The sequence below is a fragment of the Anolis sagrei genome, chromosome 4, assembly GCF_037176765.1.
Source record: "Anolis sagrei isolate rAnoSag1 chromosome 4, rAnoSag1.mat, whole genome shotgun sequence".
Lineage (NCBI taxonomy): Eukaryota > Metazoa > Chordata > Lepidosauria > Squamata > Dactyloidae > Anolis > Anolis sagrei.
In genome coordinates, this window is record NC_090024.1 from 247088461 (window position 1) to 247154917 (window position 66457).

Consider the following 66457-nt stretch of genomic DNA (forward strand, 5'->3'; position numbering starts at 1 on the left):
AAACCTCAAGCGGGGACATGTTGTTGTCGAAATTTGGAGGATTTGTCATCCCTCTCTGCCTGGGGCAGGAACTGAAGTCGAACATGCCCCCCCCCCCATAAGAGATAGTAACTTATAGTTTTCCAAGGACAAGGGGCAAGATTTGACCTCAGCGCTGCAGGGCTTCATGTTTTGGCTCAGTGGAAATCATCAGACTCCTTTTTTATGATCTTTGGACTTCCTGCCACATTTTGGACTCCTCTTTCCTTCATGAACTTGTTTTCGCCCATGAATTTTCCAAAAACTGAACTATGAATTCATACTATGCCATGATAAAGGCTTTTATCAATTGCTCTGTTGGAGGGAGGGATGCCTAGATATGATTTCCTTGTGCATGATCGCAATATTTCTATATTTCCCCTTATGTTTCTGACCCTTTCCTGACCCTTTGCCCCATTCCCTTGCCTTAAGAAAATATGTGAGGAAGTCATCCAGCCCCGAGGGACAAAGCAATTAACGAATACCAAAACCCTCCACCGAAGTCCTCTCTTGCATGGACAATAGAACAAGAGTTATTTCCTGACCTTGGAGGCTGACCATCAGGAGATAATTCATTTGGCAGAATTTAATCACTTTTCAGTAAGATGAGGAGCAAATTTTCCCCTCCGGTCCTTTTTACACACAAGCCTTCCTATTGATAACATCTAGTAAAGTTTGCCCCCCATTGTTCCCCTGTCTTGCAGTTAAGGAAAAACCCGGGTTATGCTGCAACATGTTTATTGCCACCACTCACAAAACAATAGGCCATCTTGACTCGTTAAGCTCTTGGACATTTCCTGAGCCATAATCCATTCAAAAATGCATTGTTTTCCATCATCCTGCCTCCCTCTCTCCTGATTCGCTGAAGTGCCGAGGCGGCAGGAATCTTCCCATTGGTTCCGGCGCGCCACAACTGCTCTGTGATTGGCCAAGGCGCTTGGGAGGTGGGCGAGCCTCCTCCCAGCTGTTTGCGCTCCAACCAATCACCTTCAAGACCAGCAGGAGGTGGGAGCGGGAGATTTGAAACTCACAACTCTATAAAAATGGCATTTATTGTGTAACTTTTCATGCTCTGCTTGGCGAATGATTGCTGTCCTGCATCCTTTTCAGCTAAATCGCTAATAAACCTCGGTGGCACTTCCTTCAACTTGGTGAGACCTTTTATTGGGAAAAATCAGGGATTGGGTGCTTCTCTCTGTCTCGCCGGGGTAACGAACTCTTTGATGAGTCTGATTGGTCTCTGCCTCCTGGCAAAGACCCCTACATTCTGGCACGATGCCAGAACCACTGTGCCAGTGGATTTGGGGGCTTTCCAGTCCTCTGCCGATGAAGGTGTGGAGGCTGCATGTGGCCCCTCTTGCTCCGGAGGCAAGTCCACGGAGAGAGACCATTAGAAGAGCATGCTGCTCCGGCTGAAGTTCAGGTCTGGGCTGCCCAGTGACTCAGGACAGACTGCATTCCGTGAATGGCCTGGCCGTTCGTGGCTCGGAGGCATAGCCTGGTCACCTCCATTCCTTCCTAAGGTCCTTTCAGTAGCCTTTCAGCTACTGAGCTGAAGTACCAAAGATAACATTATCTATTTCTTGTACGCTGAACCTTTGCCCCTGGTATCAGGAAATCAGACCTCATTACATAAAAATGTAATGTTCGTTTGTGGGATTGACAAAACTCAAAAACCACTGGACGAATTGACACCAAATATGGACACAAGACACCTCTCAGGTCAACGAGTGACCATCACTCATAAAAACACTGAAAAACGCAACAGAAGGGACTTAAAAAGCAAAGAAAATTACATTACAACGCATATGCAAAACTACATATATACACATATACACAAACATATATACACACACATATATACACACACTCATAAAAACACTGAAAAACGCAACAGAAGAGACTTAAAAAGCAAAGAAAATTACATTACAACGCATATGCAAAACTACATATATACACATATACACAAACATATATACACACATATATATACACACACTCATAAAAACACTGAAAAACGCAACAGAAGAGACTTAAAAAGCAAAGAAAATTACATTACAACGCATATGCAAAACTACATATATACACATATACACAAACATATATACACACATATATATACACACACTCATAAAAACACTGAAAAACGCAACAGAGGGGACTTAAAAAGCAAAGAAAATTACATTACAACACATATGCAAAACTACATATATACACATATACACAAACATATATACACACACATATATACACACACTCATAAAAACACTGAAAAACGCAACAGAAGAGACTTAAAAAGCAAAGAAAATTACATTACAACGCATATGCAAAACTACATATATACACATATACACAAACATATATACACACACATATATACACACATATATATACACACATATATACACACATATATATACACACACTCATAAAAACACTGAAAAACACAACAGAAGAGACTTAAAAAGCAAAAAAAATTACATTACAACACATATGCAAAGCTACATATATACACATATACACACACATATATACACACACATATATACACACATATATACACACACATATATACACACATATATATACACACACTCATAAAAATACTGAAAAACGCAACAGAAGAGACTTATAAAGCAAAAAAATTACATTACAACGCATATGCAAAACTACATATATACACATATACACAAACATATATACACACATATATATACACGCACTCATAAAAACACTGAAAAACGCAACAGAAGGGACTTAAAAAGCAAAAAAAAATTACATTACAACACATATGCAAAACTACATATATACACATATACACACACATATATACACACACATATATACACACACTCATAAAAACACTGAAAAACGCAACAGAAGAGACTTAAAAAGCAAAGAAAATTACATTACAACGCATATGCAAAACTACATATATACACATATACACAAACATATATACACACATATATATACACACACTCATAAAAACACTGAAAAACGCAACAGAAGGGACTTAAAAAGCAAAGAAAATTACATTACAACGCATATGCAAAACTACATATATACACATATACACAAACATATATACACACATATATATACACACACTCATAAAAACACTGAAAAACGCAACAGAAGAGACTTAAAAAGCAAAGAAAATTACATTACAACGCATATGCAAAACTACATATATACACATATACACAAACATATATACACACACATATATACACACACTCATAAAAACACTGAAAAACGCAACAGAAGAGACTTAAAAAGCAAAAAAATTACATTACAACGCATATGCAAAACTACATATATACACATATACACAAACATATATACACACATATATATACACACACACAAAACCCATATACACATATACCCAGACTGGGCCACAGCAACACGTGGCAGGGGACGCCTTTTATATATTGGTATATCACTATATTATATTACTATATATATATAGGTATATCACTATACTAGGTAAAGGTAGTCCCCTGACATTAGGTCCAGTCATGTCTGACTCGGGTGTGGTGCTCATCTCCATTTCTAAGCCGAAGAGCCAGCGTTGTCCGTAGACACCTCCAAGGTCATGTGGCTGGCATGACTGCATGGAGCACCGTTACCTTCCCGCCGGAGCGGTACCTATTGATCTACTCACATTTGCATGTTTTCGAACTGCTAGGTGGGCAGAAGCTAGGGCTGACAGTGGAAGCTCACGCCGCTCCCCGGAATCGAACCTGCGACCTTTCGATCAACAAGCTCAGCAGCTCAGTGCTTTAACCCAGTGCACCACTGGGGGCCCCATCACTATACTATATTGCTATATATATATAGGTATATCACTATACTATATTATTATGTATATACATTTATGTATTTGTATGTATATACCACTATACTATATTGCTACAAATACATGTATACATCACTATGTATATTGCAATATATGTATGAGTGTATATATATATATATAGCTTTATTATATTGCAATATATACATATATGTATGTGTATATATACACACCTGCATAAACATATATAGTAAAATATACATCATATATAGAGAGAGCTATAGATATATAGATATATTACTATACTGTAGTACTATATCATAGAATCATAGAATCCTAGAGTTGGAAGAGACCTCATGGGCCATCCAGTCCAACCCCATTCTGCCAAGAAGCAGGAATATTGCATTCAAATCACCCCTGACAAATGGCCATCCAGCCTCTGTTTCAAAGCTTCCAAAGAAGGAGCCTCCGCCACACTCCCTCCGGGGCAGAGAGTTCCACTGCTGAACAGCTCTCACAGTTAAGAAGTTCTACATGTATCTACATGTATGTGTATACATGTGTGTATATGTATATTATTTTATAATATTACTTTATACATATGTATGCATGTGTATATATACACCTATGTATACATATATAATAATATATACATCACTATATATTACAATGTATGTATATGGGTATAGAGATACTATGTATATACATGTATGTGTGCATGTGTGTATACACACACACATCTATATATATAACTATTCTAGTTATTAAATATATAGAAGTGGGAAATAGAAGCCGTGGCTGGCAACAAGCACATCCCCATGCCTCACCTAAACCTTTGTCATGAATTCTCTCTGGAATCTTGTCTGCTCACTCACATCCAAAACCCCTGCCTTTCATTCCCATGTTCCCCTCACCATGAACTGGGAGATGAGGGAAATCATTCAATGAGTTCTTGTGGGTTTTTTCGGGCTATATGTCCATGTTCTGGAGGCATTCTCTCCTGACGTTTCGCCTGCATCTATGGCAAGCATCCTCAGAGGTAGTGAGGTCTGTTGGAATTAGGACAATGGGTTTATATATCTGTGGAATGACCAGGGTGGGACAAAGAGCTCTTTCCTGCTGGAGCTAGGTGTGAATGTTTCAACTGACCACCTTCATTAGCATTTGAAGGCCTGGCTGAGCCTGGGAAAATCTTTTGTTGAGAAGTCCACAACCAATTTCAACAGAAAGGAAGAGACCATGAAAATGAACAAAATCTGGCTACCAGTATTAAAAAACTCTAAAATTACAACAGCAAAACAGTAGAGAGGAAACAACCAGGCACATCTTAACACCTCTCAACAAAGGATTTCCCCAGGCTCAGCCAGGCCTTCAAATGCTAATGAAGGTGGTCAGTTGAAACATTCATACCTAGCTCCAGCAGAGAAGAGCTCTTTGCCCCACCCCAGCCATTCCACAGATATATAAACCCATTATCCTAATTCCAACAGACTACCTCTGAGGATGCTTGCCATAGATGCAGGAGAAACGTTAGGAGAAATGCCTCTAGAACATGGCCCTATAGCCCGGAAAAACCCACAAGAACCCACAAGAACCTAGTGATTCCAGCCATGAAAGCCTTTGACAATACATCATTCAATGAATCAGCTCCCCAGATCTGTTTCCTAGCAAAAGGGACCATGATCCCTGGGGCAGACTAGGCTTCACTGCTGCAGAAATTGCAGAAGACCATCCAAACCAAGAGACAATGAGGCAATGCCCCCAAAGGTGTCCTTTGCCTTCTGCAAGACAATGCACCATCTCACAACTCACCTGTTGGCCAAAGTGAAGAAGCATGCACCTGTGGCTTTGCAATTTGACCACATCCCTGATTCTCCCGGCCTTGCACAATCGGACTTCTGCCTCTTTCCAACAAGGAAGTTATTTGCGAAGGGCAAGCATTTCTCAGGTAATGAGACTCTGATTTCTGAAGTCACAACGTGGCTTTTGGGGCAACTTGTTGACTTCTACAAGTGACTTCCAACAATGTGATGTGGCGGCAAAAAAAGCCAATGGGATTTTGGCCTGCATCAATAGGAGCATAGTGTCTAGATCTAAGGAAGTAATGCTACCCCTCTATTCTGCTTTGGTTAGAACACATCTGGAATATTGTGTCCAATTCTGGGCACCACAATTCAAGAGAGATATTGACAAGCTGGAATGTGTCCAGAGGAGGGCGACTAAAATGATCAAGGGTCTGGAGAACAAGCCCTATGAGGAGCGGCTTAGGGAACTGGGCATGTTTAGCCTGAAGAAGAGAAGGCTGAGAGGAGATATGATGAGGGCCATGTATAAATATGTGAGAGGAAGCCACAGGGAGGAGGAGGGAGCAAGCTTCCTTTCTGCTTCCCTGGAGACTACGACGCAGAACAATGGCTTCAAACTACAAGAGAGGAGATTCCATCTGAACATGAGGAAGAACTTCCTGACTGTGAGAGCCGTTCAGCAGTGGAACTCTCTGCCCCGGAGTGTGGTGGAGGCTCCTTCTTTGGAAGCTTTTAAGCAGAGGCTGGATGGCCATTTGTCAGGGGTGATTTGAATGCAATATTCCTGCTTCTTGGCAGAAGGGGGTTGGACTGGATGGCCCAGGAGGTCTCTTCCAACTCTTTGATTCTATGATTCTATGATTCTATGAGGTGTTGACAGGTGCTTAACAAGATGGGAGAAGTGTGTGTCCTAGATAGTGGCACCCATGGGGAGAAGGACTCAGAACTGGGCCAAGTTTCATTGCTCTCAGTCCACAGGAAATGGGTCAGGGGAAATCTTTAATGAATGCCCCTCATACAGTATGACACTTTGGCACTAAAAATGAGTGCACAGATATGGAATGGGTGGCACTGGGGTTGAAAACAAAGGGTTCTAGGAGTAACAAAAGAATCATAGATTCAACACAAGCTGAGTGTGAGTCAGGAGTGTGATGCAGCAGCTCATAAAGCCAATGTGATTCTAGAGAAATGTCTAGTTGAGACCTGCATAACATATATCCCATAGGCCACATAGGTGGCTCAGGAATCAACTGCCAAGCAAAGTTGCCCTAGGCATCTCCAATGCGGAGGAGGTTTTTAAGTGGAGGCTGGGTGGCCATCTGTTGGGAGGGTTTGGATTGTGTCTCAGTACATGTGAAAAAGATCTTGGAGTCCTCGTGGACAAGTTAAACACGAGCCAGGAATGTGATGTGGCGGCAAAAAAAAAAGCCAATGGGATTTTGGCCTGCATCAAGAGGAGCATAGTGTCTACATCCAGGGAAGTCCTGCTCCCCATGCTCTATTCCGGTTTGGTTAGACCACACCTGGAATATTGTGTCCAATTCTGGGCACCACAATTCAAGAGAGATATTGACAAGCTGGAATGTGTCCAGAGGAGGGCGACACAAATGATCAAGGGTCTGGAGAACAAGCCCTATGAGGAGCGGCTTAAGGAGCTGGGCATGTTTAGCCTGAAGAAGAGAAGGCTGAGAGGAGATATGATAGCCATGTATAAATATGTGAGAGGAAGCCACAGGGAGGAGGAGGGAGCAAGCTTGTTTTCTGCTTCCTTGGAGACTAGGATGCAATTTATTTATTTGTCGTGTCAGGGCAACCAGTCAATTATATTACATTTCTAACAGAACAAAGCAAACAAACAGACAAAATACAAAATGTGTGAGTTTGGTAGTTGATTAAATGTCCTTTGAGCAGTATCTGGCCCCTTGGAGTGCCTCTGGTGTTGCCGCAAGAAGGTCCTCCCTTGTGCATGTGGCAGGGCTCAGGGTGCATTGCAGCAGGTGGTCAGTGGTTGGCTCCTCTCCACACTTGCAGGTCGTGGATTCCACTTTGTGGCCCCATTTCTTGAGGTTGGCTCTGCATCTCGTGGTGCCAGAGCACAGTCTGTGCAGCGCCTTCCAAGTCGCCCAGTCCTCTGTGTGCCCAGGAGGGAGTTTCTTATTTGGTATCAGCCATGGATTGAGGTTCTGGGTTTGAGCCTGCCACTTTTGGAATCCCACTTGCTGAGGTGTTCCAGTGAGTGTCTCTGTAGATCTTAGGAAACAATGGACGCAACAAAGGAAACAAAGGATGCAATGGAACCATGGCTTCAAACTACAAAAGAGGAGATTTCATCTGAACACGAGGAAGAACTTCCTGACTGTGAGAGCCATTCAGCAGTGGAACTCTCTGCCCCAGAGTGTGGGGGAGGCTCCTTCTTTGGAGGCTTTTAAACAGAGGCTGGATGGCCATATGTCAGGGGTGCTTTGAATGCAATTTTCCTGCTTCTTGTCAGAATGGGATTGGACTGGATGGTGGCCCACCAGGTCTCTTCCAACTCTAGGATTGCATTATTCTTGCCTGGCAGAAGGGGGTGGGTCTGGATGACCTTTGTGGGTCCCAACTCTATTGTTCTGTAAGGCATTAAACTATTGCAACAAGGAGAGGGGGGAAAGGAAAGGGCCTGAGGCTGTTAGGAATGGTGGGAGTTGGAGTCCAAAACACCTGGAGGCCCCAAGTTCAATCAATGGAGGTCCTCATGCCACTCTATTCTTGGACCAGACCTCACCTGGAATAACCCTGCGACAAAGTTCTGAGCAAAACAATTCAAGGGCGAGCACAATGGTCCAGCGTCTGGATGCCAAGTCCTCTGAGGAGTGGCTTAGGAATTGTTTAGCTTGGAAGAGAGGAGGTTGAGATAAGGGGTCATGACATCCATGTCGAAATGCCTGAAACCATCTCATCTCGATGAGGGAATGAGCCTGTTTTCTACCTCTCCAGAGACCAGGACGTCTTGGAGCCACAGATTCAAATTGCAGGAAGAGGGATTCCACCGAGGTATTAGGAAGGACTTCCTGAAGGCAAGAGCTGCTCGACCAGAGGTTACGTCACAATGGAATCTTGGATTCAAATTGCAGGAAGAGGGATTCCACCTAAACACGAGGAAGAACTTCCTGAAGAGAAGGACAGTTCAGCAGAGGAACATGGAGCTTCCTCAGAGTCTGGTGGGGTCTCCTTCTCTGGCATGTTTTTGAACAGGAGCCAGGAGGCCATCTGTCAGGAGGGCTTCAATTGTGCATTCCAGCCTGGCAGAAAGGGTTGGACTAGATGGCCTTTGTAGAAGGCTTTCATGGCCGGAATCACTGGGTTGTTGTAGGTTTTTTTGGGCTATGTGGCCATGTTCTAGAGGCATTCTCTCCTGACGTTTCGCCTGCATCTATGGCAAGCATCCTCAGAGGTTGTGAGGTCTGTTGGAACTAGGAAAAAAGGGTTTATATATCTGTGGAATGACTAGGGTGGGACAAAGGACTCTTGTCTGCTGGAGCTAGGTGTGAATGTTTCAACTGACCACCTTGATTAGCATTTGATGGCCTGGCAGTGCCTGGGGCAATCTTTTGTTCAGAGGTGATTAGCTGTTCCTGATTGTTTCCTCTGTGTTGTTTTGCTGTTGTAAATTTAGAGTTTTTTAAATACTGGTAGCCAGATTTTGTTCATTTTCATGGTTTCCTCCTTTCTGTTGAAATTGTCCACATGCTTCTTGTGGATTTCAGTGGCTTCTCTGTGTAGCCTGACATGGTGGTTGTGAGAGTGGTCCAGCATTTCTGTGTTCTCAGATAATATGCTGTGTCCAGGCTGGTTCCTCAGGTGCTCTGCTATGGCTGATTTCTCTGGTTGACGTAGTCTGCAGTGCCTTTCATGTTCCTTGATGCGTGTTTGGGCAATGCTGCTGCGTTTGGTGGTCCCTATGTAGACTTGTCCCCATCTGCATGGTGTTTGGTGGTCCCTCTGGAGACTTCTTGTCCACAGCTGCATGGTACACGGTAGACTCTTGCAGAGGTGAGAGGATCCCTCTTGTCCTTTGCTGAACGGAGCATTTGTTGGATTTTCTTGGTGGGTCTGGAGATTGTTTGTATGTTGTGTTTCCTCCTCAGCTTCCCTCTGCGGAAGCTGATGAGGAAACAAACAAGGACATCTAATCACATCTCAACACATCATGAAAGCCTTCAACAATACAGAGGAGAAACAATCAGGCACATCTAATCACATCTCAACAAAAGATTGCCCCAGGCACTGCCAGGCGATCAAATACTCATCAAGGTGGTCAGTTGAGACCACCTATCTCCAGTGGACAAGAGTCCTTTGTCCCACCCTGGTCATTCCACAGATATATAAACCCATTTTCCTAGTTCCAACAGACCTCACTACCTCTGAGGATGCTTGCCATAGATGCAGGCGAAACGTCAGGAGAGAATGCCTCTAGACCATGGCCACATAGCCCGAAAAAAACCTACAACAACCCAGTGATTCCGGCCACGAAAGCCTTTGGCAATACAGAGGAGAAACAATCAGGCACATCTAATCACCTCTCAACAAAAGATTGCCCCAGGCACTGTCAGGCTATCAAATGCTAATCAAGGTGGTCACTTGAGACATTCACACCTAGCTCCAGCAGACAAGCGTCCTTTGTCCCACCCTGATCATTCCACAGGTATATAAACCCTTTTTCCTAGTTCCAACAGACCTCACTACCTCTGAGGATGCTTGCCATAGATGCAGGCGAAACGTCAGGAGAGAATGCCTCTAGACCATGGCCATATAGCCCGAAAAAACCTACAACAACCCAGTGATTCCGGCCATGAAAGCCTTCGACAATACAGAGGAGAAACAATCAGGCACATGTAATCACCTCTCAACAAAAGTTTGCTCCAGGCACTGTCAGGCCATCAAATGCTAATCAAGGTGGTCAGTTGAAACATTCACACCTAGCTCCAGCAGACAAGAGTCCTTTGTCCCACCCTGGTCATTCCACAGATATATAAACCCTTTTTTCCTAGTTCCAAAACACCTCACAACCTCTGAGGATGCTTGCCATAGATGCAGGCGAAACGTCAGGAGAGAATGCCTCTAGAACATGGCCATAAAACCCGAAAAAACCTACAACAACCCAGTGATTCCAGCCATGAAAGCCTTCAACAATACAGAGGAGAAACAATCAGGCACATCTAGAGATTTGGATTGTGATTCAACAATGAGACGTCGCGAATGATTTAGTGTAATTGTATTATTGATAGTGATGTTGTTTAATGTTGTTGTGATATTGCTTATGTTGTAAATTGTACCTGTTTTACATGTCGTACACCGCCGTGAGTCGCCCTAGGGCTGAGAACGGCGGTCTACAAGTGCAGTAAATAAATAAAATAAATAAATAAAATCTAATCACCTCTCAACAAAAGATTCCCCCAGGCACTGCCAGGCCATCAAATGCTAATCAAGGTGGTCAGTTGAGACATTCCCACCTATCTCCAGCAGACAAGAGTCCTTTGTCCCACCCTGGTCATTCCACAGATATATAAACCCTTTTTTCCTAGTTCCAACAGACCTCACTACCTCTGAGGATGCTTGCCATAGATGCAGGCGAAACGTCAGGAGAGAATGCCTCTAGAACATGGCCATATAGCCCGAAAAAACCTACAACAACCCAGATGGCCTTTGTGTTGTCTTCTAACTCCATGATCCCTCAATAATATGACACCTTTCCAAATACTGAAACACAGCAATCATGTCCCCTTCTCCCAGCCTCTTCTTATGCAAGCAAAACATTCCTAAGCTGCTTCTCACCGGGCTTGGCTTCCAAAACCTTTGGCTGTTTTATCACCTTTCTCTGAACACCTTCTAGCTTGTCAATGACCTTGTTGAATAGTTTTGCGCAGAACTGGACAGATCTGACCAGAGCAGACAAGAGTTGGACTGTTACCAATGGCTATGTGTTTGAATGCTGTAATCCGCCACCTCTCCACCAAAGTCAACATCGACACCGAAATACAGCACCGCTTGAGCTCTGCGAGTGCAGCATTTTTCCGAATGAAGCGGAGAGTGTTTGAGGACTGGGACATCCGTAGGGTGACCAAGGGGCTTGTTGATAAACCCATTCCTTTCCCAATCCTGCTATATGCCTACAAGACGTGGACTGTCTACAGATATCACATGCAACTCCTGGAACGATTCCATCAGCGCTGCCTCCGAAAAATCCTGCACATCTCTTGGGAAGACAGGCGGGGAAATGTCATCGTGCTGGAAGGAGCAAAGACCACCAGCATTGAAGTGATGGTCCTCTGCCATCAACTCCACTGGACCGGCCACGTTGTCCGGATGCCTGACCACCGTCTCCCAAAACAGTTGCTCTACTCTGAACTCAAGAACGGAAAACGGAACGTTGGTGGACAGGAAAAGAGATTGAAAGATGGGCTCAAAGCCAACCTTCAAAACTCTGGCATAGACACTGAGAACTGGGAAGCCCTGGCCCTTGAGCGCTCCAGCTGGAGGTCAGCTGTGACCAGCAGTGCTGCAGAATTTGAAGAGGCACGAATGGAGAGCGAAAGAGAGAAACGTGCCAAGAGGAAGGCGCATCAAGCCAACCCTGACCGGGACCGCCTTCCACCTGGAAACCAATGCCCTCACTGCAGGAGAAGATGCAGGTCAAGAATAGGGCTCCACAGCCCCCTATGGACCCACCGCCAGGATACTACACTTGGAGGACCATCAACCTCGGACAACGAGGGATCAAATAAGTAAGTAAGTTATCTACAGTATAATGTTTGAGTACACTGTTACACATACACATACACACACATATACACACACAAAATACATATACACAGACTGGGCCACAGGAGACAGCTAGTAGAATCCTAGAATCCTAGAGTTGGAAGAGACCTCCTGGGCTATCATCCAGTCCAACGCCATTCTGCCAAGAAGCAGGAAAATTGCATTCAAATCACCCCCGACAGATGGCCATCCAGCCTCTGTTTAAAAGCCTCCAAAGAAGGAGCCTCCACCATGATTAGCATTGAATGGCCTTGCAGCTTCAAAGGGTGGCTGCTTCCTGCCTGCATGCTATGGACAAGTCTACATAGGAACCACGAAATGCAGCAGCATTGCCCAAACACGAATCAAGGAACATGAAAGGCACTGCAGACTACTTCAACCCGAGAAGTCAGCCATAGCAGAGCACCTGGTGAACCAGCCTGGACACAGAATATTATTATTTGAGAACACGGAAATGCTGGACCACTCTCACGACCACCATGTCAGGGTACACAGAGAATCCTAGAATCCTAGAGTTGGAAGAGACCTCCTGGGCCATCATCCAGTCCAACCCAATTCTGCCAAGAAGTAGGAAAATCGCATTCAAGCACCCCGACAGATGGCCATCCAGCCTCTGTTTAAAAGCTTCCAAAGAAGGAGCCTCTACCACACTCCGGGGCAGAGAGTTCCACTACTGAACAGCTGTAACAGTCAGGAAATTCTTCCTCATGTTCAGAAGCCATTGAAATCCACAAGAAGCATGTGGACAATTTCAACAGAAAGGAGGAAACCATGAACATGAACAAACTCTGACCCCCAGTATTTAAAAAAAAACTCTAGAATCAGGACAGTAAATAAAGAGCAACACTCAGAAAACAGGGGAAATCCAGACAGGACCAGATAACACCTCCCAACAAAGGATTCCCCCAGGCAGGAATCAGCCAGGCTTTGAAGCTGCAAGGCCATGAAAGGCTAATCAAGCGAATGGGTTCATAAAGGGAAATGTGGTTGCATAAATAGGCAGGACCCGAACCATATAGAGCTTGTGGACAATTTCAACAGAAAGGAGAAAACCATGAAAATGAACAAAATCTGGCTACCAATATTTAAAAAACTCTAAAATTACAACAGCAAAACAACAGAGAGTAAACAATCAGGCACATCTAATCACCTCTCAACAAAAGATTCCCCCAGGCACTTCCAGGCCATCAAATGCTAATCAAGGTGGTCAGTTGAAACATTCACACCTAGCTCCAGCAGACAAGAGTCCTTTGTCCCACCTCGGTCATTCTACAGATATATAAACCCTTTTCCCTAGTTCCAACAGACCTCACTACCTCTGAGGATGCTTGCCATAGATGCAGGCGAAACGTCAGGAGTAAATGCCTCTAGACCATGGGCATATAGCCTCAAAAAACCTACAACAATCCATTCACACCTAGCTCTAGCAGACAAGTGTCCTTTGTCCCACCCTGGCCATTCCATAGATATATAAACCCATTGTCCTAGTTCCAACAGACCTCACTACCTCTGAGGATGCTTGCCATAGATGCAGGCGAAACGTCAGGAGAAAATGCCTCTAGACCATGGCCATATAGCCTGAAAAAACCTACAACAATCCATTCACACCTAGCTCCAGCAGACAAGAGTCCTTTGTCCCACCCTGGTCATTCCACGGATATATAAACCCTTTTTCCTAGTTCCAACAGACCTCACTCCCTCTGAGGATGCTTGCCATAGATGCAGGCGAAACGTCAGGAGAGAATGCCTCTAGAACATGGCCATATAGCCCGAAAAAAAACTACAACAACCCATATAGAGCTGTATAGGTGATAACCTGCACTTTGAATTGAGCCCAGAATAATAATAATAAATAATAAAAATAATAAAACTTTATTTATACCCGCCACTCATGAGGACAAGCCCAACCATTACAACAAATCAAAATAAAATACATACTGCAAATAATAATAATAATATCAAATGAAATACAGAGAAAACAAAGTGTAATAGACAAACAATACAGGAAATGAAATGAAATAAAAATGGGCATCAATTAAATTTTAATTGATTTTATTGATCAATTAAATTTTATTGATCAATTAAATTTTAATTGTGCCAAATTAAAAGGGTGAGATTGAAATATAAAAACCCTGGGCGAGATGGATAACTAGGGTGGAGTGCCTGGTGAGGGGATTTCGGGTTGGGAAACAGCAATGGGGTGAATGTCATTGAAGGGTGAGAGAAAGCGCAACAATGGGCATAGGGTGCTGAGCTGGTCCTCGCATGGGGATTGCATTCATTCATAGAATCATAGAATCAAAGAGTTGGAAGAGACCTCCTGGGCCATCCAGTCCAACCCCATTCTGCCAGGAAGCAGGAATATTGCATTCAGAGCACCCCTGACAGATGGCCATCCAGCCTCTGTTTCAAAGCTTCCAAAGAAGGAGCCTCCACCACACTCCGGGGCAGAGAGTTCCACTGCTGAACGGCTCTCACAGTCAGGAAGTTCTTCCTAATGTTCAGATGGAATCTCCTCTCTTGTAGATTCCTCAAAAGGGCACCAAAACAGACAGGTTTTTAGGCTTTTCCTGGAGGACCATCATCCTTGGACAACGAGGGATTGCCTAAGCAAGTAAATAAAGTCCAGGAGGACCCCCAGGTTGCCGACCTGTGTCCTCAGGGGGAGTGGGACCCCATCACATGTAGACCCTGACCAGACGACTGACCAGGAGAGCCTCTGTCTTATTTATTTATTTATTTATTTATTTATTTATTTATTTATTTGGGGTTCTTTTACCCCTCCTTTCTTCTCACCCCGAAGGGGACTCAGGGCGGCTTACAAAGGCGAAGGCACAATTCGATGCCTGCATCATAAAAACAATCATACACAAAATTACATCAATTCACAGTTAACAACAATTCATGCATTATAACCATAAAATCAATAAAATCAATAAAAACCAATACAAACCCAATTTCCCTCTTACATGGTCAGCGTTCGCTAACTCATAGATCTAGTTTTATGTTCCACTTCATCAATCCTGTTGGTCTTACTCGCCTGATTGTCTGATTTAATTGCCAGAGTGCCCAAAGGCCTGGTCCCATAACCACGTCTTCACCCTCCTCCTGAAGGCGAGGAGGGATGATGATGCCTTAATTTCCCCTGGGAGTGAGTTCCACAGGTGAGGGGCCACCACCGAGAAGGCCCTGGTCCTCATCCCCACCAGCCTCACTTGTGAGAGTGGTGGAGTCGAGAGCAGGGCCTCCCCAGATGATCTCAGACTCCGAGGTGGGACGTAGAGGGAGATACGTTCGGACAGATATGCTGGACCGGAACCGTACAGGGTTTTGTAGGTCAAAACCAGCACCTTGAATTGTGCTCGGAACTGAATCGGCAGCCAGTGGAGCTGACACAACAGGGGGGTGGTAGGCTCCCTGTATGTCGCTCCGGTGAGCAATCTGGCTGCCGCTCGCTGGACTAGTTGAAGTTTCCGAACAGTCTTCAAGGGCAACCCCACGTAGAGAGCGTGGGGTTGTGTGGACATAGCCTCTGTTTCTTAGCCTTCATCCAGCCCGTCACAGCTGCCAGTCACTGGTTCAGGTTTCGGGGAGCTTCCTTGGACTTCGGTGGAAATGAGCAATAGAGTTGTGTGTCAGCTGCGTACAGATGACACCAAACTCCAAAAGTGCAGATGACCTCATCCAGTGGTTTCATGTCGATGTTGAAAAGCATGGGGGAGGGAATGGAAACCTGCGGGACCCCACAGGTCAAAGGATTCAATTGAAATTGAATCCAGACAAGACAGAGGTCCTCCTGGTCAGTCGCAAGGCCAAACAGGGCATAGGGTTACAGCCTGTGCTGGATGGGGTCGCACTCCCCTTGAAGACGCAGGTTCGCAGCTTGGGTGTGATCCTGGACTCGTCGCTGAGCCTGGAACCCCAGGTCTCAGCGGTGACCAGGGGAGCATTCGCACAGCTTAGGCTCATGCGCCAACTGCGCCCGTACCTCGGGAAGTCTGACTTGGCCACGGTAGTCCACGCTCTGGTTACATCCCGTTTAGACTACTGCAACGCTCTCTACGTGGGGTTGCCTTTGAAGACGGCCCGGAAGCTCTAACTGGTCCAACGTGCGGCAGCCATGATACTAACAGGAGCGGGATGCAGGGAGCATACAACGCCCTTGTTGTACCAGCTCCACTGGCTGCCGATTTGCTACCGGGCTCAATTCAAGGTGCTGGCGTTTGCCTATAAAGCCTTAAACGGTTCCGGCCCAAGATACCTATCCGACCGCATCTCGACCTACGAGCCCACCAGGACTTTGAGATCTTCTGGGGAGGCCCTGCTCTCGATCCCGCCTGCTTCACAAGCACGGCTGGCGGGGACGAGAGACAGGGCCTTCTCGGTGGTGGCTCCTCAGCTGTGGAACACCCTCCCGTGGACATCAGACTGGCTCCTTCCCTGATGATATTCCGCAGGAAAGACTTGGCTGTTCAAGAAGGCGTTCGAACAAGAAGTGCAATGATTGGTAATTGACTATAGGAATGGAACAACGGAAAATGGTACTGGATTGTGGTTTTGACGATGAGACGACGCGGAATGGCTTTCGTAGTAGTGATGATGCTTTTTGATGATGATGTTTTTTTTTTGTTAATGATGGATTGTGGATTTTTTTATATTGTGTCTTGTATTTTGTACCTTGTTCTTTCTATGTTGTACACCGCTGTGAGTCGCCCCTGGGCTGAGAACAGCGGTATAGAAGCAAAGTAAATAAATAATAAATAAATAATAATAATAAATAAAGGCTGGGGGTCCGAGCAGGTGTCCCCCAACACCACCATCTGGGTCCAGTCCTCCAGAAATGATCAGAGCCACTGCAACACAATGCCCCCAAGTCCCATTCCGGAGAGCACAATTTTAAGTTGCAAGTGCTCCCTCCCTGTCTATGTGTGTGTATTCTGTTGATGATACTGCAATTAGTTTCATAGAATCATAGAATCAAAGAGTTGGAAGAGACCTTATGGGCCATCCAGTCCAACCCCATTCTGCCAAGAAGCAGGAATGTTGCATTCAAATCACCCCTGACAAATGGCCATCCAGCCTCTGCTTAAAAGCTTCCAAAGAAGGAGCCTCCACCACACTCCGGGGCAGAGAGTTCCACTGCTGAATGGCTCTCACAGTCAGGAAGTTTGGTTGCATGCTGCAAGTCGCTTCTGGTTGGGAGAGAATCAGCTGTTGTTCAGGGGATGCCCGGATGTGTTACAATCCTGCGGGGAGGCTGACAGATGGCCATCCAGCCCCTGTTTAAAAGCTTCCAAAGAAGGAGCCTCCATCGCACTCTGGGGCAGAGAGTTCCACTGCTGAACGGCTCTCACAGTCAGGAAGTTTGGTTGCATGCTGCAAGTCGCTTCTGGTTGTGAGAGAATCAGCTGTTGTCCAGGGGATGCCCGGATGTGTTACGATCCTGCGGGGAGGCTTCTCTCATGTCTAATGCTAAGTTTTTTAACTTTGTGTTTTTGAATGCATTACAGCTTTAACCCTTGGTTTGCTTCTGACATGATAAATAAATACTGCCGTTACTGTGTAACTTGCAATCAATGGTGTCCTACATTTGGAGATTTAAAGATGGTCTCAAAGCCAACCTTAGAATCATAGAATCCTAGAATCAGTGAGTTGGTAGAGACCTCGTGGGCCATCCAGTCCAACCCCATCCTGCCATGAAACAGGAATATTGCATTCAAATCACCCCTGACAGATGGCCATCCAGCCTCGGTTTAAAAAGAAGGAGCCTCCACCACACTCTGGGGCAGAGAGTTCCACTGCTGAACGGCTCTCACAGTCAGGAAGTTCTTCCTCATGTTCAAATGGAATCTCCTCTCTTGTAGTTTGAAGCCATTGTTCCATTGCGTCCTAGTCTCCAGGGAAGCAGAAAGGAAGCTCCCTCCCTCCTCCCTGTGGCTTCCTCCCACATATTTATCCATGGCCCTCATCATATCTCCTCTCAGCCTTCTCTTCTTCAGGCTAAACATGCCCAGTTCCCTAAGCCGCTCCTCATAGGTCTTGTTCTCCAGACCCTTCATCATTTTAGTCTCCCTCCTCTGGACACATTCCAGCTTAGAGTCAATATCTCTCTTGAATGGTGGTGCCCAGAACTGGACACAATATTCCAGGTAAAGTGGTCTAACCAAAGCGGAATAGAGCATGGGGAGCATGACTTCCCTGGATCTAGACACTCTGCTCCTCTTGATGCAGGCTAAAATCCCATTGGCTTTTTTTGCCACCACTTCACATTGTTGGCTCATGTTTAACTTGTTGTCCACGAGGACTCCAAGATCTTTTTCACACCTTAAAAACAGTGGCATAGACACTGAGAACTGGGAAGCCCTGGCCCATGAGCGCTCCAGCTGGACGTCAGCTGTGACCAGCAGTGCTGCAGAATTTGAAGAGGCATGGATGGAGGGCGAAAGAGAGAAACATGCCAAGAGGAAGGTGCATCAAGCCAACCCTGACCGGGACCGCCTTCCACCTGGAAACCGATGCCCTTACTGCGGGAAAAGATGCATATCAAGAATATTTATTTACTATTTATTTACTGTATTTGTATACCGTCTTTCTCAGCCAATCGGCGACTGTGAATAGGGCTCCACTTTCACCTACGGACCCACCGCCAGGACACCGAACTTGGAGGACCATCATCCTTGGACAATGGGGGATCACCTAAGTAAGTAAAGTACAATTGGAGCATTGTGTTACATGACAATCTCTTAGCAGAGGTAGGCACGATGGCAATGGCTCCCTGGCACACAATCTATGAGGATGGAATGAAAAGTAATGCCTCCACCTTTGTAACTCCTCAACAGATGGCAGCACTGGTATGCGGCAGGTACTGGCTTGTTCAGTAGACTCCCCTCTACAGTTCCATTTTGGCGGGAAGCCTTAGCATTGAACGGTTGTGCTGTTAAAGTGCAAAGTATTGAACCCTGCGCAGACGGTCAGTCAATGCGATTTAAGCAATGTATGTGGCAGGTACTGGCTTGTTCAGTAGACTCTCCTCTACAGTTCCATTTTGGCGGGAAGCCTTAGCATTGAACGGTTGTGCTGTTAAAGTGCAAAGTATTGAACCCTGCGCAGACGGTCAGTCAATGCGATTTAAGCAATGTATGTGGCAGGTACTGGCTTGTTCAGTAGACTCTCCTCTACGGTTCCATTTTGGTGGGAAGCCTTAGCATTGAATGGTTGTGTGGTTAAAGTGTGAAGTATGGAACTCTGCGCAGACGGTCGGTCAGTGTGGCTTAAACAACATATGCGGCAGGTACTGGCTTGTTCAGTAGACTCTCTTCTACAGTTCCATTTTGGCAGGAAGGAAGCCTTAGCATTGAATGGTTGTGTTGTTAAAGTGCGAAGTATGGAACCTTGCACAGACGGTCAGTCAATGCGATTTAAGCAACGTATGCGGCAGGTACTGGCTTGTTCAGTAGACTCCCCTCTACAGTTCCATTTTGGCAGGAAGCCTTAGCATTGAATGGTTGTGTTGTTAAAGTGCGAAGTATGGAACCTTGCACAGACGGTCAGTCAATGCGATTTAAGCAACGTATGCGGCAGGTACTGGCTTGTTCAGTAGACTCTCCTCTACAGTTCCATTTTGGCGGTAAGCCTTAGCATTGAACGGTTGTGTTGTTAAAGTGCTAAGTATTGAACCCTGCGAAGACGGTCAGTCAATGTGATTTAAGCAATGTATTCGGCAGATACTGGCTTGTTCAGTACACTCTCCTCTACAGTTCCATTTTGGCAGGAAGCCTTAGCATTGAACGGTTGTGTTGTTAATGTGCAAAGTATGGAACCCTGCGAAGATGGTCAGTCAATGCGATTTAAGCAACGTATGCGGCAGGTACTGGCTTGTTCAGTAGACTCTCCTCTACAGTTCCATTTTGGCGGTAAGCCTTAGCATTGAACGGTTGTGTTGTTAAAGTGCTAAGTATTGAACCCTGCGAAGACGGTCAGTCAATGTGATTTAAGCAATGTATTCGGCAGATACTGGCTTGTTCAGTACACTCTCCTCTACAGTTCCATTTTGGCAGGAAGCCTTAGCATTGAATGGTTCTGTTGTTAAAGTGCGAAGTATGGAACCCTGCGCAGATGGTCGGTCAATGCAATTTAAGCAATGTATGCGGGAGGTACTGGCTTGTTCAGTAGACTCTCTTCTACAGTTCCATTTTGGCAGGAAGGAAGCCTTAGCATTGAATGGTTGTGTTGTTAAAGTGCGAAGTATGGAACCTTGCACAGACGGTCAGTCAATGCGATTTAAGCAACGTATGCGGCAGGTACTGGCTTGTTCAGTAGACTCCCCTCTACAGTTCCATTTTGGCAGGAAGCCTTAGCATTGAATGGTTGTGTTGTTAAAGTGCGAAGTATGGAACCCTGCGCAGACGGTCAGTCAATGCGATTTAAGCAACATATGCGGCAGGTACTGGCTTGTTCAGTAGACTCTCCTCTACAGTTCCATTTTGGCAGGAAGTATGGAACCTTGTGCAGACGGTCAGTCAATGCAACTTAACCAATGTGCAGTCATTGCATTCTTGACAGCAGAAGGTGTCACTCCAAAGGAGATTCATAAGAGAATGCAAGCAGTTTATGTTGATTGTGTTGATGTGAGTACTGTGTGTCGTTGGGCAAATAAGTTTAAAGATGTTGAGGTGGGAACATCTGACTTGTGTGACAAACAAAGTGTTGGACGTCCTGTGACAGCAAACACCGGGTTTCACAAGCAAAGGGTTGACAGATTGATTCAGGACAATCGTCGTATCACTCGGAGAGAAATTTCAAGCATAATCAGCATTTCACATGAACGTGTGGGTCACAATATTGCTTTGCTTGGCTATTCGAAGATCTGTGCACAATGGGTACCCAGGATGAGAGAACTGTGAAACGCTGGTTGCGGAAACAGAGTGTTGACTTCTTCCGTGACAGCCTCAGAAAACTTGTTCATCGTCAGCAGAAATATTATCCAATTGTCTGGTGATTATGTGGAAAAGTTAATAATGGTAGTTAACGAACACATTCTAAGAGCACATTCAGAGAAGCCATTGAAATCCACAAGCATGTGGACAATTTCAACAGAAAGGAAGAAACCATGAAAATGAATCTGGCTACCAGTATTTAAAAACTCTAAAATTGCAACAGCACAACAACAGAGAGGAAACAAACAAGGATATCTAATCACCTCTCAACCAAAGTTTGCTCCAGGCATTGTCAGGCCATTATATGCTAATTAAGGTGGTCAGTTGAGACATTCATACCTAGCTCCAGCAGACAAGAGTCCTTTGTCCCACCCTGGTCATTCCACAGATATATAACCCCTTTTTCCTAGTTCCAACAGACCTCACTACCTCTGAGGATGCTTGCCATAGATTTATTTATTTATTTATTTACAACATTTATATGCCACTCTTCTCACCCCGAAGGAGACTCAGAGCGGCTTACAAGGTATATATACATACAATATATTATTAACATAGTACAATATCAGTTTTAAATATTGCTATATTGCACTATATCAATTATACTGTAATATTATTAGTAATATTACATGTAATATAAATATATAATTATAATATCATATTATTATTATTAGTATTATATTGCATTACATCACAATATTATAAATAGATTATATTATATATATAATATATTATATTATATATTATATTATCTATAGATGCAGGCGAAATGTCAGGAGAGAATGCCGCTAGACCATGCCATACAGCCCGAAAAAACCTACAACAACCCACATAATAGGATTATTTCTGCGTTTGATTTATTAAAATATTCCCGTCCAAACCCAAGTAATGAAGGTGAAGGCATTACTTTTCATTCAACCCTCGTAAATCAATCCAAGAGCATTGAGCTTTGACCCCAGGGAAGCTGGCCGTTGGGAATGCGGGTTTATTGCCTTCACACATCAGGACTTGTTGACCACTGTAAAGATCACCACAACCGGTTATCTCCTCTGAAAATGTAGGGGAAGGGAGGCGATTTGCATCTCTCTGGGTCCGATTACATTCCACACGTCGAGTGAAGAAATCCACTTCACGCCCGAGGCCTTCATACCACTGAGATCTGCTTCTGGAGAAGAGGGTCGATGGCAGAGACAGATGATCATCCAGAAATAGAAACCAGTCACATTTGGTTTTCTTGCCCTTGTTTGGTTTTCAGCCTTGCTACCTTTTCCCCAGCCTCATAGGATCATAGAATCCTAGAGTTGGAAGAGATCTCATGGGCCATCTAGTCCAACCCCATTCTGCCAAGAGCAGGACAATCACGTTCAAACCACCCCCAACAGATGGCCATTCAGCCTCTGTTTAAAAGCCTCCAAAGATGGAGCCTCCACTACACTCCAGGGAAGAGAGTTCCACTGCTGAACGGCTCTCACAGTCAGGAAGTTCTTCCAAATGTTCATAGGATCTTAGAATCATAGAATCAAAGAGTTGGAAGAGACCTCCTGGGCCATCATCCAGTCCAACCCCATTCTGCCAAGAAGCAGGAATGTTGCATTCAAAGCACCCCTGACAGATGGCCATCCAACCTCTGTTTAAAAGCCTCCAAAGAAGGAGCCCTCCACCACACTCCAGGGCAGAGAGTTCCACTGCTGAACAGCTCTCACAGTCAGGAAGTTCTTCCTCATGTTCAGATGGAATCTCCTTGTAATTATACATTGTGAAATATTTATTTCTAATTACAAATAAATGAAATTTTGATTTCAAGCATGTCATAGCATGGGTAACAGTCAGGAAGTTCTTCCTCATGTTCAGATGGAATCGCCTCTCTAGTTTGAAGCTGTTGCTTCGCGTCCTAGTCTCCAGGGAAGCAGAAAACAAGCTTGCTCCCTCCTCCTCCCTGTGGCTTCCTCTCACATATTTATACATGGCCCTTATCATATCTCCTCTCAGCCTTCTCTTCTTCATGCTAAACATGCCCAGCTATTTAAGCCACTCCTCATAGGGCTTGTTCTCCAGACCCTCGATTATTTTAGTCGCCCTCTTCTGGACACATTCCAGCTTATTAGTACTTCTCTTCAATTGTGGTGCCCAGAATTCATAGAATCGTAGAATCAAAGAGTTGGAAGAGACCTCCTGGGCCATCCAGTCCAACCCCATTCTGCCGAGAAGCAGGAATATTGTATTCAAATCACCCCTGACAGATGGCCATCCAGCCTCTGTTTCAAAGCTTCCAAAGAAGGAGCCTCCACCACACTCCGGGGCAGAGAGTTCCACTGCTGAACGGCTCTCACAGTCAGGAAGTTCTTCCTCATGTTCAGGTGGAATCTCCTTTATTGTAGTTTGAAGCCATTGTTCCATTGCGTCCTAGTCTCCAGGGAAGCAGAAAGGAAGCTCCCTCCTCCTCCCTGTGGCTTCCTCTCACATATTTATCCATGGCTATCATGTCTCCTCTCAGCCTTCTCTTCTCCAGGCTAAACATGCCCAGCTCCTTAAGCCGCTCCTCATAGGACTTGTTCTCCAGACCTTTTATCATTTTAGTCGCTCTCCTCTGGACACATTCCAGCTGGTCAATATCTCCCTTCAATTGTGGTGCCCAGAATTGGACACAAGATTCCAGGTGTGGTCTAACCAAAGTGGAATAGAGCATGGGGAGCATTACTTCCTTAGATCTAGACATTATGCTCCTCTTGATGCAGGCCAAAATCCCATTGGCTTTTTTTGCTGCCACATCACATTGTTGACGTGGGGAATCCCCTGAGCCCTCCTTCTCCACAACCTGTGAATGTCCCGGTGGAGGAGGAAGAGGAAGAAGAAGCAGGACACTCCACACTCACTCACTCACTCACTCACTCACTCCTCCAGGATTGCTTCCCAATCCTGGAAGCAGCCCTGGAGGACATGAATCATCCATGGATCATGGGCTCCTCTCTTCAGTTGTGGTGCCCAGAATTGGACACAATATTCCAGATGTGGTCTAACCAAGGCAGAATAGCACATGGATCTAGACACTAGACTCCTCTTGATGCATGCCAAAATCCCACTGACTTTTTTTTTGCTGCTTATCGGCTGTTAGGAATTGTGGGAATTGAAGTCCAAAACACCTGGAAGGAGGGCCCAAGTTTGCCCAGGCCTACTATACAGCGCTCTCTCTCTTCTATGACTTCAACTTATTTGGCTTTCATTAATTGCGTATCATTTTTGCAATATGCAAGCTAATGTCAGGGAATGCAAAGTCACCCGTTCCGGAAGCACTTCCTCCTCTGGGGACCTTCTTCTCCTGCAAAGGGTTTCACCATTTTGAGTCATCTACCAGCCTTTGACCACAGGAAGATGGGCTTTGGAGTCCTACTTAGCGTCACATCCAAATGCCAGGAATGCAAAGTCACCCGTTTCGGAAGCACTTCCTCCTCTGGGGACCTATCAAGGCTTGTTCTCCTGCAAAGGGTTTCACCATCATGGCTCCTCTACCAGCCTTTTGACTACAGGAAGATGGGCATTGGAGTCTGCTTGGAGTCACGTCCAAGTGCCAGCAGCAGCCCAATGCCTTGTAGAGATTCCATAAGGTTTTAAATTGTGTGTGTTATTGCTTATATGTGAGTTATATTGATTGTACTGTTTTTATTTGCTTTCTGCTTTGTTGTTTACTAATGTGTAGTTGGGCTTGGCCTCATGTAAGCCGCCCCGAGTCCCCTTGGGGAGATGGTGGCGGGGTATAAATCAAGTATTATTATTATTATTATTACTATTATTATTATTGGGTTGTTGTAGGTTTTTTTGGCCTATATGGCCATGTACTAGAGGCATTCTCTCCTGACGTTTTGCCTGCATCTATGGCAAGCATCCTCAGAGGTAGTGGGGCATACCTCTGAGGATGCTTGCCATAGATGCAGGCGAAACATCAGGAGAGAATGCCTCTAGAACATGGCCATATAGCCCAAAAAAGCCTACAACAATCCAGTGATCCTAGCCATGAAAGCCTTTGACAATACATTATTATTATTATTATTATTATTATTATTATTATTATTTGCTTTACAATTTGAAGGGTTAGAAGGCATGATCATCAAGTTTGGCAGACAACAACAAATTAGGAGGGAGAGCCAATACTCTAGAAGACAGGAGAACTGGTGGGGTTGAGGGGAGGACTGATTTTGTCATTTGGGAGTTGTAGTTGCTGGGATTTATAATTCACCTACAATATCAAAGAGCATTCTGAACTCCACCAATGATGGAAATGAACCAAACTTTGGTCACAGAACTCCCATGACCAACAGAAAATACTAGAAGGGTTTGGTGGGCACTGACCTTGGGTTTTGGAGTTGTAGTTTACCTACATCCAGAGAGCACTGATGTATCTGGACCAAACTTGGATTGAATACTCAATATGCCTAAATGTGGACACTGGTGCGGTTTGGGGAGGATAGCTCTTGACATTTGGGAGTTGTAGTGGTTGGGATTTATAGTTCATCTATAATCAAAGAGCATTCTGAACTCCACCAATGATAGAATTGGGCCAAACTTCCCACACAAAACCCCCATGACCAACAGAAAATACAGTGTTTTCTAATTGTCTTTGACGACCCCTCTGACACCCCCTCGTGACCCCTTCAGGGGTCCCGACCCCCAGGTTGAGAAACACTGGTCTAGATCCAGGGAAGTCCTGCTCCCCATGCTCTATTCTGCCTTGGTTAGACCACACCTGGAATATTGTGTCCAATTCTTGGAACCACAATTCAAGAGAGATATTGACAAGCTGGAATGTGTCCAGAGGAGGGCGACTAAAATGATGAAAGGTCTGGAGAACAAGCCCTATGAGGAGCAGCTTAAAGAGCTGGGCATGTTTAGCCCGAAGAAGAGAAGGCTGAGAGGAGACACTATGAGGGCCATGTATAAATATGTGAGAGAAAGTCATAGGAAGGAGGGAGAAAGCTTGTTTTCTGCTGCCCTGGAGACTAGGACACAATGAACTTAAAGCTACAAGAAATGAGATTCCACCTGAACATGAGGAAGAACTTCCTGTTTGTGAGAGCTGTTCAGCAGTGGAACTCTCTGCCCCAGAATGTGGTGGGGGCTCCTTCTTTGGAGGCTGGATGGCCATCTGCAGCGGGTGCTTTGAACGTGATTTTCCTTCTTGGCAGAAAGGGGTTGGACTCAATGATAGCCCACGAGGTCTCTTCCAACTCTCAGATTCAATGATTCTAGGGAGGGCCAAGTTGGACCATGCTGGACCTAGAACCTTGATGCAGAGAACCCCAAAGACTTTTAAACAGAGGCTGGATGCCCATCTGTCGGGGGTGCTTTGAATGCCATTTTCCTGCTTCTTGGCAGAATGGGGATGAACTGGATGACCCACCATGTCTCTTCCAACTCTTTGATTCTATGATTCTATGGTTTCTGCTTCCCTGGAGACTAGGACGCAATGGAACAATGGCTTCAAACTACAGGAAAGGAGATTCCATCTGAACACGAGGAAGAACTTCCTGACTGTGAGAGCCGTTCAGCAGTGGAACTCTCTGCCCCAGAGTGTGGTGGAGGCTCCTTCTTTGGAGGCTTTGAAACAGAGGCTGGATGGCCATCTGTCAGGGGTGATTTGAATGCAATATTCCTGCTTCTTGGCAGAATGGGGTTGGACTGGATGGCCCAGGAAGTCTCTTCCAACTCTTTGATTCTATGATTCTATGAAATGAAGTTCAACAGGGACAGATTGAAGATACCCCACTTAGGCAGGGGGAAAAAAACGAAATGCAAAGAGACAGAATGGGGAACGATACCTGGATTGGGAGCAGGACGTGTGGAAAAGTCCTTGTGGACAACAAGTTAAACATGAGCCAGGAATGTGATGCGGTGGCAAAACAAGCCAATGGGGTTTTGGCCTGCATCAAGAGGAGCCTAGTGCCTAGATCCAGGGAAGTCATGCTCCCCATGCTCTATTCTACTCTGCCTTGGTTAGAACACACCTGGAATCACACTGTGTCCAGTTCTGGGCACCACAACTGAAGGGTTGACAAGCTGCTCCATAGTGTGGTGGAGGCTCCTTCTTTGGAGGTTTTCAAACAGAGGCTGGATGGCCATCTGTCAGGGGTGCTTTGAATGCAATTTTCCTGCTTCTTGGCAGAATGGGGATGAACTGGATGACCCATGATGTCTCTTCCAATTCTATGATTCTGTGATTCTAGGAATCAAGATCCTGAAGAGGACTGGGCCCAGGACCAGCTCATGTGCCACTCATCAACCCCGTGGCCACGTCTTAAAACACATGAGCGTTTTCTGAGATCCGCATTGCAATTGAATCGGAATTCGTTGGTGGTTGAAGATTTCCTCAGAGCTGCTCACACACAAACACACACGCAAACCGTGCTGCGGTCACAGTGCTGCGGCCACAAGCACGGTCCTGCCAGCTCCCTTCCAACCACCTTGTGCGGAATGCCTAGCCCTAGCCCTAACCTGTCCGGCCATTGGCCCCCGGGGGCTCAACAGAAGGGGCCGGTCAGCGAGCGAAAGAGCGAGCCGGCGGTCAGGTTGCCACACGGCCCCGGTTGCCTCAGCCCTTCCTGCTGAGCAATGCCTCCCTCCTTCCCTCGTTGGCAGCACCCGCATTGCTCCAGCATTTCCCAACCCTGTGCTCTTCCTCACGAGTCACGCGCCAGAGGTGGAGAAACAACAACACCCAGGCCCATCCTGGTGGACTCTGCAACCCCTAAACAAAGGGGAGGAAGGGGAGGAGGGGGCAGGAAAGGGTCAAGGTCTATGGCAGGGGTCCTCAAACTTTCTAAACAGGGGGCCAGTTCACTGTCCCTCAGGCCGTTGGAGGGCCGGACGATAGTATCATCAAATTCCTATGCACACTGCACATATCTTATTTGGCTACTGTTATGAATCGTCATGTAAATATCTGATTTGCAGGCTGTATTTCCATTGATACAAACTTAACAGAAAGCATAGCGATTAACCACAAAAACAACATGTAATTATACATTGTGAAATATTTATTTCTAATTACAAATAAATGAAATTTTGATTTCAAGCATGTCATAGCATGGGTAACAGTGTCAAACAGGGATGTGTTATTGCCCCAGGTGTGGTCTAACCAAGGCAGAATAGAGCATGGGGAGCAGGACTTCCCTAAATCTAGACACTAGGCTCCTATTGATGCAGGCCAAAATCCCACTGGCTTTTTTTGCTGCCACATCACATTGTTGGCATGAGGAATCCCTTGAGGCAGGAACATCGTTGATGGGAAGCTTCCCACCGGAGTGGAAATCATCTCTCGGACAGATGGCAAGCTGTTTAACCACAGCAGACTGAAAGCCAAAGGTTACAACAACATCTGTTATGGAACTCCAGTATGCTGATGACAATGTCGTCTGTGCGCATTCAGAAGAAGATCTACAAGCCAAAACCAAGGTTACAACAACATCTGTTATAGAACTCCAATATGCTGATGACAACGTCGTCTGTGCACATTCAGAAGCAGACCCACAACCCACTCTAAACACCTTCGCAGAAGCATACACGAAGCTCAGCCTGTCATTGAACTTCGAGAAAACCAAAGTGCTGTTCCAGCAGACACCAGCCAATCCCTCTCCAATGCCAGAGATACAGCTTAATGGTGTAAAATTAGAAAATGTTGACCATTTCCGCTCCCTTGGCAGCCACCTCTCCACCAAAGTCAACATTGATACTGAAATACAACACTGCCTGAGCTCTGCGAGTGCCGCATTCTTCCAAAGGAAGCAGAGAGAGTTTGAGGACCGGGACATCCATAGGGAGACCAAAGTGCTTGTTTATAAAGTTAGTGTCCTCCCAACCCTGCTATATGCCTGTGAGACGTGGACTGTCTACAGACGTCACATGCAACTCCTGGAACAATTCCATCAGCGCTGCCTCCGGAAAATCCTGCAAATCTCTTGGGAAACAGGTGGACAAACGTCAGCGTGCTGGAAGAAGCAAAGACCACCAGCATTGAAGCGATGGTCCTCTGTCATCAACTCCACTGGACCGACCACATTGTCCGGATGCCTGACCACCATCTCCCAAAGCAGTTGCTGCACTATGAACTCAAGAACAGAAAACGGAATGTTGGAGGAGAAGAAGAGATTGAAAGATGGGCTCAAAGCCAACCTTAACAACTCTGGCATAGACACCAAGAACTGGGAAACCCTGGCCCTTGAGCGCTCCAACTGGAGGTCAGCTGTGACCAGCAGTGCTGCAGAATTCAAAGAGGCACGAGAGAGAAATGTGCCAACCCCGACCAGGACCACCTTCCGTCTGGAAACCAATGCCCCCACTGTGGGAGAAGATGCAGTGCTCCACAGTCACCTACGGACCCACCGCCAGGACACCGATCTTAGAAGACAATCCTGCTCGGACCACAAGGGATCGCCTGAGTAAAGTAAGTTGATCCAATGCCACTATTGTTCTTTTATCATGTAGTTTTTGGCCACGGTAGTACACGCTCTGGTCACATCCCGTCTTGACTACTGCAACGCTCTCTACGTGGGGCTGCCCTTGAAGACGGCCTGGAAGCTTCAGCTAGTCCAACGCTCGGCAGCCTTGTTGTTAACAGGAGCGGGACGCAGGGAGCATACAACGCCCTTGTTGTACCAGTTCCACTGGCTGCCGATCTGCAACCGGGCCCAATTCAAGGTGCTGGTGTTGGCCTACAAAGCCCTAAACGGTTCCGGCCCAAAATACCTGTCTGACCGCATCTCGGCCTATGAGCCCACGAGGACTTTGAGATCGTCCGGGGAGGCCCTTCTCTCGATCCCGCCTGCCTCACAGGCACGCCTGGCGGGGACTAGGGACAGGGCCTTCTCGGTGGTGGCTCCCCGGCTGTGGAACACCCTCCTTGTGGACATCAGACTGGCGCCCTCCCTTATGACATTCCGCAAGAGACTAAAGACGTGGTTGTTTGAGAAGGCGTTTGAGTAAATGCTGCAACAATTGGCAATGACGATTGGAACGGAACATGGATAACGAGATTTGGATTGTGATTCAATGATGAGACGTCGCGAATGATTTAGTGTAATGGTATTATTGATAGTGATGTTGTTTATTGTTGTTGTGATATTGCTTATGTTGCAAATTGTACCTGATTTTATATGTTGTACACCGCCGTGAGTCGCCCTAGGGCTGAGAACGGCGGTCTACAAGTGCAGTAAATAAATAAATAATAAATAATAGTTTTTGTTTTAATTACCATTTGTTTGCCGCTTTGAGTCTCATCTGTGGGAGAAAAGTGGGAAAAATATTAATGAAATCAATAGAATCAATAAATAATAACCCTGCAAAGGGCAGAAGGGTCTAGAGACGGCGCAGATGTGTGTACATATGTGTGTGCATGAGAGAGAGACCGGTGAATGTCCGAGGGCACCAAGACCACCCCACCCACTGAAGTGGAACAAGGCTGCTCCTGGTGCTGGTGTCCAGGTTTTCATGGCCCTTTTCTACCTTGGGGGTCTGTGTGGGGACTGTGATGCCTTTGCACAGGACAATGTTGGGATCAGAACACACTCTGTGCCCTTCTGTCAACTTGAGCGGGTTCTGTTCTTCCTGAAGCCTGAAAGACAGCCAATGGCAATGCTTGGCCCTGTGAGGAGGGCGACTCAAATGATCAAGGGTCTGGAGAACAAGCCCTATGAGGAGTGGCTTAAGGAGCTGGGCATGTTTAGCCTGAAGAAGAGAAGGCTGAGAGGAGATATGATGAGAGCCATAAATATGTGAGAGGAAGCCACAGGGAGGAGGAGGGAGCAAGCTTCCTTTCTGCTTCCCTTGAGACTAGGACGCAAGGGAACAATGGCTTCAAACTACAAGAGAGGAGATTCCACCTGAACATGAGGAAGAACTTCCTGACTGTGAGAGCCGTTCAGCAGTGGAACTCTCTGCCCCGGAGTGTGGTGGAGGCTCCTTCTTTGGAAGCTTTTAAACAGAGGCTGAGTGGCCATCTGTCAGGGCTGATTTGAATGCAATATTCCTGCTTCTTGGCAGAATGGGGTTGGACTGGATGGTGGCCCAGGAGGTCTCTTCCAACTCTTTGATTCTATGATTCTATGAGGAGCGGCTTACAGAGCTGGGCATGTTTAGCCTGCAGAGGAGAAGACTGAAGGGAGACCTGATAGCCATGTATAAATATGTGAGGGGAAGTCATAGAGAGGAGGGAGCAGGCTTCCTTTCTGCTTCCCTGGAGACCAGGACACAATGGAGCCATGCCTTCAAGCTACAAGAAAGGAGATTCCACCTGAACACGAGGAAGAACTTCCTGACTGTGAGAGGCGTTCAGCAGTGGAACTCTCTGCCCCGGAGCGTGGTGGAGGCTCCTTCTTTGGAAGCTTTGGAACAGGGACTGGATGGCCATCTGTCGGGGGTGATTTGAATGCAAAATTCCTGCTTCTTGGCAGAATGGGGTTGGACTGGAGGATGGCTGAGGAGGTCTCTTCCAACTCCTTGATTCTATGAGGAGCGGCTTAAAGAGCTGGGCATGTTTAGCCTGCAGAAGAGAAGACTGAGGGGAGACCTGATAGCCATGTATAAATATGTGAGGGGAAGTCATAGAGAGGAGGGAGCAGGCTTCCTTTCTGCTTCCCTGCAGACCAGGACACAATGGAGCCATGCCTTCAAGCTACAAGAAAGGAGATTCCACCTGAACACGAGGAAGAACTTCCTGACTGTGAGAGCCGTTCAGCAGTGGAACTCTCTGCCCCGGAGTGTGGTGGAGGTTCCTTCTTTGGAGGCTTTGAAACAGAGGCCGGATGGTCATCTGTTGGGGGTGTTTTGAATGGGATTGTCCTGCTTCTTGGCAGAATGGGGTTGGACTGGATGGCCCATGAGGTCTCTTCCAACTCTAGAATTCCATGATTCTATGATTGGGAAGGCTGCAAAGGAGGGACAACTCTATAGTTTCCTTGCCTGGCTGCACCAATGGCCATGGCTACTTTGTGGTGCTGCCAAGGTGGAGCCTGGGACCTTTGCAGGAGGGCCAATGGGACCCACTTGGCCCATATGGGAGCCCTGAGACACAGAGGAGCCTGGCCTGCGGTGGCTCCTGGGCTGATGCCAGCCTGCCTTCCTGTCTGTTCCCGGGAAGTGACTCTGTCCTGCCCGACTTCCTCCTTGGCACCTCAGTCATCTCTCCATCTGCAGAAGGAGCCTCCCAGGGAGTGTTTCTGACCAGCCTCCTCCCTTTGGCTGAGGGCAGGGCCAGCCAGCTCAGGAGGGAAGGCAGGGCAAGGCACACCACCAGCACCAGCACCAGCACCTTCGTCTCTGTGGGCCGGGCTTTGGGCTGGGAGTGGGAAGGAGGGGCCGGGCCCTCCGCCCCTTTGGGGCCCCATAAATGCGGCTCCTCGCACCCCTGGGAGAAGCTTCGCCCATCGCAGCAGCAGGCTCGCTCTCTGCGGAGTTTGGGAGGACCTCGGGAGGAGCAGCATCATGACCGGTGAGTGCCCTGCCCGCCTTTGGGTCACCTGTTTGGACACTTTACCTACCTTGATGATGGTGATGCCTTTTGTGGCCAAAGCCCACCAAGCAGTAGAGTGCAACACCATGAAACAAAGTAAGGGAACCATTGAAAGTGCCCAAAAATGATACCAGGTGAAAAGCCAGGTTGGTCAAGCACCTCAAGCCAGGTGGGTCAAGCTCCTCAAGTCAGGTGGGTCAAGCAAAAGCCAGGTGGGTCAAGCTCCTCAAGTCAGGTGGGTCAAGCAAAAGACAGGTGGGTCAAGCACCTCAAGCCAGGTGGGTCAAGCACCTCAAGTCAGGTGGGTCAAGCACCTCAAGTCAGGTGGGTCAAGCAAAAGACAGGTGGGTCGAGCACCTCAAGTGAGGTGGGTCAAGCAAAAGACAGGTGGGTCAAGCACCTCAAGTGAGGTGGGTCAAGCAAAAGACAGGTGGGTCAAGCACCTCAAGCCAGGTGGGTCAAGCACCTCAAGTCAGGTGGGTCAAGCACCTCAAGTCAGGTGGGTCAAGCAAAAGACAGGTGAGTCAAGCACCTCAAGCCAGGTGGGTCAAGCAAAAGCCAGGTGGGTTGAGCAGCTCAAGTGAGGTGGGTCAAGCAAAAGCCAGGTAGGTCAAGCACCTCAAGTGAGGTGGGTCAAGCAAAAGCCAGGTGGGTCAAGCACCTCAAGTCAGGTGGGTCAAGCAAAAGCCAGGTGGGTCAAGCTCCTCAAGCCAGGTGAGTCAAGCAAAAGCAGGTGGGTCGAGCACCTCAAGCGAGGTGGGTCAAGCAAAAGCCAGGTGGGTCAAGCAAAAGCCAGGTGGGTCAAGCACCCCAAGGCAGGTGGGTCAAGCAAAAGCCAGGTGGGTCAAGCATCTCAAGCGAGGTGGGTCAAGCAAAAGCAGGTGGGTCGAGCACCTTAAGCCAGGTGGGTCAAGCAAAAGCCAGGTGGGTCAAGCACCTCAAGCAAGGTGGGTCAAGCAAAAGCCAGGTGGGTCAAGCAAAAGCTAGGTAGGTCAAGCACCCCAAGGCAGGTGGGTCAAGCAAAAGCCAGGTGGGTCAAGCAAAAGCCAGGTGGGTCAAGCACCCCAAGGCAGGTGGGTCAAGCAAAAGCCAGGTGGGTCAAGCAAAAGCCAGGTGGGTCAAGCACCTCAAGCAAGGTGGGTCAAGCAAAAGCCAGGTGGGTCAAGCAAAAGCCAGGTGGGTCAAGCACCTCAAGCAAGGTGGGTCAAGCAAAAGCCAGGTGGGTCAAGCAAAAGCTAGGTAGGTCAAGCACCCCAAGGCAGGTGGGTCAAGCAAAAGCCTGGTGGGTCAAGCACCTCAAGCCAGGTGGGTCAAGCAAAAGCCTGGTGGGTCAAGCACCTCAAGCCAGGTGGGTCAAGCACTTATTTCCTTACTCAGCAAAGAAACTCAAGGTGGCTGACAACAAAATATTTTAAAATAAGACTAATACATATAAATATGAAAAGTACACATTTTTAAAATATTGTGCAGCAGCTAAAATACAATTAAAATATAATAAAAATACATTTAAAATTGCATTTAAATACTAGACAACCCGCAGAGCCTCCATTTCCAGAGGGAAAATTTCCACAAAACAGGGTGTGTGGGTCAGTGAGAGGTGCCCCCTTGCCCAGCAATGCAATGGCCAGACTGGACATCATAGCACTTTCCTGGGCCAAGGAAGGACCGGCAAGTGGGCAAGGGTCCTAACGTTGCCGGACGGTGTCTTCCCGGCTTCATTTTCCTGCGTTCCACGCTTCCTGGCTGTCTTCAGGAGTTGACCTTTGTAGACACCTTTGCAATAGCCTTAAGGGCAAGATCCCGCATTGTGGAGGCCGGTCAGAGCCTCGCTTGCAAGAAGGCATCTTCAAAGCATTGGCGTGATTGTCCCCTGTGGCTGTGGGTGTCAGGCGAGTGGGTGGGGGATCCTCAGCAGGGTCCGGTGTCAGCGGAGGAGAGAGTGGCCACCAGACAGACTCCCACGAAGAGGTCAGCAATGGGAGAGGTGGGGCTGGGGGGCCCCTCGGCCCAATGGATTTGGATGCTGCCCCACTTGCTGATTGGCTGGCCCGGCAGCGTTGCCCTTCCTGACGCAGTGACCCCCACTACGCTCCCAGGCAAGACTAAGGAGACCAGTTTCAGCTCAGAGGGTCAGTGACCCTTCTTGAAGAAGGGAGGTCCAGTTTGTGTGTGTGTGTGCGCGTGGGACTGGTGGGGCGGGGCGGTGGCTCTGTTGTCATTATACAGACTACTTTGACAGCTCAGCAATGGGGGGAGTGGGGGCTGCCTTGGTTTCAAGATCCTTTAGCAGGGTGACGCAATGGGTTAAACGCTTGTGCTGGCTGAACTGCTGACCTGAAGGTCGGCAGCTCGAATCCACCAGAAGGGGTGAGCTCCCATCTGTCAGCTCCAGCTTCCCATGTGGAAAAATGAGAGAACCCTCCCACAGGTGTCCCCTGAGCAACATCCTTGCAGACAGCCAATTATCTCACATCAGAGGCGGAGACACAGTGATGCAATGGGTTAAACCTTTGTGCTGGCTAAACTGCTGACCTGAAGGTCGGCAGTTCGAATCCGCAAGAAGGGGTGAGCTCCCATCTGTCAGCTCCAGCTTCCCATGTGGGAAAATGGGAGAAGCCTCCCACAGGCGTCCCCCCGGGCAACGTCCTTGCAGACGGCCAATTCTCTCACACCAGAGGTGATTTGCAGTTTCTCAAGGTCGGCATTTCTAATCCACGAGAAGGGGTGAGCTCCCATCTGTCAGCTCCAGCTTCCCATGTGGGAAAATGAGAGAAGCCTCCCACAGGCGTCCCCCGGGCAATGTCCTTGCAGACGGCCAATTCTCTCACACCAGAGGCGATTTGCAGTTTCTCAAGGTCGGCAGTTCGAATCCACGAGAAGGGGTGAGCTCCCATCTGTCAGCTCCAGCTTCCCATGTGGGAAAATGAGAGAAGCCTCCCACAGGCGTCCCCCGGGGAACGTCCTTGCAGACGGCCAATTCTCCCACACCAGAGGTGATTTGTAGTTTCTCAAGGCCGGCAGTTCGAATCCACGAGAAGGGCTCCCATCTGTCAGCTCCAGCTCCCCATGTGGGGAAATGAGAGAAGTCTCCCACAGGCGTCCCCCGAGCAACGTCCTTGCAGACGGCCAATTCTCTCACACCAGAGGCGGAGACACAGTGACGCAATGGGTTAAACCCTTGTGCTGGCTGAACTGCTGACCTGAAGGTAGGCAATTCGAATCCACGAGAAGGGGTGAGCTCCCATCTGTCAGCTCCAGCTTCCCATGTGGGAAAATGAGAGAAACCTCCCACAGGTGTCCCCCCGGGCAACGTCCTTGCAGACGGCCAATTCTCTCACACCAGAGGTGATTTGCAGTTTCTCAAGGTTGGCAGTTCGAATCCACAAGAAGGGGTGAGCTCCCATCTGTCAGCTCCAGCTTCCCATTTGGGGAAATGAGAGGAGTCTCCCACAGGCGTCCCCCGAACAACGTCCTTGCAGACGGCCAATTCTCTCACACCAGAGGTGATTTGCAGTTTCTTAAGGTCGGCAGTTCGAATCCATGAGAAGGGGTGAGCTCCCATCTGTCAGCTCCAGCTTCCCATGTGGGGAAATGAGAGAAGCCTCCCACAGGCGTCCCCCGGGCAACGTCCTTGCAAACGGCCAATTCTCTCACACCAGAGGCGACTTGCAGTTTCTCAAGTCGTTTCAGAGACGATTTGTAAAAAGCAGGTGCAAAAGGCTTTCCCCTTCTCAGGGCTGGTTGGCTCCCTGGGCCATTCTCCACCTCCCTGCATACACACTTGGGGCCAAGCCCCCAGAGGAGGGGGCACAAGCAGGAGCCAGGGACCCACAATCTGCAATGGGGGGTGGGGGGGGAGAAGGGATGGGGACAGAGGCACAAGGCAAGCAAGAGCAACAGGTGGGAGGTAAAGGTAAATTAAAGGTGATATTAAAAGTCTATTCATATCCAACTCTGCGACTTTGGTGCTCATCTCCATTTCTAAGCTGAAGAGCCGGCGTTGTCCGTAGACACCTCTGAGGTCATGTGGCCAGCATGACTGCATGGAGCGGCGTTACCTTCCCGCAGGAGCAGTACCTATTGATCTACTCACATTTGCATGTAAGCTGGGGCTAACAACAGGAGCTCACCCCACTCCCCGGCTTCGAACCTGCAATGTTTTGATCCGCAAGTTCAGCAGCTCAGCGGTTTAACACACTGCACCACTGTCCTTCCCCCCAAATGCAGACCCTTCTTTCTTCCCCTCTCAGTGGTCTTTCAGGATGTTTTCCTCCTCTTTGTGGCCGTGGTGGGGGCTCCTTCCTTTCCTCCCTCCCTGCGTACCTCCCTTCAGGGCTTCCTGCCCTTAGAGGAAGTCAGCCAGGAAGCCACAGAGTGCCACCACCAGGTTCCTTTTCAGTGGCCGCCTCTTTCCTCGAAAGAAGGGGAGGAGGAAGAGCAGGAAGGGAAGGGAAGGGCCACTCCTCATCACATTCCCTAGAATGGCAGCAGTGTGTTTGTAGGGAGGGTGGTAGTCCACACGATAGGGGACACTGCTGTCCATCTGCATTGGAGACCCCTTTGCCCTCCTTCATGGAATGTAAGAAATGCTCAGTCGAGGAGGAGCCCCGGGGCAGAGAGGCCATAGCACCTACAATCCTAGAATCATAGAATTCTAGAGTTGGAAGAGACCTCATGGACCATCCAGTCCAACCCCATTTTGCCATGAAGCAGGAATATTGCATTCAAAGCACCCCCAACAGATAGAATCATGGAATCATAGAATCCAAGAGTTGGAAGAGACCTCATGGACCATCCAGTCCAACCCCATTCTGCCAAGAAGCAGGAATATTGCATTCAAATCACCCCTGACAGATGGCCATCCAGCCTCTGCTTCAAAGCTTCCAAAGAAGGAGCCTCCACCACACTCCAGGGCAGAGAGTTCCACTGCTGAACGGCTATCACAGTCAGGAAGTTTATCCTCCTGTTCAGATGGAATCTCCTTTCTTGCAGTCCATTGTGTCCTAGTCTCCAGGGAAGCAGAAAACAAGCTTGCTCCCTCCTCCTCCCTGTGGCTTCCTCTCACATATTTATACATGGCTATCATATCTCCTCTCAGCCTTCTCTTCATCAGGCTAAACATACCCAGCTCTTGAAGCCGCTCCTCATAGGGCTTGTTCTCCAGACTCTTGATCTGCTCCCTCCTCCCTGTGGCTTCCTCTCACATATTTATACATGGCCCTTATGAAGTCTCTTCTCAGTCTTCTCTTCTTCAGGCTAAACATGCCCAGCTCATTAAGCCGCTACTCATAGGGCTTGTTCTCCAGACCCTTGATCTACTCCCTCCTCCCTGTGGCTTCCTCTCACATATTTATACATGGCTGTCATATCTCCTCTCAGCTTTCTCTTCTTCAGGCTAAAAATGCCCAGCTCTTTAAGCCGCTCCTCATAGGGCTTGTTCTCCAGACCCTTGATCATTTTAGTCACTCTCCTCTGGACACATTCCAACTTGTCAATGTCTCTCGTGAATGGTGGTGCCCAGAATTGGACACAATATTCCAGGTGTGGTCTAACCAAAGCAGAATAGAGCATGGGGAGCATGGGGAGCATGACTTCCCTGGATCTAGACACTAGGCTCCTTGGCTTTTTTTGCTGCCACATCACATTATTGGCATGGGGAATCCCTTGAGGGAGGAACAGCCCTCCTTCTCCACACCCTGTGAGTGTCCCGGTGGAGGAGGAAGAGGAAGAGGAAGCAGGACACTCCACACTCACTCACTCACTCACTCACTCCTCCAGGATTGCTTCCCAATCCTGGAAGCAGCCCTGAAGGGCATGAATCACCCATGGATCATGGGCTCCTCACACTCCATGGTGTTGATAAGAGCTGTTCAATGACAGTTACGCCCTTGCCTGAGATTCTGGTGGAGCCTTCTTCTTTGAAGGTCTTCAAACAGAGGTTGGATGGGTTGTTGTAGGTTTTTTCGGGCTATATGGCCATGGTCTAGAGGCATTCTAAAGGATGGATGGCCATAGAATCCTAGAATCCTAGAGTTGGAAGAGACCTTTTGGGCCATCTAGTCCAACCCCATTCTGTCAAGAAGCAGAATCCAAAGCACCCCTGACAGATGGCCATCCAGCCTCTGCTTCAAAGTCTCAAAGAAGGAGCCTCCACCACACTCCAAGGCAGAGAGCTCCACTGCTGAACAGCTCTCCCACACAGGTAGGAAGTTCTTCCTCGTGTCCAGGTGGAATCTCCTTCATTTCCTGTAGTTTGAAGCCATTGCTCCATTGTGTCATTGCCTCCAGAGCAGCAGAAAACAAGCCTGTTCCCTCCTCCCTAGGACTTCCCCTCCCTTCTTGATCCATGGTCCTCGTCTTGTCTCCTCTCTGCCTTCTCTTCTTCAGGCTAAACATTTATTTACTATTTATTTCAAATATTTATACCCCCACCCTTCTCAACCCTGGGGGGCGGGGTTCATCCGGCAACAATTCGATGCCTCCATTTTTACATAATAAAACCAATAATTGCATACAGTTAAAAACATTGAATCAATTCAATTAAAATATACTTAAGTATAACAACCTTATGGCCTTATCTACCTGAATTCTGTGGTCGGAAACACCATCAAGTTTGTCCAAAGTCCATTACCATAGCAACTGCCATCATTGTCTTTATCCTTGTCAACATAATTACCCAAAGGCCTGGTCCCACATCCCCGTTTCTTTCTGAAGGGGAGGAGGGATGAAGATGACCTAATTTCCCCGGGGAGTGAATTCACAGGTGGGGGGCCACCACCGAGAAGGCCCTGTCCCTCATCCCTGCCAAGCGTGTTTGTGACAGAGGCGGGGCTGAGAGCAGACGATCATAGAATCCTAGAATCATAGAATCAAAGAGTTGGAAGAGACCTCATGGGCCATTTAGTCCAACCCCATTCTGCCAAGAAGCAGGAATATCGCATTCAAATCACCCCCGACAGATGGCCATCCAGCCTCTGTTTCAAAGCTTCCAAAGAAGGAGCCTCCACCACACTCCCTCCGGGGCAGAGAGTTCCACTGCTGAATGGCTCTCACAGATCTTAAACTTCTAGGTGGAACATAGAAGGAGATACGTTTGGACAGGTACACAGAGCTGAAACCATGCCCAGCTCTTGAAGCATCTCCTCATAGGGCTTGTTCTCCAGAACCTTGATCCTTTGAGTTGCCCTCTTCCAGCTTAGAGTCAACCTCACTCTTTAATTGTGGTACTGCTTTAATTGTCAGGACTGCTTTGATTGTGCTTTTTCCTGCTTGGCAGAATAAAGATCAGACTAGATGGCCCATGTGGTCCCTTCCAACTCTGAATCCCTCTTTTTCTCTTTCAGCCAAGATTGATTGGAAGCTGAAGGAGAATGGCATTGCCCACCGCACTGACCGGTACAGCGGGACCGAGCTGGCGGTGCGCCGGGGGCAACCCTTTGGCGTCTCCATGATCTTTGGGGGAACCCCCCCAGCAGCAAGTAGCCTGACCTTCACAGTGGAAACTGGTAAGCCTCCCCTCGCTCCCCAACATTGGGCCTCCTGGGCTTCCCTTCCATCCTTCCCACCATGTCCTCCTTATCTCCCCACCTGGGACCCTCTTCTCTGGTCTTCTCCTTCTCTGCAGAGCTTCCAGGATTGAGATGGGTGACTATCATGGTGTGGTAGGACCTCTTTGGGGCTCAGGGAAGGTATACAAGTCTACACTGCCATATAATCCAGTTCAACTGGTCTTCTCCTTCTCTGTAGAGCTTCCAGGGTGGAGATGGGTGACTATCATGGTGTGGTAGGACCTCTTTGGGGCTCAGGGAAGGTATACGAGTCTACACTGCCATATAATCCAGTTCAACTGGTCTTCTCCTTCTCTGTAGAGCTTCCAGGGTGGAGATGGGTGACTATCATGGTGTGGTAGGACCTCTTTGGGGCTCAGGGAAGGTATACGAGTCTACACTGCCATATAATCCAGTTCAACTGGTCTTCTCCTTCTCTGTAGAGCTTCCAGGGTGGAGATGGGTGACTATCATGGTGTGGTAGGACCTCTTTGGGGCTCAGGGAAGGTATACGAGTCTACACTGCCATATAATCCAGTTCAACTGGTCTTCTCCTTCTCTGTAGAGCTTCCAGGGTGGAGATGGGTGACTATCATGGTGTGGTAGGACCTCTTTGGGGCTCAGGGAAGGTATACGAGTCTACACTGCCATATAATCCAGTTCAAAGCAGATAATCTGGATATGGCAGTGTAGAAGGGGCTTTGATGTCTGTTGTGATTCAGTTACTGGATACCAATAAGGTAGGCATGGGCCAACTTGGGTCCTCCCTCCAGGTGATTTGGACTTCAACTCCCACAATTCCTAACAGTCGGTAGGCCAGTGGTTCTCAACCTTCCTAATGCCGTGACCCCTTAATAGAGTCCCTCATGTTGTGGTGACCCCCAACCATAACATTGTTTTGTTGCTACTTCATAACAGTCATTTTACTACTGTTATAAATCATAATGTAAATATCAGATATGCAAGATGTATTTTCATTCACTGGACCAAACTGGGCACAAACACCCAATGCACCTACATGTAAATTCTAGTGGGGTTGGGGGAGGATTGATTTTGTAATTTGGGAGTTGTAGTTGCTGGGATTTATAGTTCACCTATAATCAAAGAGCATTCTGAACTCCACCAGCGATGGATTTGAACCTAATTTGCCACACAGAACTCCCATGACCAACGGAAAACACTGGAAAGGTTTGGTGGTATTGACCTTGAGTTTGGGAGTTGTAGTTCACCTATATCCAGAGCGCACTGTGGACTCACACAATGGTGGATCTGGACCAAACTTGGCATGGATACTCAATATGCCCAAATGTGAACACTGGTGGAGCCTGGGGAAAATAGACCTTGACTTTTGGGAGTTGTAGTTGCTAGGATTTATAGTTCATTACAATCAAAGAACATTCTGAACTCCACCAACGATAGAATTGGCTCAAACTTCCCACATGGAATCCCCATGACCATAAAAAAATACTGTGTTTTCTGATGGTCTTTGGCAACCCCTCTGACACCCCTTCGCGACCCCCTCAGGGGTCCCGACCCCCAGGTTGAGAAACACTGCGGTAGGCTGTTAGGAATTGTGGGAGTTGAAGTCCAAAACACCTGGAGGGAGGGCCCAAGTTGGCCCATGCCTGCAATAATGGCTGTGTGTGACGGGAGCCTCCTCCACTCCCTGTCCTCACGCGGCCTTCTCTGACCTCCATCCCTCTCTCTGCCCACAGGGTCGACGGCTGCTCTCCAGGCCAAGACACGAGTGTCCTTCGGCGTCACTGCGTCTCCACCCAAAAATTCCTGGGGTGCGGTCCAGGGTGCCCCGGCCCCCGGCACTTTGAGCTTCTCCATCTCCAGCCCAGCGAATGCAGGCATTGGGCGCTACCGACTCGGCTATCAGACCGGGAGCAGCTCCTCTTCCTCCTTCCTGGGCACCTTCGTGCTCCTCTTCAACCCCTGGCTCCAAGGTATGGACTCCTAGAACAGAGACACACCTATCAGGAGGAGCTAGGAGATGCAACACCTAGGAGCAGAAGTAGTGGCTAAATGTCACATTGCCAGGGCTCTGCCAATATTTAGGCAGAGATGAAGCAAACTCCCAGTTTGTGTTAAGCAATTTAATTAAAACAGCACCTACTTTCTGGCTGTTTTAATACTCCAAAACATAAAACATAAATATTGCACTCAGTCACAGAATATAAAACAAACTGACAGCAAACACTGTTGCAGGTTCAAGAGAACACCATAGTCAAAAGGTCCAGTCCAGTGGTCAAACTCTGAGAGTTCAATGAGCAAAGTCCAAAGATCAAGAGTCTATACCGTAGTCAGAAGCCAGTCCAGAGATGCATGGTTTCAGGATTCCAAAGGTTCAGGAGACAGGTCAGGATCCCGAAAATCCACAAACCTGAGGGAAATCCAGCAGCATCTACCACCAAGATAAGACAAATACTTTTCTCCCAAAGATTAGTCCCAAGGCTAGCTCCTTATATCCAGAAACACACAGCTGCAACCCATCTCTTGCATACCTCCACCCTTAATTGCTTTCACCCATGAACTCTTATTTTACAGATTACTCGACCCTTTAGAACTAAGACTTACATTAACCCTTCCATCACCAACTGCTAGGCCTGCCACCAACAAACACCATCAACTGCAGAACATGACACATAACATGACTACTAGAACAGAGACACACCTATCAGGAGGAGCTAGGAGATGCAACACCTAGGAGCAGAAGTAGTGGGGAAGCGTCACAGAAGCGACGCTGAAGTGTGCTAGCTCCATTGGAGTCTGGATGTCCAGAATTGCCCTTCAAAAACAGCCTTTAGACAATGTTGAAAGTAAAAGAAAAATGCTTTACTTCAGTGAACACAAAGGATAAGCAAATGCAATTAAAAAATGCAAAGGAGAGCAAGGAAGTCTTAATGCAGACACAAATTAAAGTCTCTTATGAAGTCCCAAAAGAAACAACAGTCTTCCATCAGACGATGGGCAATGAACTAAGTTCTTAACAGCAGACACAAAGCAGATTCCATTGGAGTGAAAACATCAGTATCCGGGTTTTTGCCACTGATTTATAGCCCTGAATTCCCCATGCAGGAGGTGCTAGGGCGTCTCCCAATTAGCTCGGCGTTTTTAGCAGCTATCCTAGCAGAACACCGTCTATGCTCTCTTTTCATCTCTCTATAAATGAGGGCACTTTCAAAGCCTCATTGTCTGAGTCTTCTTCTCCCTCCAATTCCTGAGCACTTCCCTGCTCCCCTTCCTCCTCCGAAGATGAGGAATCCCTAACATGGGACAACACAGGAGGCTTCCCGTGTTAGGACATGTTAGGAAGCAAGTGTCCTATGATGCTTCCACTCCAGTTGAGAGTAGGGCTTCAACAGGAAGTCCAGCAACATCATGTGGTGAGCATTGTGCCCACCTGTCGCTGGACTGTCCCTTTAGCATCCTAGGATGCTAAAAAAGGTAAGTGTGATGAGGTCCAATGTTGCAAAAAGCTTTATTCAGGAGAGCTACCTCATTGATAGGGAAAAGACTAAGGACCACATCACATGAATGAGGTCCAGCATTGCGATTCACCAGCCCTGTGGTGGTGGGGGCTGATACTTCACCATTACATGCGGGGAAGCATTGCAGTGTGGCTTAATCCCACGGTAGCCCCGTTGTTCCTAATGTTTCCCTACCACATCCTACCACAACTTCTGCCCCAATTCACCCTTGGAGCTCTGCCAAAAGTCAGCCTACATCATCTGATGGGCTGCATGGGGTTCTATGAGTGAACTGAGGCAGAAGCGTCCTAGGACACTTATTTTTTCACATGTGATGAGGTTGTCGGATCCTTTCCTATAGCTGAACCTAGCCCATTCTATGAGAAGAAAGGGAATGGAGAATACCTGAAAGGAGACTTACATTTGAGAAGAGGGGGGACCCTGATATGAGATATCAGTCTAAACATCACAAACAGAGGCAGCTGTCCTGAATTGCCTAAAAAGAACCTTTAGACAATGTTGAAAGTAAAAGAAAATTGCTTTACTTCAGCAAACACACAAAGGATAAGCAAATGCAATTGAAAAATGCAAAAGAAAACAATGAAATCTTAATCCAGACACAAATTAAAGTCTCCTACGAAGTCCCAAAAGAAACACCAGTCTTCCATCAGACAACGGATGATGGACTAAGTTCTTAACAGCAGACATAAAGCAGATTCCATAGGAGTGAAAACATCGGTGTCAGGGTCGTTGTTACCAGCGAAAACTGACTCTACTGATTTATAGCCCTGAATTCCCCACAGAGGAGGTATTAGGGTGTCTCCCAATTAGCTCAGCGTTTTTAGCAGCTATCCTAGCAGAACACCATTTGTGCTCTGTCTCTTTTCGTCTCTCTCGAAATGTGGGCACTTTCAAACCCTCATTGTCTGATTCTTCTTCTCCCTCCAATTCCTGAGCACTTCCCTGCTCCCCTTCCTCCTCCGAAGATGAGGAATCCCTAACAGCAAGACAGGTATCTTAAGACGGTATCAGGGGCAGGATTTTCCCTAGCAAATTTTCTAAGCCCTATCGATCTACTGATCTGTCCATTTCCCATCATGAGGGCTATGTTCCTGTGGAGAGCACGGGTGATATTTCAATAATCCCCTTCTCCACAAGGTACTTCTTCTTCTCCTTCCATTTTTCATGGCGATCTCTGGGCAATGGCTTCCTAATAATATCACAATCCTTTCTTCTGTTGGACAATATTCCAGTCTAGCGAGTCCCTGTTTGCATGCATCCTTTATGAGGTGGTACTTCGTGCCAAGATAAGTTGAGAGCTGAGTGTCTCTCTGAGGGATTATACATCCTTGGTTGTATCATCCCTCAGAGAGAGAAGATCAGCCCTCAACTTAATACATCTGTGTCAATTCTTCTTTTCTGAAATCCAGTAGTAACGTGTGTAGCCATTTCAGCTCTTCACATCCTTCAGAGGCTGAGATGTATTCAACTCCTGTAGAAAAGGTTGCTTTTGAGTTATCCAATTGTTGTTGTTCATTTGTTCAGTCTTTTCCGACTCTTAGTGACTTCATGGACCAGTCCACGCCAGAGCTCCCTGTCGGCCATCACCACCCCCAGCTCCTTCAAGGTCAAGCCAGTCACTTCAAGGATACCATCCATCCATCTTGACCTTTATCGGCCCCTCTTCCTTTTTCCTTCCATTTTCCCCAGCATCCTTGTCTTCTCTAAGCTTTCCTTTCTTCTCATGATGTGGCCAAAGGACTTCATCTTGCCCTCTACTATTCTTCCCTCCAATGAGCAGTCAGGCTTTATTTCTTGAAGTATGGACTGGTTGGATCTTCTCGCTGTCCAAGGCACTCTCAGAACTTACCCAATTAATTACCCAATTAATTATTCCATTTCCACAGCAGAACAAGGATCCGCTTGTAAATTTCCAGTCGTTGACATCACTGGCCTAGTCAGCATCCTCATATTCCTTCAATTAAGGATTGTTCCTGGCTTGTATCCTAAGTTTCAATATCTCGTCACTCTCTTCACTGCATTCCAATCTTATTTAGTTGGCAAGCTGGCTTGTTTACCCAAAATTTCAACAGCTGCCGAAAGGTCTGGTCTGGTCACTTAGCTAATGTGCAAAGGTTTCTAATGGCCTCTCGGTGCTGGTTATTATTTGGCAATGGCTCGCTCTCTGCAGGGTGTTTCCAAAACTGGTCTCCATTGGAGTCCCAACTGGATGCTCTTCGGTCAGTCATCCGGGTGTCCCCTGAGCAACGTCCTTGCAGACGGCCAATTCTCTCACAACAGGATGCTCCTGACACGACAAAAAAAAAGTCCAAGATGCTTGAGTAAATTTACTATTATCTGTTTTTTAGTTGAGAATAAAGCCCCCATCTTCTTCTCTCTCTCAGTTTGTACACCTAGGAATGTTTTCTTCCATAGAATCATAGAATCACAGTTGGAAGAGACCTCCTGGGCCATCCAGTCCACCCCCATTCTGCCAAGAAGCAGGAATATTGCATTCAAATCACCCCTGACAAATGGCCATCCAGCCTCTGTTTAAAAGCCTCCAAAGAAGGAGCCTCCACCACACTCCGGGGCAGAGAGTTCCACTGCTGAACGGCTCTCACAGTCAGGAAGTTCTTCCTAATGTTCAGATGGAATCTCCTCTCTTGTAGTTTGAAGCCATTGTTCCATTGCGTCCTAGTCTCCAGGGAAGCAGAAAACAAGTCCTCCCTGTGACTTTCTCTCACATATTTATACATGGCTATCATATCTCCTCTCAGCCTTCTCTTCTTCAGGCTAAACATGCCCAGCCCCTTAAGCCGCTCCTCATAGGGCTTGTTCTCCAGACCCTTGATCATTTTAGTCGCCCTTTTTCTCTGGGCACATTCCGGCTTGTCAACATCTCCCTTCAGTTGTGGTGCCCAGAATTGGACACAGTTTTTCAGGTAATGTGGTCTGGCCAAGGCAGAATGGAGCATGGGGCGCATGACTTCCCTGGATCTAGGCACTAGGCTCCTATTGATGCAGGCCAAAATCCCATTGGCTTTTTTTTTTTGAACAAATGATTTGTTCATCATTTATTCATTCTGCATGCATACATGACCATCTCTTCTCCCTTCTCCTGGAGAAGAGACCCAAACGTAGGCCTAATTGCATTCCCTGCAAATCTGCCATTCTTCCAAAAACACCAATTTTCTCCATCCATTGGAGAAAGAGGTGGATGATGACACCTTTCCTGTCTGCCACACTTTTGGATAGTAAAAAAGGTGTCTTATATGGCACATTTCTTGCTGTTGTTGTTCCCAAATTGTTGTCGTCATCATCATCATCTTTTTATTTCTTAACTGCCTCTCCTCATGGTATGATGTAAATGATTGGCTGAGAGGAGATATGATAGCCATGTATAAATATGTGAGAGGAAGCCACAGGGAGGAGGGAGCAAGCTTCCTTTCTGCTTCCTTGGAGACTAGGACGCAAGGGAGCAATGGCTTCAAAGTACAAGAGAGGAGATTCCATCTGAACATGAGGAAGAACTTCCTGACTGTGAGAGCCATTCAGCAGTGGAACTCTCTGCCCCGGAGTGTGGTGGAGGCTCCATCTTTGGAAGTTTTTAAACAGAGGCTGGATGGCCATCTGTCAGGGGTGATTTGAATGCAATGTTCCTGCTTCTTGGCAGAATGGAGTTGGACTGGATGGCCTAGGAGGTCTCTTCCAACTCTTTGATTCTATGATTCTATGATTTGTTTTTCCCAGCTAAAATTTACTGATTTCATTAGTTCCCGGACAGATGTTGGCTTTCCTTCCTTAACAGAGGCAGGTTTTCCTTCTTAATGTAAGGAACCATTGTGTTGACTGAAAGAGTCATTGCCTTTGACTGTGTAAACATGTTGTTTTCAACCCAAGAGTTAATCATTATCTCTTGTCATCAATATCAGCAGTTCAACTGCTGTCGTAGTTTTCCCTTCATCAGCCTTTTGCTGTTTTCCAGGCCTCAATCTTGGAATGGTATCATCGGGCTATATAGGCCCCAGTCATACACCTTCCATACAATTTTGTTGAATCCAGACATCATATTTGTTTGTTTGTTTACGACATTTATATGCTGCCCTTCATACCCCGAAGGGGACTCAGAGTGGCTTACAAGTAAAAAGTAAATACAATATATTATATTATTATCATATCACAATAACAGCAGCAGCCTTTGCCTGACCTTTGCCCCCTCCCCTTTACAGCTGATGAGGTCTTCATGCCAAACAACGCAGAGCGTGAGGAGTACGTCCTTTCGGAGTCTGGGGTGGTCTTTGTGGGCAGCTCCTACAGCATCAGCCCACGTGGATGGGACTTTGGCCAGGTAGGTCTGGGAGGCCCAACCCTTGAGGGTGTTTTCTCTATGACGTTGCCTCCTGCTGACCTCCCTGACGCCTTCCTCCCCAACAGTTCCAGCCAAACATTCTGGACATCTGCCTGTCCATCCTGGACCGGAGCTTAAACTATCGCAAAGACCCAGCCACCGACCTCCGCCGCCGCAATGACCCCAAATACGTTGGGCGTGTGCTCAGCGCCATGGTAAGGCTCACCCCCACCTCAGCCACCCTTTCCCCCTTCTCTTCTCATAGCCCCATTCCTCCATCCATCCATCCATCCATCCATCCATCCATCCATCCATGGGCCGTAGCCAGAAAAAAATTTCGGGAGGGGTTGAAATTTACGGGGGGGGGGGGGGGGGTTTGAAAATTTAGCAAGGAGGGGGGTTGAAACCTGCCTCCTAGCTCATGCTGAAGCAAAGAGCACATCTGCAGGGGGCAGAGCACCCTTCAATAGCCTGCAGCTCCGCCCTTGTCAACCACCTCCACCAAGTCTGGCCTCCTTAATGAGAGCATTCACCCCCCCCCCCCCACTTGGTTGCTTCACTACTGTTTTGTCACGCGCTGGGCCTGTAAATAATTGTCTTTAGAACAGGATGTGCAACCTTTGCCCAGCGGGAAGCCAGGGGGCCTAAGGAGAAGTTCTCAGAGGTTTCCACCACAAACAGTCTTTAGATGGCTTGAGAAGTACAACAAAGTCTTTTATTAATGAACAATAAAACTGAAACTTCTCTTGTCTTCAGTAAAGCTTAGTCATTCCAAGCTTTAGGCGACTGGTGACTTCCTAATCTTGCCCACGAAGGACAGGCAACTGTCTTCAATAACTTCTTCTTTAAAGGAAAATCCCCTTTTCAACTTCTCCCAGGCTGACTGTAATCTAACCCTTACCGGGTCGAACTGCATCTCGAACACCGAGTGGACCTACCAGCAAGGCTGTAGATGTTCTCCAGCTGGAGTTCTTTGGTCTTTAGGGCTGTTTTCCTGGAAATTCTTTGCAACTCTTAAGACCTTTCTCCCCCAGAAGGTCTTAAGGGTTGAAGCTTTTGTACAGGGGAAGCTTGCACACATCCTATACATAAGCTTACCTTGCTGAGACTAACTAAAAATGGCTCCCTTCCCTTCCCAATTGCCCTGAGCAAGGGGCGGGACCAAAACTTAACAATGATGGACAGGTGACTTGCCCTATGACTGCAACCAAAGAAGCCACCTATCTGCAGAGTCCCTGAAACCCAGGACTGCAAGCAAACATTTAATACAAAGCAAATAAAGTTGGAGCTCCTGGTACAGCTGTACCAGAACAACTACATCGGCTATTGCTGCAAGTAATGACAGTGTGAATAAATTGCTAATATTTGCTTGAGATCGTGCTTGCAGTTCTGGAGGGACTCTTGATTTTTTGCATCTCATAGACTTAGCATAGGGGATTTGGTTAACCAGTTAAAATTCATGAGTAAACCAGGTTTTTTTAAAAAATCTGAAACATTTCGGGGGGGTTGAACCCCTAACCCCCCCCCCCCTCGCTACGGGCCTACATCCATCTATCCATCCATCCTTCGCTTGCTTGATTCCCAGGTCAACAGCAATGATGACAACGGCGTGGTGCTGGGCAACTGGAGTGGCAATTACTCCGGTGGGGAGAATCCTGGCAGTTGGTCAGGAAGTGTGAAGATCCTGCAACAATATAAGTCCTCTGGATTTCGACCGGTCCGCTTTGGCCAGTGCTGGGTCTTTGCAGGAGTGCTGACCACAGGTACGGTTCCAAGAGGAGCTCATGGGGTTGAAGGGTCAGCCAGGGTCAGCCAGGGTCAGCATGGCAGGGGCCAGTGGTTCCTGTCCTCTCCATCCACTTTGGTCCCTTCTTTCCTTCCTTCCAGTCCTCCGGTGCCTCGGTTTCCCTGCCCGCATGATCTCCAACTTCAACTCAGCCCATGACACGGACCAGAGCTTGACTATAGACGTCTACTATGACCCGGCTGGGAACCCCCTCAACATAGACTCTGACAGCGTCTGGTAAATTGAAGAAGCCCCTCGTGTGTGCATCCCTCTTCTCCTTCTGTGGGTCTGTGTGGCCTCCCCCCAACCCCCAACCCCCCCGCCCCCTCTCTTGTACCTTTCCAGCCTCCACTGCCTGCCCTCTCCCCTGCAATGCTCTCAGTCCCACGCCTGCAATGGCTTCCTGACCTTCCTTCTTGGACTTATTCAGAGCTCCCACTTCTTCAGGGGATGGGGAAAACTTCCATCTGAACATGAGGAAGAACTTCCTGACTGTGAGAGCCGTTCAACAGTGGAACTCTCTGCCTCAGAGTGTGGTGGAGGCTCGTTCTTTGGAGGCTTTTAAACAGAGGCTGGATGGCCATCTGTCAGGGGTGCTTTGAATGCAATATTCCTGCTTCTTGGCAGAAGGGGGTTGGACTGGATGGCCCATGAGGTCTCTTCCAACTCTAGGATTCTATGATTCATGCCAGTTGCCTTTTCTTTTGCCCTCAGGAACTTCCACGTGTGGAATGAGGCCTGGTTCACCCGCTCCGACTTGGGCTCCACGTACAACGGCTGGCAAATTTTGGATGCCACTCCACAAGAACGAAGCTCTGGTACGAGAGCTCACACAATCAGGGGAGGTGGGAGGTGGTGGGTTTTATCTCCATCACAGAATGCTAGAGCTGGGCAGGGAGGGCCTTGGAGATCATCCAGTCCGGCCTGAACTCTAGGGTCCAGCACCTTCTGGGTGATGTTGCACCCTTGATGGACATTGTTTGTGCCTCTGCAGCTGGGAAAACCCCCATCAGAAAGGAGAGCCAAGGGCCCTCAAGACATCTCTTCCACGTCCAGGCAGTTGCCCCACATAAAGAATGCTCAGGGATGGGCTACTCACACCTGCCAGATGTTGTTGGGCTCCAGTCCCCAGTGAACAGGGATGCTGGAGTTCATAGAGTCATAGAATTATAGAATCATAGAGTTGGAAGAGACCTCATGGGCCATCTAATCCAACCCCTTGCCAAGAAGCAGGACAATCATGTTCAAAGTGGTTGTAGCCCAACCTGCTTGGTCCTTCAACAAAGTCCCCCATTTCTGGGTCAAGTGAGAAGCAATGGACAGCAAGTGGCAGTGAGTCACCCTTAAAATGTGTTGTCAAAGGCTTTCATGGCTGGCATCACTGGGTTGCTGTGCATTTTTCAGCCTGCATGGCCATGTTCCAGCAGCATTCTCTCCTGACGTTTCACCCACATCTAGGGCAGGCATCCTCAGAGGTTCCATTGGAGGTGAGGCAAGTGGAGTGTCTGTCTATCTATCTATCTATCTATCTATCTATCTATCTATCTATCTATCCGTGGGAGAAAGAAGCCTTGTCTTTAAAGCATGCGTAGATGTTGCAATTAGCAAGCTTGGGTAGCATTGAGTAACCATGAAGCTGCAAAGTCAATCAGTGAGGGTATCTCCATAGAGGTGGCGTGGCCTGTGTTGCTTCAGGCATCTTCTGTTTGGGAGTACCTTTCTGCAGGTACTTTCACTGACTGACTTTGCAAACTTCATGGCTGCTCAGTGCTATTCAAGCTTGCTAACTGCAACATTCACACTTGCTTTAAACCAGGAGTCCTCAAACGGTGGCCCTCCAGCTGTTTGAGCCCCCAACTCCCAGAATTCCTGGCCAATGAACAAGCTGGCAAGGGCTTCTGGGAGTTGGAGTCCAAAACAGCTGGAGGGCCGCAGTTTGTGGATGTCTGCTTTAAACAGATATGGGTTCTTTCTCCCACCCTGGACATTCTACATACATACATACACACATACACACACACACACACACACACACACACACACACACACATGGATGTCTGCTTTAAACAGATATGGGTTCTTTCTCCCACCCTGGACATTCTACATACATACATACACACATACACACACACACACACACACACACACACACACACACACATGGATGTCTGCTTTAAACAGATATGGGTTCTTTCTCCCACCCTGGACATTCTACATACATACATACACACATACACACACACACACACACACACACACACATGGATGTCTGCTTTAAACAGATATGGGTTCTTTCTCCCACCCTGGACATTCTACATACATACATACACACATACACACACACACACACACACACACACACACACACACACACACATGGATGTCTGCTTTAAACAGATATGGGTTCTTTCTCCCACCCTGGACATTCTACATACATACATACATACACACATACACACACACACACACACACACGGATGTCTGCTTTAAACAGATATGGGTTCTTTCTCCCACCCTGGACATTCTACATACATACACACACACACACATACATGTACACACATGCACATGCATATATATACACACACACGCGCACACACACTCTGCTTGCCTCACCTCCAACAGATCTCTGCAGATGTCAGCCACAGATACAGGTGAAATGTCAGGATAAAATGCTGCTAGAACATGGCCATACAGCCCAAAACATAGCCACCCTTGAAATGTTGCTGGTTGGGGTTCCTCAAAGGTCTTTTTTGCATGTGCTACTGTAGTGTTTAATGTACCCACAAATGCTCCCGTGTTGAGGATGGATAGCAAGGTAGAATATTTTGGAAGGCAGTGGGTGAAGAGATTGCAAAGAGCTCTCAAGGCAGTGAAGAACATGGCAGACGTTGGTACCAGAGTAAGTGCATTCGGTTTGTTGGAGCACTGCTCATTCTGCTGCCTTTTATAAGATGCAGAGAGGCTGGGGCTGGGCTGGCCAACCTTGTGGCCCTTCTTGGCTGCCATTCTCTATCTGGGGCCCGGAGTGGCTCCCCAGAAGCCAAGCCAGAAGCAGAGTGTAAACAATAAGGATTGGCAGCTGAGAAAATAAGATAAAGCCCTTGTGGTGTGGAGGAAGAGGACAGAGGCACCTTCCTCCACTTCTCCTTGGCACTTGGGTCTAACCTTGTGGACCCCTTTGCCTCCCCCTCCCCACCTTTTGGGTCCCCCTCTCCTCACAGGCATCTTCCAGTGCGGCCCGGCTTCCTTGGTGGCCATCAAGGAGGGAGACGTGGACCTGGACTATGACTGCCCCTTCGTCTATGCCGAGACCAATGCAGACCGCGTCACCTGGACCCTGGACACAGCCACCGGGACCAAGAAGAAGATCTACTCGGAGACCAAGTCCGTGGGCCAATTCACCAGCACCAAGGCCGTGGGCAGCTTCGCCCGCAAAGATGTCACCAACGACTACAAGTACCCAGAAGGTGAGAGGAGCAGTGGACAGAGAGGTGTGTGGGAGAAGGAAGGGGGTTTATGGAGGGGAGAAGGAGCCCGCTTTGGGCAGGTGGAAACATTGTGCTTGGACCACCCCAAGAAAGACCTCCTGGTTTTGGAGAATGAGGCATGCAGAGTGTGGGAGACCATAGCCATGGGCAGAGAGGTTTCTCTTCATGCATTGTGGGAGAAGGAAGGGCCGGGTTGTAGCAGAGCTGGTTAATCACCAGCCGCAATAAATCCCTGCTGATTGGAAGGTGGCAAGTTCGAAGCCTGAGTTGGATTGAGCTCCCGGCTGTTAAGCCTAGCTTACTGTCCACCTAACCACATTGGGGGACAATGCCTGCCTCGAGAGCTGTACGTGTGAAAAAGATCTTGGAGTCCTCGTGGACAACAAGTTAAACATGAGCCAGCAATGTGATGTGGCGGCAAAAAAAGCCAATGGGATTTTGGCCTGCATCAAGAGGAGCATAGTGCCTAGATCTAGGGAAGTAATGCATCCCCTCCTGGGCCATCCAGTCCAACCCCATTCTGCCAAGAAGCAGGAACATTGCATTCAAATCACCCCTGACAGATGGCCATCCAGCCTCTGCTTAAAAGCTTCCAAAGAAGGAGCCTCCACCACACTCCGGGGCAGAGAGTTCCACTGCTGAACGGCTCTCACAGTCAGGAAGTTCTTCCTCATGTTCAGGTGGAATCTCCTCTCTTGTAGTTTGAAGCCATTGTTCCATTGCGTCCTAGTCTCCAAGGAAGCAGAAAACAAGCTTGCTCCCTCCTCCCTGTGGCTTCCTCTCACATATTTATACATGGCTCTTATCATGTCTCCTCTCAGCCTTCTCTTCTTCAGGCTAAACATGCCCAGCTCCTTAAGCCGCTCCTTATAGGGCTTGTTCTCCAGACCCTTGATCATTTTAGTCACCCTCCTCTGGACACATTTCAGCTTGTCAATATCTCTCTTGAATCGTGGTGCCCAGAATTGGACACAATATTCCAGGTAAAGTGGTCTAACCAAAGTGGAATAGAGCATGGGGAGCATTACTTCCTTAGATCTAGACACTATGCTCCTATTGATGCAGGTCAAAATCCCATTGGCTTTTTTTGCCGCCACATCACATTGTTGGCTCATGTTTAACTTGTTGTCCATCAGGACTCCAAGATCTTTTTCACACGTACTGCTCTCGAGCCAGGCATCGTCCCCCATTCTGTATCTTTGCATTTCGTTTTTCCTGCCAAAGTGGAGTATCTTTGTCCCTGTTGAACTTCATTTTGTGAGTTTTGGCCCATCATCTCTCTAATCTGTCAAGATCGTTTTGAATTCTGCTCCTGTCCTCTGGAGTGTTGGCTATTCCTCCCAATTTGGTGTCGTCTGCAAACTTGGAGCCTGGGAGGCACATCAGAGCCACTGACCAGTCTTTGTTTGATTGAGTTGTGCCTTTGACCGCTGGCCGTCTCCTTCCAGGTTCCACCAAGGAGCGGGAGGTCTTCAACAAGGCTCGGGGCAAGCTGAACCTGAACACGCTGGAAGCCACCGCTGCCCGAGTGCCGGACGCTCCCAAGCCAGACGTGACCGGGAAGTTCAAAGTACAGAGCCCCCCTGAGGTTGGCCAGGACGTGCAGCTGGTCCTGCAGCTGACCAACCAGGCCTCTAAGGCCAGGACCCTGACTGCCAACATGACCGCCTGGAGCATCGTCTACACCGGGAAGGCCATCCACGAGGTCTGGAAGGACTCCCTCGCCCTGACGCTGGGCCCCAAAGAAGGTAACCCTCAGTTCGTGGAGGGTCAATGGAGTCAGGTTGTGGGATGTGGTGGACCCCTAATGAGAAGCCTCAATGCAAGTGCAGACATGCAGCAATACACACCATGCGCCATGTACAGGAAGGGTCCACTTCTGCAGCAATGTGCATGGAATTATAGAATGTGTGTGTGTGGGGGGGGGGGGGTCCCAGCCATTGGCGACAGGTGGCTCTTGGCCCCCAGTTCCCCCCTCCCCCAGCCAGACTGGATTTTGGCAGCGCATGATGGGAGCAGTTGCCCATCATGCGCCAGCAGCAGGAGGCGCTTTGGTCACCTGGCGTGATTGGGTCTGTCCTTGCAGAGAAAGCCTATCCCATCAAGATCTCGTATGCGGAGTACCAGCAGCACCTGACGACGGACAACATGATCCGGGCAACGGCCGTGTGCCACATCAAAGACGGGAACGATGCTGTGATAGAGCGGGACATCTCCCTGGACAACCCCACCATCACCTTGAAGGCAAGCCATCAAGGGGGGGGGGGATCCCTTGTAGACTTCACCATCCAGAAACCAGTTCTCCAATCGCCCTCCTGCATGGGCGTGCGGAGGGAGAGTTGACCATTTGGCCAACCCAGGGGGGTCTGTAAGGACCCTGGCCCCATTGTGCCTCTTTGGGGACCACAGTGTGGGGTGGGAGGGACAGCCAAAGGGTGGCCCTGCTTAACCTGAGCCATGGCTCCGGCGGATCTGGCCGGTGTGGTCCATGCCTTGGTCACCTCCAGATTGGACTACTGCAATGCGCTCTACGTGGGGCTGCCCTTGAAGACGGCTCAGAAGTTCCAACTGGTCCAACGAGCAGCAGCCAGGATGTTAACTGGGGCTCATTACAGAGAGAGGTCAACCCTCCTGTTCAAGGAGCTCCACTGGCTGCCGTTTATCTTCCGAGCCCAATGTAAGGTGCAGGTGCTTACCTACAAAGCCCTGAACGGTCTGGGACCAGCCTACCTGCGTGACCGCATTTCCATCTACGAACCCACACGTTCTCTTCGGTCATCTGGAGAGGCCCTGCTCATGATCCCACCTGCGTCGCAAGCGCACTTGGTGGGGACGTGGGACAGGAACTTTTCCATGGTGGCCCCCCGACTCTGGAACACCCTCCCCAAAGATCTGAGACAGGCCCCTACATTGGCAGTCTTCAGAAAGAACCTAAAGACCTGGCTTTTCCGATGCGCCTTCCCAGATTAGGAAATCTCCACTACCAAGTCCCAGAAGCACTTTACCAGAACCAATGATTGCTGCACATTGCACACCGCACTTGCCCTAGAAGCCTCATATACACCTCCTGTCACATCAGCACTTTTAATCTTGTACCCGTTACTCTGGCCTGGCCCAGTTCTATTGTGCTTTAATGTACAGGGTTAGTCAAAATGCATAGGCCAATAAGCCATTCAATTGAATGGCTTATTGGCCTATGCATTTTGACTAACCCTGTATTGTTTATTGCCTGTTGTTCATTTTGTTTTATTTTGTTTTAATTGTCTGATTTGCTTAGAGTGTATTGTTGTATTGTGTGTTGAGGCCTCGGCCTGTGTAAGCCGCATCGAGTCCTTTGGGAGATGCTAGTGGAGTACAAATAAAGTTTAATAATAATAATAATAATAATAATAATAATAATAATAATTTGTTGCTGCTGCGCAGGTGCCGGGCCAGGTGAAGGTGGGCCAAGTGGTGAAGGTGGAAGTGGTCTTCACCAACCCGCTGGCACAAGCAGTTTCCTCTTGCGTGCTCCTGGCCGAGGGTAGCGACCTGCTGGAGGGAGAGATCCGGAAAGAGTAAGTGGCCAAGGAGGGGAGGGGGCATTGTGTGGGTGGGGGTGCACAATCTTCTTGACCCAGTGGGCAAGGCTTTTGGAAAGAGAGGTGGTCAAGCATAGAATCCTAGAATCCTAGAGTTGAAAGAGACCTGGTGGGACATCCAGTCCAGCCCCATTCTGCCAAGAAACTGAACAATCGCATTCAAAGCACCCCCGACAGATGGCCATCCAGCCTCTGTTTAAAAGCCTCCAAAGAAGAAGCCATCACCACACTCCGGGGCAGAGAGTTCCACTGCTGAACAGCTCTCACAGTCAGGAAGTTCTTCCTAATGTTCAGATGGAAACTCCTTTCCTATAGTTGAAGCCATGGCTCCATTGTGTCCTAGTCTCCAGGGCAGCAGAAAGGAAGCCTGCACCCTCCTCCCTAGGACTTCCTCTCACATATTTATACATGGCTATCATGCCTTCTCTTAGCTTTCTCCTCTGAAGGCTAAATATGCTCAGCTCTTTAAGCTGCTCCTCATAGGGCTTGTTCTCCAGACCCTTGATCATTTGTCGCCCTCCTCTGGACACATTCTACCTTGTCAACATCTCCCTTCAGTTTTGGTGCCCAGAATTGGGCACAGTGTGATTCCAGGTGTGGTCTAACCAAGGCAGAATAGAGCATGGGGAGCATGACTTCCCTGGATCTATTTATTGATTTATTGATTGTTTATTTATTTAGAGCTTTTATAACCTGGTCTTCTCAACCTTCGGAGAGGGACTCAGGCCGGCTAACAACAGGAGATTCATACACAAATAGGATAAAAATAATAACATCTGGGCACCATAACCTGTTGAGATTAATTTCACAATTCAGCAGCAGATCAGTTGCACAACTTCAGTGCTTTCCAGTTGCTTCTTCCTGCACACAAACTGCAGTCACTCTCGAACTCTTTTACAGACACTTGAGCACATGCCCGGCCATTGTCAGTTTTACTATTGTTTCCCCCTCCAATCTAGATGACATTACAAACTTACCACAGCACACGGTTATATCTTGTCTTAGCAGACAGGTTCTTTTAATCAATTACATAGAGCCTTCGACGAACAGCATCACAGCACAAGGAGAGAAATATACACTGTACATGACTTCCTTATATACAATTCATTTACACATAGCAATCGCCGATTGGTTCCCAACTCATTGACTTCATATTTGGGCATATGGAATATTTGTGCCAAGTTTGGTCAATGTTTGAGTCCAGTGCTCTCTGGATGTCGATGAACTACAATTCCCAAACTCAAGGTCAATGTCCACCAAACCCTTCCAGTATTTTCTGTTGGTCATGGGAGGTCTGTGTGCCAAGTTTGGTTCAATTCCATCCTTGGCGGAGTTCAGAATGCTCTTTGATTGTAGGTGAACTATAAATCCCAGCCACTACAACTCCCAAATGACAACATCTACCCTATCAATATTCAGATTTGGGCATATCAGGTATTTGTGCCAAATTTGGTCCAATGAATGAAAATAAATCCAGCATATCAAATATTTGCATTACAATTCATAACAGTAGCAAAATTACAGTTCTGAAGTAGCAATGAAAATAATTTTATGGTTGGGGGTCACCACAACATGAGGAACTGGACTAAGGGGTCTTGGTATGTGGAAGGTTGAGAATCACAGGTGTAGTCTGCCTCACCCTAAGTATCCCCCAATGCACTGAATCTTTTGGAAGGGAGGGACCTTCCTCTGCTAACTCCACCCCCCAACCCAACTTTGCCTCCCCCTTCAGGGTGCCGACCGTGAAGGGCAAGCAGAGTGCCACCATCACCTTCGAGGCCACCCCCAAGAAGAAGGGCACCAAGCAGCTGCTGGCCAATTTCTCCTGCGACAAATTCACGGACATCAAGGCCTTCCAGGTCATCAAGGTGGTCGACTGAGCTGGACCCTAAAGGGAGGCACCCCACAAGAGATGGAGAGGCCGCACTACGAGGGAATGGGCAGCTTTGGGGGTGCAGAAGAGCCCTGTCATCTGCATGTTCTTCTTTCAGTACAGCTTTTCTTTCTTACCGCCAATTGTGTCGACTCCTCTTTTCTTGCCTCTCTTGAGCTCCTTCACAAGATCCTCCCCCTCAGTTTTCTAGGGGTCGTCAAAAGCGTACTAACGAAAATGAGGCCGAACTCGGAACTCCCTGGCTTCAAGTTGATCTGACCCACAGCAGGGAGTTCCTCCGTTCTCCATTGCCTCGCTTGGGCCAACCGCATGAACGTGGGCACAGCAGCAGCTGCAACTCAGACGCCTTCCCATTTCTTTGCTTTTTCCCCCTTCCCAACATTGTAACTAATCCCCACAATAAAAAGTATCAATTAATTGTAACCTTTCCCTCTCCATAGTGTTACTTTGTGTCCTTTACTGCCTCAAAACTTCTCTTTTAATAAACCTTTCTTCTCCTGGGCTGCAGATGGCTGCCGGCCCTCCTGGGATGCGATTTTCACATCCCGGGGAGGCCGAAACTGCATTTCCTTAAACCGCGGATACGGAAACCCCTTCAGGCCCCCGTATCTGCGGGTCAACGGATCGTTTCGAAAACATTGTCAATCTTCTCCTGGGAGAATTCTAAGGCTAATGGCTATCTCAGTTTCACTCCGCTATCCTTTCCGCCCCAGGAATAACCTTTTTTGCCCCCAAAACCATATCCTGGAGTCCAGCTATTTTTCTGAAGATGCTGCCTCGCTGCCACCATTTTGTGGATGTCCAAAAAGCCTGCTGATCCTGGGGAACTGTCGTGGTGAACCCATGGGTCCCCTAAGATGTTGGCGGCCCACCTTGGCCGGTGGGGTTCAGAACGTTCTGATTGTAGGTGAACTATAAATCCCAGCACCTACAACTCCCAAATGTCAAGGTCTATTTCCCCCAAACTCCACCAGTGTTCACATTTGGACATGTTGAGTATTCATGCCAAGTTTGGTCCAGATCCATCATTGTTTGAGTCCACAGTGCTCTCTTGATGAAGGTGAACTACAACTCCCAAACTCAAGGACAATGGCCACCAAACCCTTCCAGTATTTTCTGTTGGCCGTGGGAGTTCTGTGTGCCAAGTTTGGTTCAATTCCATTGTCGGTGGAGTTCAGAATGCTCTTTGATTGTAGGTGAACTATAAATCCCAGCAACTACAACTCCCAAATGACAAAATCAATCTCCTCCCAAGCCCACCAATATTCAAATGTGGGCGTATTGGGAATTTGTGCCAAATTTGGTCCAGTGAATGAAAATACATCCTGCATTTCAGATATTTACATGGCGTTTCATAACAGGAGCAAAATGACAGTTATGAAGTAGCAACGAAAATAATTTTATGGTTGGGGGTCGGCACCACATGAGGAACTGTATTAAGGGGTCGCGGGATTGGAAAGGTTGAGAACCACTGATCTAAGGGTTCCTCTCTCCGTGGGAGCCTCTAAATTCTAGCTCAAGATCAAAAAATATCCCAGTGTTTGCAAAGCTCTTTCTCAGCTGGATGCTTGGATGCAGGGGCGGCTCGTCCATTACGCGAAGTAAGTGGTCGCAGAACACGTTTTTTTGCCAGGGGCGCAGAGGCGCCTCTGTAAATGCCCCTCGACCGCCACTTGAGGAGCGCCCCTTCAGCTCACAACAGTCCTAGCAGTCCGGGGGGAGCCTCGGCTTTCTTGCCTCACTGCCAGGCAATCCTCTTCCCAAAGGGGCCGGGCCCTTGAGCCTCGCCTAGCCCCTCTCGTTCCTGATCCACCCGGCCACCGGGTGCGCGAGCAGAGCTGGTGCTCAATCGTTCTCCACGTTCTATCCCTTTCCCATGACCGGCTCCCTTTCCCAATCCCCGGCGCTCCACCCGCCTCCTCTCCTCTCCCCAATCCGCGGGTGGGCCAAGGGGCGGAGCCGCCATGCCTGGCCCGCTTTGGGTCCGGAGGCGTGTCTGAAGACCCCAGCCTGCGTACCAAAAGTAGCCTCTTCTCCTGACTTTCTCTTCAGCCATTGGGACCAAGAGAGAGAGAGAGAGAGAGCCCCTCTGGCTGGAGGCATCTCCCACCTCCGCTCCCTCCTTTGTTTTTGTGCCTACCTTCAGGAAAGGTGGACATTTCCACCTCTCTCTCTCTCTCTCTCTCTCTCTTGGTCCCAATGGCTGAGGAGAAAGTCAGGAGAACAGGAGCCTTTTGGTGCACACGCCGGGGTCTTCAGGCACACCTCCGGACCCAAAGCGGGCCAGGCAAGGGAGCAAGTGCGGCAAGTGTAGTTGTTGTTGTTCATTTGTTCAGTCGTCTCCGACTCTTCGTGACCTCATGGACCAGCCCACGCCAGAGCTCCCTGTCGGCCGTCACCACCCCCAGCTCCTTCAAGGTCAGTCCAGCCACTTCAAGGATGCCATCCATCCATCTTGCCCTTGGTCGGCCCCTCTTCCTTTTGCCTTCCACTTTCCCCAGCATCATTCCCTTCTCTAGGCTTGGCTGTCTCCTCATGATGTGGCCAAAGGACTTCCGCTTTCCCTCTAGTCTCCTTCCCTCCAGTGAGCAGCTGGGTTTTATTTCCTGGAGGATGGACTGGTTGGATCTTCTCGCAGTCCAAGGCACTCTCAGAACTTTCCTCCAGCACCACAGCTCAAAAGCATCTCTCTTCCTTCGCTCGGCCTTCCCTGAGGTCCAGCTCTCCCATCCGTAGGTGACTACAGGGAAGACCATGGCTTGGACTTGGCAATGGATCTTGGTTGCCAGTGTCTCTACTCTTTACGATTTTGTCGAGACTGGACATTGCTCTCCTCCCAAGAAGGAAGCATCTTCTGATTTCCTGGCCACAGTCTGCATCTGCAGTCATCTTTGCACCTAGTTACTGTGTAGTTACTGGGATGTATAGTTCACCTACAATCAAAGAGCATTATGAACTCCACCACTGATGGAATTGAACCAAATATGGCACACAGAACTCCCACGACGAACAGAAAATATATATCAATGATTGGTTTGCTTACCGTTGAAAATTACCTAGGGCCGCCTCTGCTTGGATGAGCAGAGTGGGTGGTCTGGATGGCCTCAAGATACCCAAGTGACCTTTTGGGCAGCACCAGGCCCTACACCCACTGGACAAAGGGCATTTGCCTTCAGCAACAGCCCCCTTCTGCGGCTACCCAGGGCCAGTGATAATGTGGGGCGGGCAAGTTGTGGGCCCCACACAAGCACAGCCTGAGGCTTGCCAAGACAGTCAGTCTGTGGGACATTTTGGTGATGCCCTGCAGAGGGCACCAGGAGAACATTTTGGGAGATCCTGAGAACAGACAACATGGCCCAACCCTGCCTTAAGGAGAAAGGGAGGGATTCAGCTTCCTTTTGACCATTTTGGGAGCCCTTTCAGAGTTGCTTTTCTCAGGGGAGGGGAGGGAAGGGTGGGCAACCCTCACCCAAAGACCCCTGCTCTGAATGTGAGTGTCTTTCCCCTGCTTTTCTGGAGGAAGCCACCTTCCATAGAATCCTAGAATCCTAGAGTTGGAGGAGACCTGGTGGGCCATCATCCAGTCCAACCCCATTCTGCCAAGAAGCAGGAATATTGCATTCAAATCAACCCTGACAGATGGTCATCCAGCCTCTGTTTAAAAGCTTCCAAAGAAGGAGCCTCCACCACACTCCGGGGCAGAGAGTTCCACTGCTGAACGGCTCTCACAATCAGGAAGTTCTTCCTCACGTTCAGGTGGAATCTCCTTTCTTTCTTGCAGTTTGAAGCCGTGGCTCCATTGCATCCTGGTCTCCAGGGGAACAGAAAACAAGCCTGTTCCCTCCTCCCTAGGACTCCCCCTCGTATATTTAGACATGGCTTTCATGTCCCCTCTCAGTCTTCTCTTCTGCAGGCTAAACAGACACTCTTAGGGCTTTCTCTGCTGACATTGCCCTTCTTCCTCCTGTCACAGCCCCCTCCCCAATGAGGCTAAGCAGAAAAGGGGGGCTCCACAGGGTGGGGCAAGGGTGCTATGGGGGGTGAAGAAGGGCAGTGCCAAAGACAGAAGTCACAACCCCATAGTAGGCAGGGCTTTTGGGCCTCCTGGTAGTGCAGCGGGCTAAACCGCTGAGCTGCTGAACTTGCTGACCAAAATGTTGGTGGTTTGAATTTGGGGAATGGGGTGAGCTCCTGCTGTTAGACCTAGCTTCTGCCAACCTAGCAGTTTGGAAACATGCAGATGTGAGTAGATCAATAGATACCATTTCTGTAGAAAGGTAATGGCGCCAGTGGCCACATGACCTTGGAGGTGTCTATGGATAATGCTGGCTCTTTGGATTAGAAATGGAGATGAGCACCCACCCCCAGAGTCAGACACGACTGGACTTAATCTTTACCTTAGATAGAAAGAGAAAATATTGTCAGGTTGGGTGCAATAAGAAAAGGGGGCTTCTTTAGTGGGTGGGGGGGGGGGACAAGGGAAGTACACTTTGGTCTTGCTGGGAGGTAGGGGAGGGGGTCCTGTTTTAGTATGAGTAGAAAACTAAAGGGTAATAAGATTGCTGTATATGCAAGGGTTATCTGGAAAATAAGGTTACAAGGCATGTAGCTCTTGCAGGGAATTTTCTCGGGGGAAGTGTAGTGGGAAGCCAGCTGAAGCGAACGAGCACTGCCAGTCGTCAGTAGCTCATTGGCTGGCATTGTAGTGAAGGTTAGAGATGAACGCCCTCATTCTGTTTCCCTTCTGTTTGTCTCCTTCATGACAATTCACATCCGCACACCACTCATGCAACACAAGAGTTGTTGACTTCATTTGGTTGGGATGTTTTAACGCCCCCCCCCCCACCACAGCCCCCATCTTGCACCCAGTGACTATAATCTGTTCACTGAATTGAAGGAACACCTGGGTGGAAAACACTTTTACGATGATGTGAAAATTAAAGTGATGAACTGGCTGAAAAAGGCGAAGGGAAATTTCTATGATGCAGGCATCAAAAAACAAAATGACAAAATGTGTTAACAAAATGATAAAATGGTGATTATCTGGAAAAATAATAATAATCCCTATGCTACAATCCATGTTTTCTTAAAATAGATTAATTCTTTGTATTTTTAAAAAACTTATAACCTGACTTTCTGGATATCCCTCATACACTCCACTTGCCTCACTGTCAACAGAACCTCTGAATGTGCCATTAGCCACAGATGTGGGCCAAACATCAGGAGAGAATGCTTTTGAAATGTGCCGTCGTACCTGGGGGCTGTAACGCTAGACATGACATCTTTCCCCCAGGGGATTGCTTCTTGCCTTCCTTTAAAGAACTGGAACTCCCAAGGACCAAAACACTGTAGATAATTCAAAATAGGTTTTATTGTTCACAGAGAGTTATCTCTTTAAGGCAATAAGCTGCAAGTTTCAAAGGGGGTAAAGGAAATATATATTACAGTCTCTGGTTGTCTTGGGTCAAAGGAGCTTTCGCAGCTGAGAAGCTGAGAAGCTTTTCCAGGTCCCTCTTTCTCAATGGCTGTGAAGGTCGGAACAAACACAACCCCCAGTCCAATGGCCTATGTTGAAGGCACAGAGTTTTCCCTTTGATGCCAAAGGACCGGTTTGAAGGCGCTTGGGTCTCCTCAACATTGTCCAGGGCGATCTGGACATGAAGTATGAGTCCCAAGGGTAAAACCTTAGAATTGGTGATGAGAGGTAACTTAATTAAGGGCTTTAGAGCCAAGTCTCTTTCCCATGTCTATCTGATAGAAAGTTTGATGGTAGAATGGAAAAGGAAAAGCTCTGCCCTCCTCCAGGAAGAGGTGGAGCCAAGCAATTGAGCTGAGGAAGCAATATAACTGGTGCAAACAACATTGATTGATAGCTATAAATAACCAATCAATCCAATGATACATTTACAAACTAGGCAAGTTTGGGTATGTTATACAGTTTAAACCTTTGCACTTTAAAGTTCTACACACAGGTGGCGCCACTCGCACAGTCACATGAAACATGGCCACACAGCCTGAAAAACTCACAGCAACCCAGTGATTCCAGCCATGAAAGCCTTTGGCTCTCTTTGTCTGAAGAGGCGCCCTGAAGATGGCGAACCGGACTCATTTGGGTCTTGCTCCAGGGACACCATTCCACTGAATTTAGTTTGCAAGAAAAGGGATTCCAGCCTAAGCTTGTCAACCTCCAGAGAAGGAAGGAGACTCCACTGGACTCCCAGGCAGCAGCATATTTCATTGCTGACTATCCCTTAACAGCAGGAGGTTCTTCCTAATGTTTCTGTAGAATCTTGGAGTGTGAACCCATTTCAGGTCTGAACACTTTTTGGGAGGCTTTGGGCGTGTGTTCCAGCACAGTCAAATGAGCCATACTCTGAATTTTAGTGTTTTTTATGTGTCATTCTTATGTAGCAATCGCTGAGCCATAACCTTTGATTGCCCCAGTGCGCAACCTGGACTCAGCAGAATACGGAGACAGCGGGTGGCTTCCTGTGGGCAAGGACAGCAGCCTTTTATCATCCCATCTGTGTCATTTCATGCAGAACATATGATTCAGAAAACAGGACCTGGTGGAGGCGTAAACGGGGAGGAATATTAAATATTCAGAATATGCAGATGACGCCACAGTGTTTGCAGGAAAGAGAACAGACTTGGAATTGGAAATGAAGAAGGTCAAGAAGAAAGTGCAAAAAAGGCCCTGGAATCACTGGGTTGCTGTAAGTTTTTCAGGCTATATGGCCCTGTTCCAGAAGCATGCTCTCCTGACATTCTGCCTGCATCTATGGCAAGCATCCTCAGCCGTTGTGAGGTCCTCACAACCTCTGAGGATGCCTGCCATAGATGCAGGCAAAATGTCAGGAGAGCATGCTTCTGGAACATGGCCATACAGCCCAAAAAACTTATAGTAACCCAGAATTGGGGATGATGCCTGGTTCGATAGATCTTAGGAGCACTTGTAGGGAGGAAGGTGAACATGATGTGGTGGCTAAAAAAGCCAATGGATACAGACACAAAATGTAGCAAGGGAGAAATCCCCAAAGAGGAATTCAAAGGAATAGCCAGCATGTGTGGCGGAAAGAAGTGGAAAAAGGGAGAAATCACCAAAGAAGAATTCAAACAAATAGCCAACACCTGTAGGGAAAAGGTCCACAAGGCTAAAGCACAAAATGAGCTCAGGCTTGCCAGGGACATTAAAAACAATAAAAAGGGATTCTTTTCTTATGTCAGTAGAAAAAGGAAGAACAAGGAGGCGATCGGGCCTCTTCGAGTAGAAGATGGGGCAATGCTGACAGGGGATGATAGGGAAAAGGCAGAACTATCTAATACCTTCTTTGTCTCGGTCTTCCTACAAAAAGAAAGTCAACTTCAACCTCAGCAAGATGGAGTGGATGAGGGATCAGAGGACATCCAACCCCAAATTGGGAAACAAGTCGTTCAGGAATACCTGGCCGCTCTAAATGAGTTCAAGTCCCCTT

General features: G+C 47.9%; 1 protein-coding gene across 1 annotated transcript; it reads left to right on the forward strand.

The window, feature by feature from the left end:
• Window positions 1–32655: 32655 nt before the first annotated feature.
• Window positions 32656–59405, forward strand: LOC132772913 (protein-glutamine gamma-glutamyltransferase E-like). The gene is made up of 13 exons (XM_060771755.2): window positions 32656–32835; window positions 40200–40361; window positions 42119–42355; window positions 48112–48230; window positions 48317–48445; window positions 49816–49993; window positions 50118–50253; window positions 50731–50834; window positions 53241–53486; window positions 54956–55255; window positions 55594–55751; window positions 56931–57064; window positions 58821–59405. The coding sequence occupies exons 1-13, from the start codon at window positions 32829–32831 to the stop codon at window positions 58966–58968; spliced, it is 2058 nt and encodes a 685-aa protein (XP_060627738.2). The 5' UTR covers window positions 32656–32828; the 3' UTR covers window positions 58969–59405.
• The last annotated feature ends 7052 nt before the right edge of the window (window positions 59406–66457 follow it).

Excerpts from the sequence above, each read along its gene's own strand:
- LOC132772913 (XM_060771755.2), top strand. Across the intron at positions 40,362-42,118 it reads GACCTTCACAGTGGAAACTG|GGTCGACGGCTGCTCTCCAG; the intron begins GTAAGCCTCCCC and ends CTCTGCCCACAG. Across the intron at positions 57,065-58,820 it reads GAGGGAGAGATCCGGAAAGA|GGTGCCGACCGTGAAGGGCA; the intron begins GTAAGTGGCCAA and ends CTCCCCCTTCAG.